This window comes from Psammomys obesus, unplaced genomic scaffold, assembly GCF_907164565.1.
Source record: "Psammomys obesus unplaced genomic scaffold, mPsaObe1.curated_primary_1811, whole genome shotgun sequence".
Classification (NCBI taxonomy): domain Eukaryota; kingdom Metazoa; phylum Chordata; class Mammalia; order Rodentia; family Muridae; genus Psammomys; species Psammomys obesus.
In genome coordinates this window covers 6,725,089-6,797,177 of record NW_026592118.1, presented here as the reverse complement: position 1 = coordinate 6,797,177, position 72,089 = coordinate 6,725,089, and the positions used below count along the sequence as shown (strand labels likewise).

At 40.2% G+C, this 72,089-nt stretch overlaps 1 protein-coding gene across 1 annotated transcript; it reads right to left on the bottom strand.

Annotated features, from left to right (window-relative positions):
* Positions 1 to 21,542: 21,542 nt before the first annotated feature.
* Tnip3 (TNFAIP3 interacting protein 3) lies at positions 21,543 to 62,012 on the bottom strand. The gene is made up of 8 exons (XM_055612986.1): positions 61,968 to 62,012; positions 58,969 to 59,046; positions 56,296 to 56,361; positions 55,020 to 55,118; positions 52,707 to 52,835; positions 45,863 to 45,973; positions 37,774 to 37,834; positions 21,543 to 21,945 (listed from the first exon to the last, which is right to left on the bottom strand). Exons 1-8 carry the CDS (start codon positions 62,010 to 62,012, stop codon positions 21,914 to 21,916), a joined length of 621 nt encoding a protein of 206 aa, XP_055468961.1. The 3' UTR covers positions 21,543 to 21,913.
* Between the last annotated feature and the right edge of the window lie 10,077 nt (positions 62,013 to 72,089).

The following is a 72,089-nucleotide window of genomic DNA, read 5'->3' as shown; positions in this document are numbered from 1 at the left end:
TCACTCTAGAGGAATTTTTGGAATTTTCTCCTTAAATATTTGAGACCTTTGAAACATCATTGAAGTCTTACGAATAAGAAGATTTAAATTTTCTGAAAAAAAAAATAATCTGGTCATTGGCTTTATATTTTATATGGCAGTTCCAGATAGCACTTTGTTAGTTTTGCTTGTCCACTTATGATCCCACCAAAATGTATATCAAAAAACACTTACGATGGCACAAACATGTGAACGTGAAGGGCCAGCAAAGGCTGTCTCGCGGTCTGTGGGAAGGCAGTGGTCAGCAGCAGGTGAGATGGAAAGCATGCAGGGAGTGTGAGTGACACAGGGCTACCCACATGCTAAGTGCTGAATCCGTTACTGTGCTGGGAAACACTGCAGAGGGCTGCCTTATCCTTGGGTCTCCCTTCCTTGACACGAAAAATAGGGCAGTCAGTTGAAGAGGACGACCTTGCTGTTTATTGACTCTTATGACGTGGTTAATTATTCTGGATAGTTACAAAGTGTTCCACTGGATGTGTGTCTTTAAGCTGAGCCATAAAGACCGCTTCAACCTGCGAATGATGTGAATTATTCAGCAGGGAATAAAGTGACTTCTCCAGTAGTTCAGTATAAGCTATGAGAAACAATGTTCTTAATGTAAGTGTTAGGGTATGCTAACTCACACAGGCTAATGCACAGGCTTTCTCTGGATCAATTCTTTTATTCTGTCACTACTAGAAGCCACTGTTGGTTACCTGAGGATGACCTAAATGCCAAGATGTGATAATCAGCACGGATATTTCATTTCTATACATACAAAAACAAAATATGATAGAATTGTTCTATGGGTGTAACACGTTTCTGACTTGTTTGCATGATGTCATAATTATCTTACAGTAATACACTAGAAAATGAACCATCTAGACAACCATGAAACACGTTTTGTCCAAAATGTAATAAATCGGATTACTATAAAATATTCATCACATATTATATACATGATTGGTCCCCATAGTCTTTTTAAACACATGTTATTTTTGTTGTTGTTGTATACAGAACAGTGTGAAAATGACTGAACATGAAATAGACACAGTTCTCTGCAAATTAATTTATGAGCACACAGGAAAGGAAATAGTTAAAACCAATTAAATATAGTTCATAAAGTGTGGGATGCTTTTGGAGGGACAAGGGATGGGTCTTTGGACAAAAATGCAATGCTAGCATTGCAGTGTGCAGGCACTGAAGTGTAGTGAGTGAGGACGCACTCATGAGTGGCATGTAGGACGAGAATAAGGGAGGTTAAGATGATACATGTAAAGACCCAGGGGTGAGAAAGACCACTGTAAGTTGAGGAAACGCAAGCTAAATGCACATGAATATTGAACTGAAAATGGCTGAGTATAAGGGGTAGTGGTCATGCTATGGTAACTCTTAACAACCATTTAAAGGTATTTAGACTTGGTCCTTCAAGTCATTAGGTAACTAATTTGTTCCGTGAAAGAAATAATTAGACTATTATTTATCAAGCTTATGTTTCCTTCCAAGCGGAAATGGATTATCAGAAAACTTACCAGATGTGAATGTTACTCAGCACTGTCCTAGCTTTCTTGTGTTGCTGTGCCAGACACTATGATGATCAAGGGAAGTCAGGGTAGGAAGGAACCTGGAGGCAGGAACCGAAGCAGAAGTCATGGAAAAGTGCTGCTAACCGGACTGTTCCCATGGATTATTCAGCATGCCTCTTTACACATCCCAGGCCCACCTACCCAGGGTGGACCAATCATGTACATACTCTGGGATGAGTATTTTATAGTAATCAAATTACTACATTTTGGACAAAAGAAAGTATTTCATGGTTGTCTAGATGGTTTCATTTTCTAGTGCATTACTGTAAGATAATTATGATGTCATGTAGGCAAGTCAGAAATGTGTCACAGCATAGAGCAATTCTATCATATTTTGTTTTTATATGTACAGAAACGTGTATCTATGCTGATTGTCACATCTTGGCATTTAGGTCATCCTCAAGTAATCAACATTGATTTAATTTTTAATTAAAATATTCCCAGATATAGCCCACAGACCAGTCTGATGGAGGTCATCCTTCAACTGAGTTTTCCTCTTCCTAGGTGACTCTGGTTTGTGTCGGGTTGAAAAAGAACTAAGCAGCCCAAGTAGAAACCAGCAAATGACCTGAAAGACAAGTCAAAGCTGCCAAAATAAAAAGACTGGAAAGGTTGTTCCCGATTAGAAATGGAGCTGAACCTCATCAAGAAGGTGGCATCTAGCTAGGTAAGGTGATGTGAAGCTGTAATGTCATCATTTGATAGAATGCAAATTTCAGACCAGGCTTGGCTACATACTGATTACTAAGCAAGCCAGGCCTGTGATTCATGATCTTACCTCAGATAGATAAATGACAGACAGACAGATGGACAGATTTAAAGAAATGATTCGTAGATAGACAGATAGATAGACAGATAGATGATACATACATACATGCTTAATAGATAAAGCAAAAAAAAAATAAAAGAAGGAAGAAAAGGGGAAAGATTAGGGAGGAAGGCGACACCTGAAATTTGTCTTAAATATGTGAAAAATTGCAAGTTATTGTGTAGCAGGAGAATAACATCATTGAAAAAATATAAAAAACGGTGTTTTGGGAATGGTAAACAGGTATTTCAGTGAACTGTTAGGTCGAATTACAGACCCTACATCTCAGAATTTAGGTTGGATCAATATGAAACAAAGCCATGAGTCTCAGACCTAAGAGTTTGGACTTATTTTAAATTCAACAGAAAGTCAGAGAAGATTCTTCCCATACTTGAACGTCAGGAGTTTTGATAATTTAAAAAGATATGATGGCATACTAGAACTAAAGATATCAAAATGCTGTTTTTCTAAAGCCATAAAATAAGCATCAGATAGAAACCAACTGATAATTAATGAAGTAGTTGGATGGGTGAAAAAATAAGTGTTGTGAGAAAGTAAGTTCCTGTTGTCCCTGACCCGCATTGCTCTGTGCCATGGGTCCTGGAACTATCAACCAGGTCCTACTGTCTACACTTCACATCAACAGTGTTCTCCGATGTACAAAAAACTTGGAGCCTGTAGAAGACCAGAGGCTGCCCAACTCTAGGACCAGAAAATATCTAGGCTTTTCAAAGCATAAAGAAGACAGAAAAGTTTACTGTGTGAATTGCTTTTGTTCTCGTGTATAAAATAATAAATCAAAATCTAGTGTTTTAAATTCTATTTTGAAAAGTGATTTAAAAGAAAAAATATATAGAATTCTCTCTCTATATATAAAGAGAGACTCTTAGAGTATTGGGTAAACTATTTTGACTATAAATGTAAAGACAACTGTATAGCTCAAAACTTTAAAAATTAATATGTCCTTCACAAATTATGAGAGCTTTGAAAATGTTAACTATTGTAACTATTTCAAATTAATTCAAAGTTTTTTCTTTAGCTTTCATGGAAAAAGAAGGGAGCAGAACCAAAGTCTTTTCAATGACATTACAGTGACTCAGATTTGGCTTTTTAAACATATACTGTTTTTATTTCCCAGTATTACCTCAAAAAGGTTTCCTAGGGCCAATTGACTTCTCCTTATCAGCTGTCGAATGTGAGTACTCAAGGGGTGACATGTAGGAGATATGTGTCCTTAGGTGGGAGGTTGGTGCTCCAACTAAGATACTTCTGCATTGCCTCATAAATGGAATTACATCTACCAAGTCTGTAGTTGATTCTAGAGTGACACATTATTATAAAGTATGCAATGTCATTAGAGCTTGAATAAATACTTTTTAACATTGGTTATAGATACTATTGTGAAAACACAAAAAGCTGCTTAGGGAGCTGCTGAAATGCATTAGAATACTGTAAAGCGTGGGATGTGTTAGTAAGGAGGGGCTTTCCAATTCGTGACAACTGCAAAGAAGAACACAGTGCACTTTGCAACTCCTTTACATGCCGTCTGCGTTAGGTAAAGTAAGAGTCACAGTTTAAGGAACTCATGCACACTGGGTAAGAGTGTGTGGATGAATGCACAATGGTATTTTTTTTTTGAGAACTTGACAGACATGCTGGACAGATTTTCGCCCTTTGTGGCTATGTTCCCAGTCTTGAGGGCTTTAATTTTTTGGTCAGTAATTTGTACTTAAAGTTTTTGTTTACAAGTGTGTGAACTTTAAATTACTGATTCATTAAGAAAGTCTCCAAAATTCTAGTTTTGAAGGCATAGTTTTTAACCAAAGTATTTTCACTTGTTATTATTAAGCCTGTGAAAAAGAAAAGGACCCAGGAGGGCTCAGCATTGGGCCATGTTAACGGAAGTCTTAACAGAGGCTCATATCTGAATAGGAGCTGTCAGATGGCATGCATTCTAAGTGCTAGTGTTGCTTATATAAAAGACACCAGAGAAAAGAAAATCACCCCTTGGATTTTATGCCCTAACAACAGGGAAAGTTAGAAATAAGGTTTTTCAAGTCTCATTCGTTTGAGACAATAGTTCCATCTAGTGGACATTTGATTTACAACAAATCCTTGAACTCAAATGCTCGTTTTCTCTTCTAATGAAATCAACATTAAAGGAAAACAATACACAGAATGATACATTTATAATTAACAAGACAGAAGTCAAGTGTATGAGCAGAAAAACAAAAGGATTTATCTATAAATAAAAAATTCAGATATTTGGGAATAAACTGATACCAAAGTGGTTTGTCTAACTTGTGACTCAAATGAGCCAAGCCATAAAAAAGGCCCAGTGGGACTGTGGCCAGAAACAAACCAAGTTGTTTAAAATGTGTCTAAAAACTTCATGACAGGGTTGTTTATTCATTATTCAGGCACACAGTGTTTACTGTTTACTGTGTGGATACTGAGTGTGCTTTAGCCGAGTAGTTCAAGGAGGGACGCTCTTTATGTTGAAACATGACCAGAATCCAGAGTAAACCATGGGGAAGATGAAAGAAAGAAAAAAAGAAAGAGAGAGAGAGAGAGAAAGCACTTCACCTCAGACAATCACTTCTTCAGAGTGGCCAACCGGTTCAGATGTGTAAATCAAACATCAAACATGCCAATGATTTCGAACAACTAGCCTAGTTGAAATTTATATTGGTTCTGTTGAATGTTGGTTCTAACTACCCTAAAAGTAGACATGAAATGCTGTACTCCAATTAGAATATAGGGAATATTTTTTTTGTTTTATTTTCTATTTACCCACTGTCAGTGAACATGAAACCTAAACCCTCTATGAATGGTTCTATGAAACAGATACAGAATTAATTTTACTCTGAAAGATCAAATGGGTGTTAAATTATCATTTACTTTTGTTCCAAACCAAAATTACTGCACCAGACAAATCTTTTAAAATCTACAGTCTGGGGGGGGGATAGGCTAGAGAGATGCCTCAGAGGTTAAGAGAACTGGCTGCTCTTCAGAAGGTCATGAGTTCAATTCCCAGCAACTACATGGTGGCTCACAACCATCTATAATGAGATATGGTGTCCTCTGCTGGCATTCAAGTGTACATGCAGACAGAACCTTGTATACATAATAAATAAATAAATCTTTTAAAAAATCTACAGTCTGATTTTTCATGGAAGAGACATATTGTGCCTTGATTATGTTGCTGGACAAAGATGCCTCCAGCCACAGCTAGCACCCTGACCAGAGGGAAAATTACTGCATTTTTTTTTCAGTCCCTGGGGCCAAATCTAGCCTGGACTTAGGCTTATGAGCTACTGTTTCTCTAAGGATTCTTCTATCTTCAGGCTGACAAAAATGCAGCTTGCCTTTCCAGTTAGTGACATGATCCTTATTGTCCTTTCTGTAGACTTCATGAGTTAAGCCTTAGCCTTTCATGGAATGCACCATGTGTAGCTGATTGTCTTCATCACAAGTCAGTACTTTCCCACATATGAGTTGCAAGGTAACTGCAGCATGGATACTCCTGAATCCTGAAAACGTCCCATTAAGTGATTCTGGTAAAAGAGAACTTTGAGAAAGAAATCCTATAGGTTAGTAAAGGGAAAGGTGACGTGGGATCCATGTAAGCAAGTAAAATAAAATCCCCAAGAACCAGTAAAGCAAAGACTGAGAACAAAGCCCAGATGTGGCAATGGAGTAAGAAAACACTTTGATTCATAGAAAAATCTAGAGGTTTAAATAAGTGGTTTTAGAAATACTGCTTACTGATAATGCTAATGGATAGAAATTGCTTTTCGACAAGCCAGGGAGAGTACTGGGTATCAAACCCCAGGGCCTGACACTCATTAGTCAAGTATTGTACCATGAGGTATGCCCAGTCCTGAATACCAGCTTAAAAAGAAAGAACAACAACTGATAGCTCACTCACTAGAAATTTTTACCTAATTGTTCTGAAGAAGAGAGGTTGTTTTGAGACAGGGTCTCACTGTGTATCTTTGGCTAACCTGGAACTCACAGGCCTCCTGCCTCAGCTCCCAAGCACTGCAATTAATTGTAGGTATGAATCACTATATTCAGTGTGCTGGCTAGTATTGTGTCAACTTGACACAAGCTAGAGGAATCTGAAAGAAAGAAACCTCAATTAAGAAAAGTCTTTTGTAAGATCCAGCTGTATGACATTTTCTTAATTAGTGATTGATGGAGGAGGGTTTAGCCCATGGTGGGTGGTACATCCTGAGCTGGTGGTCCTGGGCTCTATAAGAAAGCAGGCTGCGCAAGCCACAGGAGTAGAACAGTAAGCCTCACCCCTCCACGGCCTCTGCATCAGCTCCTGCCTCCAGGTTCCTACCCTGCTTGAATTTCTCTCCTGACTTTCATCAACGACAGACAGTGATGTGGAAGCATAAAGCAAAGAAATCCATTCCTTCCCAACTTGCTTTGGGTCATGGGATTTCATCACAATTACAGTAACCCTAACTAGGACAGCCAGCTAAGAGTTGATTTAATTTTTAGTCTTTATTATTGTAGATCAGATCTTCTGTTGTGACACACGTCAGACAACAATCTGTGTGTAGGGCCGGCCAGTTTCTTCTTCCACTTTTACGTAGGCTCTCGGGTTGATCTCAGATTTCCAGACTTTCTTATGAGAAAGTCTGCTGAGCCAACCTGCCTGCCCACATTTATTTATTTATTTTTTTCTGTCATGAGCAGGATTCTTTTCTCAGCTTCCTTTTGAATAGCTCATTGTTTATGCACAGAAATACCTTGATTTTCATACTCCAACTTTGTTTTTGGCCACTGTTTTGAATTTATTTTTTAGTTCTATGAGGTTTTTTGTTGTTGTTGTTGAGGATTTGGGGTTTTTACATAAGCAAAGATATTTCTTCTCTCTTTCCGAACTAAGTGACTTTTACTTCTTTTTCTTGTCCTCTGCTAGGACTTCTAGTACATCATGAACAGAAGCAATCTACATGGAAACCCTTCCTTCGTAGAACCCTCGCTTGGGACCAGCAAAGTTTCAGCTGCTCCAGTGAATACAGTGTTTGCTGTGATCATGCAGACTGTGAACTTGTCTGGCCGTTTCTGTGTGTGTGCTGAGATGATCATATGCTTTTATCCCTTCTTCTGTAGCATACTGTGCTCATTTACTTGTGATCAAGGAATGAGAACCGGCACCTATTTCAGGAAAATGATACTTTCTTTCCTGGGGCTTTTAAACTGACAGGCAGATGGTCATTCTTTGCCTGTTTGCTTGTTTCTGCATCTTCCTTCTTTGCTTCCTTCCATGTGAATTATGTCTCCATTGTGACCCAGGCACTGCCTGCTGTCTACAGAAATGAAGTCTAGTAAAAAGTTCCTGTGTGCAAGAAGTGCCAGTGTAATTCACTGAAAGAGCCAGGCAAGGCCATGTTTTACACAGTGGTTAAATCTCATCATGCGGTAGTCCAGAGCCCCGTGAACAGAGAAAAGGGAGGAGACAAACGTGTAGTGAAAGGGTTGTTCAAAGGAAAAGCATGAGGAGCTTGGTTTCTTTGCAGGAGGAATTCACCTACGGATTTAGCCAATGGGTACTGACTAAGGACCTGCCACACACCGACACCCCTGCCACAGCCAGCACAGCCTCTGCAGGATGTGGTTACAGACTGCTGCTTCCTGTGCTCAGATGATAGCAGGGTTTCAGAATTTCTGTTTCAGCATGTCGCCAGTGCACAGTACAACTGGACCAAGAATGGTGCTCTAAGCCGTACAGGTTTGGATGCAGCAGAAAGCATCAGGGCCCTGTGGATCAGGCTGTACAAGTTGCCATGAGAAAAGGAAATCCACACAGCTGTAAAAGCATAGCACTATGAGGATGTTATTTAGAAACAATAAGTACTTAGTTAAAAAAGACGTAACTCAGGGCAAAGTTTTCTAGAGAGCATGATAATGATTAGAAAACAGATCTTTGCAAACATTTGAATAACTGTGATAAATAGTAAATACAAAAAGGGTAACTCTATCCTCTGGCCATACTTCTCATAGGACACCTAACACGGGAAGTGTAAACAGCATTGATGCCAGGAACATCATTGTCTAGAGGGGGTGGTGCTTTGGGCTTTGGGCTTTCACATTTCAATGTAAGGTGGTGGGTCTATACTTCCCTGCCATGCTAGTCACAGGCTCTAAACTACAACTGCAAGCCCCCAACAAACTTGTGTAAGCTGTTTGGGTATCTTAGCACATGGAAAAGCAGCTAAGATAGCATCTTCAGGACTTCCAGTACGTCATGAACAGAAGCAATCCACCTGGGAACTCTCGCTTTGTAGCATCCTCGCTTTGGACCCAGGAAAAGTTTCAGGTGCTTTGGGATGAAACTGGAATGGGCTGTGACATGAGAATTGGGCTTTCAGGTCAGTCCACCTTATACTAAGCAAGCCCCAAAGCTAGAGCTCCCTAAGGAGGGTCACCTATCTTTCAGTATAGTGTCCATCCAGATGGGGGGGTGACACAGTCTGTGAAAAACTGCCTGTCCTCTGGGTTGTATCATCTTATCATTAATCTGGTCAAAAGCATCCACTTCTTATAATTTGCAGAAAGGCAGGGATTTGCACAGAGGCTGGAAGATATGTGCAAAGGTCGAGATGACACAGTATCAGAGATGGCTCAGTATATTAAAAGCAAACTGTCCTTGATCTCTTGATACTCTTCCATGGAGAGAACCTGTGCTAAAAGTTTCTTTCACAGGAAGGTGTGATGACTAACCCCGATTGTCTTCCTAACGGGATCTGGAATCACCTAAGTGACACACTTTTGTTGATGTCTATGGGGATGTTTACAGAAAGGATTAACTAAGGAGGATTTTTTTATGAAGTGAGGGCTCCTTCCTCCATGTGGCCTAGATTACAAAGAGATAGGAAAGACAGTGCTACTTGCCTGCCTGTCTTTGCTTCCTGCTGAATGAGATTACCCATCCCTCCCCTGCTGCTACCCCTGCTATCTCTGCTGACTCCAGCCACCACCAACTAGCACCGTTGGCATTCCATCCTGAGGAATAGTGAGTTCCCAGGACTCTCCCAGGCATTCCTCGCTGGGAATCCAGCTTCATGGACTGAGCAATACTCAGCTTCTGTAGCATGCAGGCAAGTCATTCACCATTCTAGTGAATCCCCTTTTATCATGTTCTCCTTCCATCTTTCTGCTCTTCTGGACTCTGAATCTAGAGGATGTTGCCTTAACAAAAGAGGAGAAGTGATATAGTCAGCTATTAAATGGACAGCAGAAAAAGACAACCAGAGGTGAATTAGAGGACAGATTGAAGACCATGCAGGACCAAAAGCCCCAGGCAAGGTGACTGGAGGATATGAAAGGACTAAAACAATCTGTGAGAAGAAAGCCAGTTAGAGAGGCTGTGGAGTGTTTGGACAAGCTACCATTCAAAGAAGTGCCTTAGCAATGCTGAAGGAAAATTCTCACAGGTGGAGATTCTTAAGACTAAATGTTTAAGACACAGGGTTTTAAGCTGAGAAGCACTTGAGGAACAATGCCTACAGTGTACATCCTGGCCATTCTGGCTGCCTTACTGCTTCGTAATTGGTCCCTCCCTTTCAACAGGCCCTTTTTCCAGAAACAAGATTATAGTTAAGGTGTTGTGATGGATTTCACTGAAAGTAAGAAAATATTAAAAATTCAGCATTTTTCTACTAAAGACAAAGATTTCAAGAAAAGATTATTCAGGTCTTCTGCATCACCTGGCTACTGTGTTTTGGGGCTGTTAGTTATAATACAACATCAAATGAATGGGAAATGTCTTAGAGAACAGTTCCCTGGTTAAGGGGTAAGTAAGCTCAGCTCTGCTAAGCATGTGTGTCAATAACTCTTTGGGAGTATATTAGTCAGAATTCTCCAGAGAAACAGAACCGATAGAATGAATATATACTAAAAAAGTTTATTTAGTAAACTTAAATTAGTCGCAACAGTCGTCGCTTGCCTGAGAGGCTGTGAGCGTGGGAGTCACTCAGTCTTGGTGGTGCTTCAGCAGTCCTGGTCTGACACTGAAAAACTGGCAAGTGCCTGAAGGCCACGGCCCTTCGCCAATGCTAGGAGCCCGGAAACAGTGGTTCTGTCATCAGCAATGGAATTAGTGTGAGCAACAGGATAAATCTACTCAAATTGACTGAAGCCCAAGCAGGCAAGAGGAAAGGGCATGGGGAAAATGCAAATAATCTTCCTTCTGCCATACCCATTCTTTTTTCTGGACTGCTACCAAAACGTGCTGCCCACACTTGGGGGCAGGGGTTCTTTCCACAACAGTTAAAGCAATTGGAACAGTTTTTCAGGTGAGGCTCCACGTTCAGATGATTCTACTTTGGGGCACGTTGTTGGCATTAAACCAACCATCACAGGAATGGGTGCGCGCAGAGATGTTGAAACAGATTGGTGCACAGACCTCTCGCACCGAGTTTCTAATTTTAATTCTGTGTTACGGTCTGGGAATTCGCAGAAACTCTAGAAAGTCCCTGGTTGGGTCTGCTACTGCTGGTGATCATTTTGAAAATGGCATTTGTGAATACGGACAATGTACTTCATTACAGAGAAGAAATCATTACTACAACAGAAAAAAAATTTCAGCTTATGATGAAGTCACAAGTTAGCATGTAGAACTCTCTACTTCTAAGAATGAAAACAACTTTTCCCAGACAACTCATCAAAGATGTCCTAATCAATACGACAGGTGAGATGCAGCAGCATTTAAACCCTATCTTGCAGAGGCAGATGATGGACTGTAGTGTTAGGCTTGGCTGATTAGGCTCTGCCAAGTAAAGGTAAGAAGTGGAAATATAGACTGGCTTCAATTTTCCATTAAATAATGACTAAATTCTCCATGGTGAGTTTGAAGACCTGCATGTGCCCCAGTATAAATCATTGTGAAATTTGCCTGCACAAATCTTTGGACACAATACTCTATATTGGAAGAAAACAGTGAGTAGAGAATAAGGACAAAAAGAACAAGAAGAATAGACTTCCTGGTGATGGCGCAAATCATCGGAGAGCCATCTGGATTCTTTTCAAACCTAAAGAATCACCACCACGAGTCAGCAAGCTACCCTGAGCCATGCATTACTTAGGCACCCCTCGATTAAATGGCTTATCCAGCTCCAAATGAATCACTGAGTTTTTACCAATGAACTAATAATCAGCCCAGGACTTAATAGAATAGGCTGTTTGGTTGACAGGATTTCTAATATTTGTCTCTGAGTGACCAATCTTTCTAGCAATCTATATTACTCAAAGATTGTTACAATAGTGTAAATCCACAAGCTTTTGGGGAACCAGTGAGTGATGGATCCTACTTCAAATGGAATAAGTTTCTTATTACACAGTTATTCTGAAAAGGAGCACAGTGGTTCTGAAAATAAAACTGTGTAGGCACTGCAGGAATACTGTAGGAAAGCATTACAGAGTCTTATTAGAAATGCTGTTGGAAGTAGCTGTGCTGGGAGGGTGGAGTTCACCCTTCAAGCTTCTTTAAGAGGAAGGTTGGAACTATTGAGTTAGTGCTCAGCTCCTCTCATTAAAAAGGACTTAAATGAAGACTCCTGACTGAGAAAGGGAGGCTAGGCAGGCTGGGTGAAGGAGGCTTCTGCTAACAAGCCTGGTATGGGGGCTCACACAGAAAACCAGCACAATTGACTCCCTTTGTTGTTTTCACATGTACGGATGTATAGGGGAGAAGGCCGTGATGGGTTAGTTAAGGATATCCCTAGAAAAGGAGCCAGATGGTATAATAAAGCCTACTCCAGATCAATGTGACATGGCCTCTGCAGCACCCTTTAGTATGGCTCAAACTGGGAGGAAAAAGAAATCTGTTTGTTCGCCTTGCAGTTATACGCTATGTTCATGTGGTGTGAATGTCTTGAATGTGCTCATATAAATGCAAAAGGCTAAGACCAGCGCAGAGCATTATTTGATTGTACACACAAAGGAACTTCAATTAGCCCTCCTCCAGGATGTCAGGATTTTGATGGTGCCATTGTTTACTTCACATATAAGGCCGATCTAGGTAGACACAAATTACAGATGAACTGATGAACTGATTGACTGTAGTTCTTTTATGCCTGTACTGTGACTTCAACAGCTTTGAGTTCTTAACAGCTGTGTTTTCCAACATGGAGGATCATCTGGTCCCAGTGGTTAATTCCCTGTTTCCTTTGCCTATAGAGGGTACACTCATTGATTCTTGTAGCTTAGCCCAAGCAGAAGGTCTTATTCAAACCTGAATATTCCTGATTACAGGACCATTCTCAAGAGATGAAGCTGAGGACATCATGCCCAGATTTTGATTCTTACTTTTAGATCAAATATCATCTTGGAAATGCTTCGCCAACAGAAGATCTGAGCCTAGAGACAAGGCTGCAGCACAGTGAGGGTTCCATGACTAGAAGTGAAACAGACAGAGATGAGATTGGCAGCTTACCTTTACAACCTCTTAGTATCTATGGCCCTGAAGATATTCCTTAAGGACTTGGGCAAATGTAACAAAGCAGGACAGCTGACTCTCAAAATCTTAGTTATCAACAGTAGAACTTTAACAACTCTTCAAAATTTTCAAATGAAGAGTTTTTGGTGCATATTTGACCTCTATCCTGCAACTTTTATCCCTTACCTCGGTGGCCTAAGTTCTCTGAACTGATGTCCATTTATTTATGGAGTCTTAGTGGTTTGGCTGGGTAGTATTTTGTTCAACCTTCCAATGTTCTCTTGTGCTTTCATTTCATATATTTAAATCCAAAACTTATTGTGAGGTGATTTATTTAAATTGTTGAAGAGTATTCAAAATTTCTGTCAGTCTTAAGATGTCTGCACGGATCTTTTTTAAAGAAGAAGCACTGAGCCATAAAAAGTCAAGTCCAGGCAGTCTGCTTCTCAACACCAGGGCATTGCTACCAATCTTGTTCTAAGTCTACACCAACCTAATCACTCAGAGATGAATCACCACCATGACCATCACTACCAACACCAGAATACAAATTGGAAGATGGAGAGATTTCATAATACTAAGGTAAAAGATGTAAAATTTTTACATAGATAAGATTCTGTAAAGAATAAAAATAAAGAAATAAAAACGAAACAAATATTCTCAAATAAAACTGGGCTCTGTCTCTTGGTGTGGACCCAAGGTCTCCTAAGTTCTTTATTTTCATTTTTCTCTGCCTTCCCTTCTAGCCCAACTTGATTCCTTTGAAACACTTTTTATCAGAAACCTCCAGTGGCCACATTGGGCTATGAGGCAGGTAAGCAAATTTCATTATCCTTCCTATCCTCCATTCTTGATTCTTCAGACTTATTCTTAGTCCTGCTGCAACCTGCCTGGAGGATCCCCATTTCCAACTCTACCTTTGTTTCCTGGCATTCGACCTCTTGGTGCAGATCCAGAGTCCCCCTAGTTTCTCCAGCTTCCACTCTCAGCCTTTTCTCCCACCCTATCTCCATTCTTTTATGTCACTCATTTATCTTAGAAGCACACTTTGCCAGGGACCCCAGAGTCATGACACTTACCTAGAATATAAAATAGTTAACAACAACCAAAGAATGGAACATCCACCCACCCAACAAAGACACAACCAGATTCTGATAACAAAAAGCACCCAAACGTCTTAACTCTAGATGCCTTGATCCCAGAGCAAAAGCACAAGCATAAACAGCCAAGTAAACATGCCTCCTCCAGAAGCCAGCAACTTTACTTAGAAATGGAAATCAGCTAAAGTGTAAGATAAGGTATTCAAAATAAAAATTATGAATATGTTCAAAGACCTTGAAGATATAGATAAATGCCTTAATGAACACTATGAAATAAAAACAATAGAATGAAATAATGAAAATGTTTCCATAAGATTCCCTGCACTCTGTCCAAAGTTTGGCTATGAGTCTCAGCCTTTAATACCCTCCTGGGTAGAGTCTTTCAGAGGCTCTCTGTGGTAGGCTCCTGACCTGTTCCCTCTTTTCTCCCTCTTCCGATGTCTATCCTATTTGCCTTTCTGAATGAAGTTTGAACATCTTACCCAGGGTCCTCCTTCTTGCTTAGCCTCCATAGGTGTACACATTTTAGTATGTTTATCCTGAATTATATGTCTAATATCCACTTTTGAGTGAGTATATACCATGTGTGTCTTTCTGCTTCTGGGATACCTCACTCAGGATGATCTTTTCCAGTCCCCACCATTTGCCTGCAAATTTCATGATTTCCTTGTTTTTAATTGCTGAGTAGTATTCTATTGTATAAAGGTATCACAATTTCTGTATCCATTCCTCAGTTGAGGGACATCTGGGTTGTTTCCAGATTCTGGCTATTATGAATAAAGCTGCTACAAACATGGTTGAGCAAATGTCCTTGTTGTATACTTGAGCAGATGATGAGACTCATAGCCAAACTTTGGGCAGAGTGCAGGGAATCTTATGTAAAAATGGAGAGATCACAAGGAGAACAAAAGAACCAAAAATCTGAACCCAGGGCTCTTTTCTGAGACTGATACTCCAACCACGGACCATTTATGGAGATAACCTAGAACCCCTGCACAGATAAAGCTCATGGCAGCTCAGTCTCCAAATGGGCTCCCTAGTAAGGGGAACAGGGACTGTCTCTGACATCAAACTCAGTGGCTGGCTCTTTGATTACCTCCCCCAGAAGAGTAGGGGCAGCCTTACTAGGCCACACAGAAAGACAACGCAGCTAGTCCTGATGATACCTGATAGGCTACGGTCAGATGGAAGGGGAGGAGGAGCTCTCCTATCAGTGGACTGGGGAAGGGGCATGGAAGTAGAAGAGAGAAGGTGGGCAGGAGTGGGAATGGATGAGGGAGGGAGCTACAGCTAGGATACAAAGTGAATAAATTGAAATAAATAAATTAATAGATAAATAAATAAATAAATAAATAAATAAATAAATAAATAAGTGAAAAAAGAAAATGTTTCACACGCAAAATAGTAGAATCACTAAAGAAATGCAAAGTGAAATAAAACTGGAAATGAAAAACTCAAGATGTCAAACAAAAACCTCACCCACAGATCAGAAGACACAGAAGATAGAATTTCAGGACTTGAAGACACAGTAGAAGAAATGGGTAGCTCACTCAAAAAAAAAAATCCTAAATACAAAAAAAAGTCCAGGCATAAAGCATGTGGGAAATCTGGGGTACTAGGAAAAGTCCAAATCTACAAAAAAAGGGAATGGAGTAATGAGAAACCAAAGCCAACGGTACAGAAAATATTTTTAACAAAATTATAGAATAAATGTTCCCCAATCTAAAGAAACTAGTGTCTGTCAAGGTATAAGAAGCATGTATGACATCAAACAGAAAGGACCAGAAAAATTCCCAACCAAGTGTAATAATTAAACCACTAAATGTTTAAAACAACAACAACAAGCTACAGTGGGAAAAGACCAAGGCAGGAGTATTTGAATAAAGCCTGAATTCTGAATGGAAACTTTGAAAGTCAGAAGAGTCTGGACAGTGGTTCTACAAACTCTGAGAGACCACAGGTACCAGTCCACAATACTCAGCAACACTAGAAAGCAAAATTGACAGAAAAAGCAAAACATTCAACAATAAAAACAAACTTAAGCAATTCCTACTTACCAGTCCAGCTCTATAGAATATCTTAGAAAAAAAAAACTTTATGGAATGAGTTTGGTAATGTTTCTTCTGTTTCCATTTTGTGAAATACTTTGAAGACTATTGGTGTTAGCTCATCTTTGAAGGTCTGATAAAATTCTAAAACCATCTGGCTCTGGACTTTTTTGGATGGGAGACTTTTGATGACAGCTTCTATTTCCTTAGGTGATATAGAGGTATTTAATTTATTTACCTAGTCTTGACAAGTGGAATTGATCAAGAAAATTGCCCATTTCATTTAGATTTTCAAATTTTGTGGCATTTAGGCTTTTGAAGTAAGACATAATGATTGTTTGGATTTCCTCAGTGTCTGTTGTTATGTCCCCCTTTTCATTTCTGATTTTGCTGATTTGTGTAGTGTCTCTCTGCCTTTTAGCTATTTTGGCTAAGGGTTTGTCTATCCTATTAATTTTCTCAAAGAACCAGCTTTTTGTTTCATTGATTCTTTGAATTAGTTTATTCGTTTCTAATTTATTGATATCAGGCCTGAGTTTGATTATTTCCAGTCATCTACTCTTCTTGAGTGTGTCTGCTTCTTTTTTTCCAAGGGCTTTCAGGGAAAAATAAGCACATTATAGCAACAAAATAAAGGGAATAATAATAATAACAATCATAAAACACTGCTCACTAATAACTCTCAGTGTTAATGGTCTCAATTCCCCAATAAAAAGACAAACAGTAACAGACTAGATTAGAAAACAGAATCCATCTTCCTGCTGCACCCATGAAACACACTTCACCATCACCTTGGTTTCCAAGTATGGAAAAGCACGTTATTCCAAGCCAATAAACCTAGGAAGAAAGCAAATTCAGCTCTTTTAATATCTGAAAATAGACTTCAAACGGAAACTAATCCAAAGAGATGCACAAAGGATACCATATACTCATTAAAGGAGAAATCCACCAAGAAGATATAATAATTCTAAACATTTATATACTGTACACAAGTTCATAAAAGAAAACTACTACAGCTAAAATCACATGTTGACACTCACACGGTGACAGTGGGAGACTTCAGTATCCTACTTGCCAGTTTAAATAACTCACAACTAAATGAAAATTGGATCAAGACAAAAATGAGGAATTTTATATTTGAATAAACATAAATATACAACATACCCAAACAGATAAGACACATGAAGGCAATTCTAAGAAGTAAATTCATTGCTCCAAGTGCCCACATCAAGAAGCTAGATGTCATCCGAAAACAACAAGACACACAGACACAAACCAACAAACAAAACCAAGGATATGATAGAACTAAATGATGTCACATATCAAATGGACCTAGCTGCTATCTACAGAAAGAACTTTTCACCCAAAAACTAAAGAATAGACTTTTTCTCAGTATCTCATGGAATTTTCTCCAAAATTTGAGCATGTATTAGGACACAAAAAGTCTCAACAGATATAAGAAACATGAAATAACACCCTGTATCCTTTCTGACCACCATGGACTAAAGCTGGATATCAACAGTAATAGAAACAGCAAAAAGTACACAAACTCATGGAATCTGAAGAACTCACAACTAAATGAAGATTGGGTCAAGACAAAAATCAAGAAAGAAAGATATTAAAGACATTTTAGACTTGAATAAAAAAATATACAACATACCAAAACCTATAAGAAACAATGAAAGCACCAACTGCCTACATCAAAACACTAGAGAAATCTTATTACCTTAATGACACATTTGAAAGTACTAGGAAAGCAAGAAAAAATAATACCCAAGAAGAGACACAGCCCACGCGAGTAGTGCTACACATGATCAGGTGTTTGCGTAAGAACGCAAACCGAGGAAGCCTTGGGGAAAAGGCAGTAAGCAGCATTTCTTCATGTTTTCCTCATGTTCCTGCATCGAGGTTCTTTTCTTGATATCCCCCTCTGGCTTCCCTGAATGGACTGTTACCTCTAAGCTTAAGAAATCCCTTTTTCCAACTTGCTTTGGTCAGTGCTTTATCGGAGAAAGAGAAGTAAGTTAACACAATGTTCCTCATAGTAGCTTCTGCTCTGTTGGAGCAGAAGATGGAACATGAATACTATGAAAGAGAAACTAGGCGTAAGAAATGGTTTCTGAAATAACTGACAAATAATGGTTACAGCAAATTTTGCTTTTGAGCCGTGTAGCTGGGATGCAAGCAATTGGGCATAGAAAGAAGACTCAGAGCAGCTGCACCCTTAATGCTGCAGAACGGCTCTCTAGAAACTATAATCATGAGGATTTCAGCAGGATGAGACAGAAAGGGCAGAAACAAACAGGGGGAAAAAGCAGCAGCAGGGCCATTAATTTGGGGAGACCTTGGGCTGGCTCTGTCCTCTCTACAGGTAGATCTAGCCACATGCAGTGCAAGAGGCAGGCAGCAGGGCCGCTTAACAGAAACTAAGAGGGCATGTAAGACAGTGGGGCTGCTATATCTATTAGCAGCCTATGGATTTCAGATCTGAGTGTGCAGTGACTGGACTTTGTTAAAAGTGTTGGAAGCCAAAAGCAACAACATGCCCACACTTCGAGTAACTCACACACTTTGTGCCCCTCTTTCCTTCCTCTCATAATCTAAATAGGATATTTCTCTTAACTTGGGATGTAACTTAATAATTCCATACAGTACATACTATCTCTTTAACCATTTTTTTTTCAAAACTATGCTCCTATGATGATAGAACTTAATGAAAACCAAACAGAGCATCCCAGTGAGCAGAACTTTCCGGGCTGGCCTAGAGAGCAGAGCTGTGACATCCACATACCTGGGCTGCCCCTCTGAGGACAGTTTTGAATCTTGGTTCTGTCACCTACTTGTCATGGATCTCTGGGAAGATTCCTGATCCTTTTTAAGATTCAGATCAATTATCCATCACAAGAGCATGATTATAATGTTTTTCTAGTATCAGAGAGCAGTGCATACACTATAAAACAGAAAATAAAGCCTAAAGCAAATAAAACAAAGGTATAGCCAGTGAGGAGGAGGCAAAGCTGACCTATGCCCTGGATGTTATCAGGCCTGCAGTTTTCTTCCAGCCTTACACTGCAACCAAACAAAGTGAACACATGTTTCTCTTCATGTGATATCTTCAAGTCAAAGATCAAATTCTCCGTGATCACCCAGACTCTTGAAGCGTGCCTGCTTTCATGTTTCCTTCCTCAGACAGGTGCCACGACCTCTTTTCCTTTCAAAACAACACAGCTATTCCTCACTAATGCCCACAAACTCTGTGTGAAGATAAAACACAGCCACAGAGGAGGGTATAAACCTTATTATGCTCCCAGGCAGAGAAGTCTCTGAACATGTTATCGGGAGAGGGCTATAGGAAGAATGAGCGGAGAAGATCTCTCTGGAACAGTTAAGGGTTTAGTGAAGGGTTTTCTTTTCACACTTGTAGTGCTCCAACTGGGAGGAAAAATAAAATTTGTTCTTATCAACAGACCGTTCTCCCCCTAGGAAAACATTTATGCATTCTTGCCAGTATTTGGCACCTTGTGAATTTGGTACTACCATAGGGTCAGTTTGAATAGTTAAGCCATGTTTTATTGCTGCAGACAGTAGTTAATGTCCTGTGAAGAATATTTTCTTGTGTGTACATTTTTTTATTTCCATCAACACAACTTGTTTCATAGACTTAATTCAGAAGGAGAAAAAGATATTCCAATGATTTTGTTAACAGTCTGAAGAAATGAGATATTCCTATGTGCAGAATGTCTTCCTAGAGCTGACAGTTGTTTTTCCTGACACACTTGAAGTGACACCCAAGTATGTCTTGCCTTCCTGATAAACAGCAGCATAAGCAGAGGGCTCAGAAACTAATGAGGCAGCATCATTCTGCTTTTCTTAAGAGTTAAGCTACAGCATAGACAAAGCCCAAAGAGAAAATGCTTAGTTTCCTAAGACTTCTTTACCTTCTCATTATGCAGTGTGTACTCACAAATTAAAACAAAAATAGTTTGAGTTAGACAAGCCACATAATTTGGGGAGTGAAGCTAAATAGATCCAGTAGGTTTATTTGCACGTGCCCTGGGTGTTCCTGCTTTTATTTAGGTTCATCTAGAAGTGTGAGATATTTGTAGATTTCACAGTTTGTCGTGAACATGCATCCTTACAAACAGAAACTCAAGTTGATGCTGGCAAAATCCTTTTTTTTTTTTAAAAAAGTAGGTCTTCTTTTATTTCAGCAAGTTTTTTTTCCCCACCCTCCCTCCCCTTTAGTCCTCAGAAAGGGGGAATCCTCCTCCCCTACTATCTGATCCCAGCCTATCAAGTCTCATTAGGATTGCCTGCATCCTCTTCCTCTGTAGCCTGAGAAGGCCACTTCAACAGGGGGAAGTGAACAAAGAGCAGGCACTAGAGTTCATGTCAGAGACAGCCTCTACTCCTCTTACTAGAGACCCCTTACTAGCTGGGATGGCTTCAGCTACATCTGAGCAGAGGTTCTAGGTCTTCTCCAAGCATGGTACTTGGTTGGTGCATCAGTCTCTTGCAGGCCTCCTGAGCCCAGATTTTTTGGCTTTGTTGGTCTCCTTGTAGAGTGCCTGTCCCCTTCAGGTCCTCCTGTCCCCCCACTCTTCCACAGACTATCTGTGCTCTGCCCAAAGTTTGACTGTGAGTCTCAGCATCTGCTTTGATTTCTTGTTAGGTGGAGTCTTTCAGAGGACATCTATAGTAGGTTCCTGTCCTGTTCCCTCTCTTCACCCGCTTTCGGTATCTATCCTCTCTGCCCTTCTGAATGAGAATTAAGCATCCTCCCTATGGTCCTCCTTCTTGTTTAGCTCCCTTAGGTCTGTGGATTGTAGTATGGCTATCCTATATTATATGCCTAATATCCACTTAAATCTGAAGTAGCTGCACTTAGTGCTTTTAAAACTGCTGACTTTTTAGAAACCTGTTAGGTCACTTTGTAAGTTGACTGCAGTAAAACTTAGGTATGTATTATTCTTAGGTTAATTAGTTCAAAAAGCCATAGTTACGTTTCTTAAACCATTACTCAAATTCACCAGCTGGCAAAGAGACAGAACCTCAATTCATATATTTGGCAGTTCTTGCTAACTCCATGCAGATAGAAGGAGGCTGTCACCATCCCGTCAGGATGTTACCCTTCCATAAGCCACTCTACGTAAAGATGAAAGAGGCTCACAAGTTCTGACAAGCTTAAAAGTGATACATTGGAAGAACTGTTTCATGTTTATCCTTTTATTCAGTTTAACTTATTTAGTCAGGGGAAGTCTAGAGGTCCTTTGATTGTCTATTCACATTCATTTAGTTTCAAATTCAGTAATAATGAGCATATCACCTACTCCAGCTGTCAAAACAATGAAAAACCAAGTTAGCCATTATGAAAACAAGGTTTTCTTCCAGAGACTACACAGTGTGTTATTAATTTTTTTTTAGTTGAAGAAATGGGCTGATCTGGCATTCTAGTTACAACCCAGGTTGGCCTTGAACTCCCTGTAATCCCGCCTGACCTCCCCATGGAATTATATGATGTGCCACTGTGCTTGGCTTAATATGTGTACATTCTAAATCAGTATATAATGTCACACCACCATAGCTGAAGTCATTTAAGTTCTGGAGTCATCTTCGCAAACCCATCAGTGGTTAGTTGAAGAGAGTTTTGAGGAGAAGCATGTAATCAGCTGTCCTGTGTCATTGTGGAGAAAAGCTCAGCGTGGCTGCAGAGCTGCAGAGCATCTTGCTGTTCTATTGTGTCTCAGTGGTCCTGACTTTTCCTCTATCCAGGACACAGGGAAGGAAACGTGAGCAAATCTCAAAGGAGAATAAATTCACAGCTGTCCTGAAGAAGCAAAGTGGCCACAGCTGAGAGCCCACTGCCTGTTCCTCTCTGCTAGCATGCATCTCTACCGGTTGAATTTTCTTTCTGAAGAGAAACCTGTGAAAGACAGTAAGAAAATAATTCACATTAAATTTTTAAATTTCATTTTCTTCTGCCTTAGGGGTAAATAATGTAATCTTCTGGGTCAGCAAAAAGGAGAGATGTTTTACTTGTGAACTGCTCACATGCTTTCAAAGGTGGGAAATAGATGGTCAGTGTTTCCAGGACTAACATGCTTACCATTTGGGGCAATTGGTTGTGGTCTAATTCTAATTATGATTGGGGAGGAACATTCTGTATTGGAATTTTCATTCTCACTGGCATTCTGATGGCTTTGGCATTTGCTTGTAAAAGTAAGTCATTTTTTACAGTTGCCAGTTAGGCTCACCCCACCCCAACCCCCACCCTCACCCCTGCCTCAAAGAGAGAGCATTTGCCAGTCATACAAAAGTGTCTGATTAAAATGTTTCCACAGTACACACCTAAAATCCAGCACTTGAGAGGCTGAGGGGGGAGGACCAGGTGGCACTACACAGCAACAATCTGTCTCCAAAAAACTAAAAGAAGGATAAAACAGGACTAGTCGTACTGCGAATGCCACAGAAAACACCGTAGCTTTTCCGATTGGTTAGCGCAGTGTGAAGGCTAAGATGAAAGTGTTGACATATTTGGATAGCATACCATAAGTGAACATGACAAAGAAGGTAGAACTTTACACATGGCAACAGGAAGCAAGCGCAAAATATGTCATTAAAGAGAATGTCTCATTTATTCACTATGACATAAAAATATATTGACTATTTATATCTGATACCTGGAATTTGGAATAAGACAATGAAAAACTAACATCTTGGTAAAAAAAAAAACAAATGAAAAACCAGGAAGAAAATGTTAGTTTCCTTCATCTAAAGAAACATCTTTTCCAATAAATGAAGACCATTCCAGAAAACCAGAACCAATCAAAATGAAGCGAACAAGTGATGGGGGGGGTGTCCAGCCCAAACTGATGTATCTTCAACACAACTCCTGTATTTAAGGCTTCATTATCCTATCAGAAAAGGGGGTAGAAAGATTATAAGAGCCAGAGGAACAAGATGTTTGCTGTGAGATTATGTCCCCTAGAAATGTCAGAAATTATACCCATAACGTCTCATCAGATGGCTGATTAAAAATGACCCAAGCAAAGGTGACACCAATGAACATGCTACCATGGAAGGTGGAAAGCTCATGGGGCCACAACTCTAAACAAAGAACTGCAGGCAAGTAAGGTATGCTGCGAGTGAGAAAAAGAGTCTTCTCCAAGGGAAAAAAACAAAAAACAAAAAACAAAAAAAAAAAAACAATTTGTTATTCAATACCAAATGGTCAGCCTTGAAATCACCTATAAACAAGTAACATTATTTAGATTTAGCAGGTTATAATTATATATTTAGGACTATATATGTTTACTTATATTCCTATATATATTTTAAATCATTATTATATGAGTAAACACACAGACATGTAACAACAATTAAAAATATAGGCCATGAATTTGAAAAAGAGCAAGAGGGTACATGGGAAAAATTAAAGGGAGGAAAAAGAGAGGGAAAAACGATGTAATTATACTATAATTTCAAAAAGTTAAAAATAAACAGGTTTCAGAAACTGTGACCATCTTCAAAAAGCTATCTGAAGAAGTGCTGTGAGAGTGAGGAGAGGCCACTACACAGTCCCTCAGAAATAAGATGCAGAAATGTTATTTAATGCACATGCCTTAGCGAGAACACGAGGCGCATGTAACAGTGTGATAGGACACACGTCTCATTAAAGTAAATCATAATAGTGGAGAAGCCAAAACTGGAAGCTGTCTTCACATTGGGAAGATAAATAATCTTTTTCTTTTTCATTTAAATTCAGTTTTTATAATTTATTCATTTTACATCCCAATTGTAGACCCCTCCCTCATTTCCTCCTGGTCCCACTCTCCCTCTCTCTTCCTCCTATTTCTCAGAAAGGGGGGATCCCTCCTCTACTATCATCTATCAGGTCTCATTAGGACTGCTTGCATCCTCTTCCTCTGTGGCCTGACAATGGCCATCCACCAGGGGGAGGTTGATCAAAGAGCAGGCAACAGAGTCCACATCAGAGACAGCTTATGCTCCCCTTACTAGGGAACCCACATGGAGACTGAGCGGCCTATTGGCTGCATCAGAGCAGAGGGTGCAGGTCCTCTTCATGCATGGTCCTTGGGTGGTGCAGAAGACAAATAATTTTAACATTGAGGCATAATGTACTGAGGTAACCAAGGGGAGTTAGGACTGAATACACTAATGGCTCATCTACAGATGTGTTTAAATAGTCGTCTTGCCATTTGAGATAAATTTTGTGAGACAGGTAAAGCTACGATCTTTATCATCTTGTTTTGAAAAGAGGCTATGGCTATGAAATAATCTATAGTAGAATGGAAATTTGACAAAACCAAAGCCACACCTTTTGTTTTTTGAAGGGAAGGCAGAATTTTCCTGAAACCTAAGCAAGCAACCTTTCCATTTGAGATGCAATAATATACAACTTGTTTTCCTTCCTGAAGGTATTTAGGTTGAATTTGAGAGAATATAAACAATTTGCTAATCTAAGTTGCTAATTACATAACATACCGTGAACATATGTTCATCCATCTATCATCTATCTATATTCTCTCTGTATAGTTTTCTATTATCTATCATGTTTATGTTATATCTCTCATCTATTTTTCTGTATATTATCTATTATCTATCAATTCTTATCAACTATTATCATCTTTAGCAAAATCACTGCATTGATTGATAAGCTGAACTTTTGATCAATTTGTGTGTTAATTACTACTAGAATAATAAAAAATTTATTTTATCAGAAAAACTATTTTTAATTATCTCTACTGGTTATTATACTAAGTATAATTATAAGCATCCTGTTTCTTACATATCAGAGTAGGCTTTGTTATTTATTAGTAGTCCCTTTGTTTTTGCATACTGAAAGAAACAGAAAAATATCCAAATAAGCCAGTTTTTTTCCACTAACATAAGCATTATCTCTAATGATGCAATGTAAAGGCAGTTATAAAAAACATAGAAATGTAAAATTAAAGATGCTGGCTTTCAGAATAAGATCATTATCATTTATTTGAATAAAAAGCATTCGCGTTTGATTCTATTTTATTTGCCTACCATATAGCTCAGGACAGCTCCTGTTCCTGGTCCTAATGTTGGATTTGCTCTCAGGCTTTCCTATGTGCTGGCCAGTAATCAACTGTATGCATGTCGACAAGTTGTTTTAGCTGTCTGTGTTTCAATGTTTATATATATAAAATATGGACAATAACATTACTCCCTTAAGCGGCTTACTATGAAGCTTAGACAAAGTAGGACATGTATATGCAAAGCACCTAAAATAATGTTTGTCATGCAGTCAGTATTATGGTCTTCATGTTTGGAATGAAGTGTGAGAAGTTCTGGAAATACAATAGGGCCTTTGTGTATGTGGCTGGGTGGGAAAGAGGTGGCACTCCTCGGAGAGATCCTTCTCTCCATAGAACCAATGCATTTAGCGTGAGAGGGAATTTGCCGTGAGAAAGATGTTCATGTGGAGTGAAGGTAGCAACAGGAGCTGTGCTGACTGCTGTGGCTATTTCTAATATTCACTTGACCAGATTTCTTCACCTAAAAGAGAGGTCCCTGGGCATGTCTGTGAGTGTGTTTCCAGAAAGGTAAAATTGAGCTGGGAAGAAGTAGCTGAATGTGGGAAGAGCCATCCCATGAACCAGGGATCTGGACTGAATAAAACAGAGAGGGGGTGGACCACAAGCATTCACCTCTCTCTCTTGCTGATGGCTGGCACATTAAGCCAGCTCTTTCCTGCTCCCAAAACGTGCTCTCTGCCATAGTGGAAAGAAACTGAGCCAAAATAAAGCCATGCTCTTTGTGTTGCTTTTTGTTAGATATTTTGTTACAGTGATTAGAAAAGCAATTAATAGTCAGAATACCCAAACTGTGCCAGTTGAAAGACACAAGGAAGAGACCCCTTTACAGAGTTTTAAGGGATCATGACTTGCCAAAACCCTGATTTTAAACCACTATGAAAAACACCCGAAACCACCTAGTTTTGGGGCTGTGTGTTTCTATTCCTACAAACCAAATAAAGTTAGTGCTCAGTATGCTAGAAGTGGCCAATTATGATGTTTAGGCTCTGGTCTTCTCTACTTCTAGCAAATTCTCACATTTCCTTATTTCATAACTTTTTCACTCGTTAACCAAACTTCAATTCTGCACTACATGGGAAATTGGCAACACACCCAAGAGCCAGGCATGCATGGCAGCCAACCAGAGCTCTCTTGACATTTGACTAAAGCAAACAAACAGCATGTTTTCAAGATGTACTGATTCTGTTATACCATAGCCATTCTTGAAACATGGAAGCAATTTTATATCCATCAGCTCATGAAAGGACATGGAAATCTGCTTTGTAAAATCACCTTTGTAAACAGAAGCTGTCACACATTAACATCTGTGGATTTCAACACATGAAAAAGCTCATTGTTTTGTGATGTTCAGTGAGGATGCAGGAGAGTCTCCAATGCTTTGGAGATGTTCATTTACTTCAACGTGCCTCTAAAGCATTCAAAAATAACCACAGACAGTAGATGAGATCAAGGCTGGAAGCTAGTTGGCTGGAAGATTAAACCAGGCGGTACTCTGCTCCACCCAATGTATAGCCCTCCTCACTCTGTGAGCATATTTTCCTCCTAAACAAGTTCCTGGTATCCAAATGTGGGCCTCAAAGATCTTTCCCAAATAACCCAAAACCTTCTTCCAGGATACAGCTAGTCTCTGCAGAACTGGGGAGCCTTCAGAAGACATTTTGTGGGATGGTGAAGGATGTAGGTGGAATCAGATTGTGCCAGCTGTGCTGTATGAAGCCCACACATAAGAGCCCTATAGAGCCAGAGGGAAGAGAAGAGCGCATCTATGGGCAAGAAGCTTACGGCTCCTGCTGATGTCAAGAACTGGCTTAGAAAGAACATTCTAAATCTACTCTGGCCTATCTCAGGGATGCTTATGAAGGTAAAGAATGGTCTATAACAGTTTCTAAGTGTGATTTATAAACATTTACATGCAGCATGTAACTCTATTTATTTCTGTACCTGAAAAAAAGTGTTTAAAATTCACACTGTTAAAAATTGGTGTTAAATTTTTTTAGAAGAAGGAGGGAGGGTGAGATTAGGAGGAGAAGAGGGAGGGGATCACAGCTGGGATACAAATTGAATAAATTGTAATAATAATAATAATAATAATAATAATAATAATAATAATAATAATAAATTTTGCCATTAATCTCCTGTTTACCTTTTACACTGTTTGATTTCCAGGTAAGATGGTACCCTACAGGTATCTCTGTGTGACATAGTGAAGGGAAAGAATAAAAAAAAAATGACTGGCTTCAAAAAAAGAGAGTTGGAAGTTCACAAAGGTAGTGATAGGATATTTAAAAAGTACAAGAACGAAAGAAAGGAAGAAAGAAAGAGGAAGGAAGGAAGGAAGGAAGATGTTATCTGGAGAAAATTCCAAGCCAGTTATAGTTCCAACCCTACAGCAGGAAGAGAGGCAGAAGTCTCTTCCAAAAGGTCAGCCAGAGAGCTCTGTAAAGAGACTGGCAGTCCTATCCTCAGGCTAAGCCATGGGCCTCAGCAACCTCAAAGTTGGTTGCAAGTTCTGGTGAGCCAAAGGTCTCTGCAATGTTTAGGAATCTCATTTGTAGCACAGTAGGGCTTGGATGACAGGGGTCAGGTGCCATTTAGAGCAACAACCTATTGCTGAAAGCAGCTGTCCTAGTGATCTTAACACAGAGGGAAAAAATCACTAGACCCCAGAAACCTAAATTTAATTTGCCAAAGGGCAATAGACAGTCTCTGAAGGCAGTTATGAAATTCTGGTGTGCAGATGATGCCATGGCTAAAGTACCTAACTCTGCCATGAGCTGCCAGGAGCAGATTTAACAAATGGAAAAAACCCTGGGGTCTGATTGCCCTGAGACTGAGGTCAGGCAACCTCTAGAGCCACTCATTTCTGGACACTGCTATAGAACCTAAGAATTTTGAAGCCCTGCAGGCTGCTTGACACCCTCAGCTGCATCTTTCCATCAAGGAAATTACACCCTTAGGAGGCCTTGAAATTCCAAACACAAATCCCCCAAAAAATGACAGCATTGGAGAGAATAAATGTCTCTAAACAAAGGAGAACTGGCAGGAAATTCATCACATCCCACACAGAAAACCAGCCCTTTGTATACAGACAGGCCAGAAGGTACAGATCAAACAGTAATCTAGCCAGGCACAATCAACAAAATTACAAAAATTGGCTAGTATCTTTCAATGATAACCTTAAATGTAAGTGGTGTCACCTCAGACTAAATTACTGGATTTTTTTTTTTTTTGATGACTGGATTATAAAACTAGATCCAATCATCTGTTGCCTCCCAGAAATACAGATTACTGGTAAGGACACCCACAGACTGAGAGTCAAAGGATGAAAGATAATAGATCCAACTGCAGATGCAAAAAGCAAGACAAAACTGTTCACAAATGAAAGAATTACACAGAAGACCCAAATCAATGAAATTATATATCAAAGGGGGAATATTACAACACATGCCAGTGAAATCCAGAGAATCATATGGAAAAATTATACTTAAGAAAAGAAGGAAACTAGAAAAAAATGGATAAGTTCTCAGACACATATAATCTACAAAAAAATTGCAAAGATATATTTAGGAAACAAATAGATCCAAACAAATGACAGGTTTAAAATAGTAATAAAAGGTCTGCCTATAAAGAGGAACTCAGGACTAGATAATTGATAGCAAATTCTACAAAATATTTAAGAAAGCTAGCATGAGTATTTCTCACACTATTCAACAAACAGAAAAGGAAGGAACACCACCAAGATCATTCAGTGAAGCCCACATTACCCCCAAACCCAAACAGAATACGGACAAAACTGACGCATAAGTCACCGTTATAGTTCCTTCATAAACACAGATGCACAAATCCTCACTACATTTTTGTGAATTCAATAACACATTAAGAAGATCATGGGATTTAGGGCTGGTTCCATCCACATAAGTCAACATTGTAAAAAAAACTTCAAGACAGAGATCACAAAATATTCTCAAATGAATGCAGAAAATGCATTTAATCAAAGTCAACATCCCTTTATTAAAAAAAAAGCCACAAAGACAGTGATGATAGGAGTAATATACTTCAATGTAATAAACACATTTTCAACAAACCTGTAGTTATCAGAAAGAAGGAAGAAGGGGAAGGGAGGGCAATAGAGACCTGTGACATGCAAGTAGAAGGGAGGACCAGAAGACAGGTCAGAATGACAGAGGGAAATGAATAAAAACAAAATATAAAGAAAAATACGCTTTAAAATACCACAATGAAACTCATTATGGTTTATACAAACTTTAAAAATAAAATTTTAAATGTATCCCTGCTTGTAAAAACAAATCAAATTTTATACACGAAGTTGTTTCCAAATAAATATCCCAGGTATAAAAAAATCCTGTAATTTCAGCTTTAATTTTTATAACAAGAATAATTACAATGGAAGATACTAGGATATTATTTTTATTAATATTATTTCCATTAATTAAAGATAAAAATATAAACTTGTCAGCAGCCAGGAAACTAATAGCAACAATATTTTCTGATTTTTAAGGTGCACAGATCAATGAATGGCATATGAAATATCAATTTTTTTATATTTACCATAGGGTCAAATTTTCACACTTCTAGAAATATACTTAGGAAAAAATCAGTGTAAAAAAAAAAAAAACACCTCAGTAGCAGAAGTATGAATTCAACGTATGTATTTATTAATGAGAAAAAGGGTAAAGAAGATACGGGTTATGTACATGGGAGAACAGTTTTCAATCTTAACATAATGAAACCCTGTCATCTACAGCAGAATAGATAGAATTGAAGGTTGTTATGTTAAGTAAAATGAGCCAGATGGGGAAAAAAAAACACAGATTTCTCTTTTACAGATGAAAACTAAACCCTTACATCTCAAAACAGAGGAGAGTACTGTAGTAATCACTCGACGCCAAGATGTCTAGATTGGGTTGAGCCATAGGAATGCCTGTGAGGGATTTTTATATTGAGGGTGATTGAGGTGGGAGGAGCCGCTCTGAAAGTGAACAGTACCATTTCATAAGCTGGGTGCTGGACAAAATGAAAAGGAGAGATCAATCCATTGATCCAGAGTGTGAGCCAAACTAGGAGCCAAATAAAGCCTTTCCCCTTTAAGTTGCTTTCATTAGGGTACCTTATCACAGGAACAGGAATATAACTAAGACAATGTATGATTAAAAATTTTAAACCTATGATTTCTTAGTAATATTACTGTTTAATTGTTATATGAAAATTCTAAACAATTAGGGGGCATCTCTGGAATGAGGGAGGCTCCTAGGAGTCGACGGGGATGGCCCTGTCTGAGACTCTGGGCAGCAGGTGATATGGAGCCCGAAATCACCACTTCCTGTAGCCAGGTGGGACTTCTAGTGGAGGAAGAGGACACCAGCCCCCCCATAAAACTTTTGACCCAATATTTGTCTTGCCTGCAAGAAGTGTAGAGATAAAAATGTAACAGAGATTGAGGGAACAGTCAACCAATGACTGACCCAACCTGAGGCCTGCCCCATGGGAGACGGCCAACTCCACTGACACTATCAATGATACTCCACTATGCTTGCAGACAGGAGCCTAGCAGAACTGTCTTCTGAGAGGCTTCTTCTAGCAGCTGATGGAAACAGATACAGAGTATCATAGCCAAACAATAGGCTGAGCTCTGAGAGTCTTGTGGAAGAATGGAAGAAAGCATAGAAGAGGCTGGAGAGGTCAAGGACACCATAAGATGACCTACAGAGTAAGCTAACCTGAGGCTATGGGTGCTCACAGAGACTGGACCACCAACTAAAGAGCATGCAAGGGCTCGACGTAGTCCCCCTACACATATGTAGCAGAATGCAGCTTGTTCCTTGTGTGGGTCCCCCAACAATTGGAGCGGGAGCTGTCTCTGACTCTGTTGCCTGACTTTGCATCCCTTTACCATAGCTGGACTGCCTCACCTGACCTCGGTGAGAGAGGATGTGCTTAGTCTTGCTGAGACTCGATGTGCCAGGGTGGGTTGGTAGCTATGGGGAGGCTCCCCTTATTTGAGGCAAGGGGAAAAAGGGTGATTGGAGGAGCTGTGGGAGGGTGGGACTGAGAAGAGAGGAGGGAGGGGCTGGAATCAGGCTGTAAAGTGATTAAATAAATTAATTAATGAAAAGAAACACACATACACACAGATCTATAGATCTAAAGGGAGTTTCCAGTCGCATGAACCAAAGCACAGCAAGATTCATTGGTAAAGTTAATGAAAGCATATGAATCATTGTGACAAGAATGATTTCAGGGACTTGATGAATATAGCCGGGCTTGAGCTTTGAAGTTAGTTACAAAGGAGAGAGGGAGCAGTGGAAACACAAAAATTCTGAGTAAGGGATTTATTTAGAATCCCTATCCTGCAATATTCGGCCACAGTCATTGACAGGGCTGTGTGAAAACAAAGAATGGCAGGTTTCAACAGCAGCTACCCTGAGAAATTCTGCTAGACTTTTCATGCACAGGTTAGTTAATGATATATGTACTAATACTTACATATAGTACTGTGTCTTTGACTTGTCATATTCTAAATATCAAATGAAGAAAACAATAAATTCTATTTGTGTTAAATGGTTTTTATCCCAGATACTCTAAATCGGTTAGAAGAAAAAGTAGGGAAGAGCCTAGAACTCATGGGTACAGGAGACAACTTCCTGAACAGAACACCAACAGCACAGGTTCTAGGAGCAACAATCAATAAATGGGGCCTCATGAAGTTGAAAGGCTTCTGTAAAGCAAAGGACACCGTCATCAAAATGAATGCCTACAGATTGGGAAAGAATCTTTACCAACCCTCTACCTGACAGAGGGCTAATATCCAGTATAAGTAAACAACTAAAGAAGCTGAAAAGCAACAAACCAAGTAATCCAATTTAAAAATGGGGAACAGAGCTAAACAGAGAATTCCTGATAGAGGAATATCGAATGGCAGAGAAAAACTTAAAGAGATGCTCAACCTCATTAGCCATTAGGGAAATGCAAATCAAAACGACTCTGAGATTTCACCTTACACCCATCAAAATGGCCAAGATCAAAAACTCAAGTGACAACACATGCTGGAGATGTTGTGGAGAAAGGGGAACCCTCCTCCATTGCTGGTGGGAATGTAAACTGGTACAACCACTTTGGAAGTCAATCTGGCGCTTTCTCAGACAATTAGGAATAGTGCTACCTCAAGACCCAGCTATACCACTGCTAGGTATATACCCAAAGTTTGCTCAAGTACACAAAAGAGATATTTGCTCAACCATGTTTATAGCAGCTTTATTTGTAATAGCCAGAACCTGGAAACAACCCAGAAGTCCATCAACGGAGGAATTGGTACAGAAATTGTGGTATTTTTACACAATGGAATACTACTCAGCAATCAAAAATGAGGAAATCATGAAATTTGCAGGCAGATGGTGGGATCTAGAAAATATCATTCTGAGTGAAGTATCCCAGAAGGAGTAAGACAAACATGGTATATGCACGCTTATATAGACTTATAAGATATGATAAACATAATGAAATGTATACACCTAAAGAAAATAAACAAGAAAGAAGACATGGGGTAAGATGATAAATCCTCACTTAGAAAGACAAATGGGATGTGTATTGGATGTATGACAGGAGTCTACCGCAGAAGGCATCTGAAAGACTCTACCTAGCAGTGTTTCAAAGCAGACACTAACACTCATAACCAAACCTTGAGCAGAGTGCAGGGAATCATATGAAAGAAGGGAAGTTAGTATGACCTGGAAAGGATAGGATAGGAGCTCCACAAGGACCAAATATATCTGGGCACAGGGGTCTTCTCTGAGACTGACACTCCACCAAGGACTATGTATGGATATAACCTAGAACCTCTGCTCGGATGTAGCCCGTGGTAGCTCAGTAACCAATTGGTTTCCCATAGTAAGGGAAACAGAGACTATTTCTGACAGGAACTCAATGGCAGGTTCTTTGACCTCCCCAACCCCCCAAGGGAAGAACAGTCCTGCTAGGCCACAGAGGAGGACTTTGCAGCCAGTCTTGGAGATACCTGATAAAACAGGGTCAGATGAAAGGGGAGGAGATCCTCCCGAATCAGTGGACTTGGAAAGGGGCAGGGAGGAGATGATAGAGGGAGGGTGGGATTGGGAGGGAATAAGGGAGCAGGATACAGCTGGGATACAGAGTTAATAAAATGTAACTAATAATAAAAAAAATTAAATTAATTTTTAAAAATGGTTTTTATCCCCTCCTTTGGAGCAACAGTGTTGTTTATAGAATGTCTATTACTTTTAATTCTAATAAAAAATTAGAAAAAGCCATAATGCATGCTGGGAGCTTATAGGAAGATGAAATTATTGAGAACTAAGTGCTTAGATAATTATCCAAATTAAAGCCCACATACTCATTTTTTAACATTTTAATATAGTGATAGAAGTAGGCTGTTGATTGAAATGGAAAACCCATGCATGGTACTTGATTCGAGTATGAGTCTCTGGGAAGACCCTTGTGTTCAAATGTTCTGGTTCTGTTGCTCTCCTTGTGGAGTTCCTGTCCTCTCCAGATCTTACTATTTCCCACTTCTTACATAAGATTCCATGCACACTGCCCAACAGTTGGCCATAAGTCTCAGTGTCTGCTTTGATAGTCTGCAGGGCAGAGCCTTTCAGAGGCCCTCTGTGGCAGGTTCCTAGTACCATACATGGAGATAACCTAGAAGCCTTGCACAGATGTAGCCCATGGCAGTTTAGTGTCCAAGTGTGTTACATAGTAATGGGAAGAGGGACTGCCTCTGACATAATCTGATTGGCCTGCTCTTTGATCACCTCCCCCTGAGGGGGAACAGCCTTACCAGGCCACAGAAGATGACAATGAAGCCACTCCTGATAAGATCTGATAGACTAAGATCAGAAGGAAGGAAAGGAGGACATCCCCTATCAGTGGACTTGGGGAGGGGCATGTGTAAAGAAGGGGGAGGGAGGGTGGGATTAGGAGGGGAAGAGGGAGGGGCTTATGGGGGGGATACAAGGTGAATAAAGTGTAATTAATAAAAAAAAAAGAAATTGAAAACCCGAGGTTTGCAATCCTACGTATAAAAGAATCTAAATTTAGTGTTAAATTGCACTGTGAAATTTAAATATTACTAAAACTCTCCAAGCCTCAGTTACCTCACATATGAGCCAGCATAAAACAAATCTATGTTATAGTATTGCTTAAGAGAAACGATGCTATAAAACTACTTGAGTTGGTACATTACAGGTATTTTTCTTGATTGTAATGTTATCCTTGTAGACACTGTTACGTTACAAGTTTATGTATCACAAAGCTTGTTATATTTTCTTAGGCAGGTATGTCAGTAGATCTTATATGATGCATAAGTTTCATTTTAAATATTTTATTATTTAAGTTGGGAATATCATTCTAATTAATTCATATTTTATGTGATTATTATCTTCTCTAACTTTGGCTTAGGAGGTCTTTGGTAATGATGTGTACATTACTGATTAGTGACTTCTCTAGAGTAATTGTATTTTCTAGTGACTAAAAGTGTAGCACATGGAAATAATATCTTATTTTCATTGCAGACCAATAGAAAGTGGAAAGTTATTCCATGTCACAATTCAATGGAATGGTCCTGGTTACCAACAGGCCTTTCTAATAAATTTCTTCGTTATGGAGGGAACCCAAAATCTTATTGATTATATTTGTAGTCTTTGTGTAGTAGAGAGCAAAGCAAAATGAAAGTCTAGTAGGTGTGTGAAAAAATATTTTCAGAAAAATATGGACGTTTTATTATAGAATTTTCATTTTTTTATGTTTCTTTATGATACTAATGTAATCTATGGCCTTTACTGCTCCACGTTAATTGTCAAACTGACAAACTCTTGGATCGCCTAAGAGATGAGCCTCTAGGTATGCCTGTGGAAACGCTTTTGATTGTATAAATTGAGGTTGGAAGAACTGCCCACTGTGGTGACGCCATTTCCTGGCTGGGCTCCTGTTCAGAAAGGGAACACGAGGGGCAGCATGTCTCATTTCTGTCTCCACTTATTGACTGTGAATGCAACGTGAGAACCTGTCCCGTAATCCTGCTACCGTGACTTCTCTGTGATTGTACAGTATAACCTCAAACTGTGAGCTCAAATAAGCCCTTCCGCTTAATTTTCTTTTGTCAGAGCATTTTATCACAACAGAGGAGAAACTAAGAGAGAAATCAGTACCTGAAAGAGAAGTGGGGTGATGGCTGTATAGACATAATAATGTAGCTCTGTCATGTTTGGAGCTAGGTTATCACTGAAACATACCATAGTTTGGTGCTTTCAATTACAAAAGCCCTAGAATTCTGGAAAGAGAACTTAATGGCCATTTTGCTGGGATTTTGGGAGACAAAAATGCTAAGAAAAATAAGGACAATGTAGGCCTGGCTCATGAAGTCCCAAAGAAGTAGGGGGCTTCCACGCGATGTTTTGATAAAGAATCTGACTGCAGTCTATCTGTGTCCGGAGACCCTGAGTGAAGCTGAATTTAAAGACAATCGGCTAATTTGCTTAGTGGAGGAAGGGATTATGAACAAGCTTACAATTTCACACCAACAGTGCCGACAACAAAGCACCCACAATTGTTCAAGAGAACAATCTCCACTGAAGAGAAAGATGGCACTCCGCACTTGAACAGTGACTTTAAGATAAAACCTGCTCATTAAAGGTTCCAATTTATAAAAAAAAATGAAAATGTACATATGTTGTCAGTTGTTCTGAAGCTAATTACTTACCCTCTGTGTAAACCTGCCTAAGTTGTTGTGCCTGATTGGCTAATTAAACAACCTATATCTGGGAGGGCAGAATGGGGTAGGCGTGGCTAAGGTTTCCTGGCTTTGGAGAATCCCAGGAGGAATCATGGGAAGAACCAGACTGATGAGAAGAAAGGAGGGAGGAGGACACCAAGATGGTTTATCCTGGAAAAAAAAACAAAAAAACAACCATGTGGATCCTGGAGAAAGGATCCCAATATTGACATGAAAAGGCTCAGATGAAGAATAAAAGCAAGTATTTATAAGATTATGGATGGAAGATAGGATGGTTAAGGAGGATGGCATTGGACGGGATTAGGAGATGGATAGTGAGGTGATTTAGACAGCATAGGTAGGAATATTTGCCAGGCCCAAGGTAAATAAAGCAATTATAAAATATAACAGGTGTCTGTGTCTTATTATTTGTGTAGCGGGTTAGATAATGCCCCCGTGATAATCTTAGGGCTAATAACAAACATTATATAGCTGAACACTCACTTTTTTTTAGAATTTACTACAATATTAATTGAAGGAGAAAGCCCGAACTGAGAAAGTAGCTGAGGGAGTTCCCTGTTCCTCAAAAACAGGAGCTTAGGAGAGAGTTTTCCCAAGGTCAGCACACAGAAGCTGACATAAGTGTGGTCCAAGCATTGCAAGTCTATCTAATGATGGCAGTGTCATCTACATGGTGTTGGGCTAGGGGCATGAAAGACAAGGTTGCAAGTGTCCTGCTCCAGCCAGTGGTTTCAGAGGGCAGCTGAGGCCAGGCAATGTGTGGCAGGACCCATCTCTCTGCCAGGAGGTCTTCAGAGACCACTGTGGGAGGCCTAGGTTGAAGCAGAAACTCCAGGATATTTGAGATGCCAAGAACTTGTAATATTTACAATGGAGACCCATGAAATGGACTGATGCTGGGCCAAGACAGAGGCTATGTGCACTGCAGGTGGCAGAGCTGGAGGGGTGAAACATGTTCAAAACAAAATTCATTATCTCAGATGACATTTCAAGTAAAAGTTGAAACTACAGAGCTTAGCTTGAGGTTTCTAGAAAAATCCACATGTCTGGAAATGAACAAGGTACAGTCACAATGTGTGTAATGGAAGGTCTTAAATGGATGAGAATAAAAGGATTTTGCTTATAACAATTCGTAATATCTATTCCTGGTCAGCCTCAAAGTACTGTGCAAGCCAGCAGAAAGTAAGGCTACTTTGAGAAAGAAGCAGAGATAATAGTAAACCCAAGGAAAATGAGATTTGCAGGCACTTTGGAGTATTTTGCAGATGGCATTTAGTATTTTTCCAGCACGGTGTGAGGGGGTTGCTGTAAACAGCTCTGGACTAACAGAACTGTTTCCTTAGAGTCCCAAGGGAAAGCAGTTCTGAGCTTTGCAGTTCCTTTGTCTGCCAATGACATTCGAAACATCTGTTTTGCTAGGCTTGGTTATGCACACCTGTAACTCTGGCTCTTAGGACATCACAGCAGGACCACGAGTTAAGGCTCATCCTTAGCTACATAGTTAGTTTGAAGCTATTGGTCTGCATAAGACCATGTCTCAAAAAGGAAAAAAGAAAAAGAAAAGTCTGCCGTGGAGCCTCCTGGATTGTGGGTTTGCACTTGTTGTTCAGGGGTAGAATCAGAGTGCGGTAGCTGTCACTCTCTCTAAGTCTCCGACCCTGAGCCTGGAATAGGAGCAGAACATAGAGCTGAGGCACACGTTTCGGCATCTCAACATTGTCTAAAGGAGCTCACTCCACACCACAGACGAGAGTCACGTGTGCAGCGCGACTTCACTGTGAGTTCTTCCCTAGCACAGATGGGTGTTGAGGAGGCATTTCCCCAAAGATCCCATTTGTATGTAAATGTGAAAGAATGTCTGTTAAAGCTGTGGTCTTACCATGTGCCTTGTGCTGTGCATGGGGAGGAAGCTGGTTGAGAGCATTCCACTGATAGTCTGGCTGTGGGGAAAATAAAGCCCTGTTATAAAAACATAGACTTCAACAAAGGTAGCAGCACATTAAGATATAATTAAACTCTGTGGATTTTATTAAGCAGCCAATGTACAAATAAATCATTTTGAAACAAACCTTTTGCGAGTTTTCCTCATCTCACCTTACCTCAGGCCCTCTGCATATGCCTATCTAGAATTCCTGGGACTTGGGAATTATACATTTTCTGTATCTTTCCTTTCTCCCCATTTCTTCCTTTCCTTCTTTCTCTTCTTTTCTCCTCCCTCCCTCCCTCCCTCCAACCTCTCTCTTTTCTTGGCATTTCTGTTAACTTGACATAAAGTAGAATCACAGGGGAAGAGGAAACCTCAGCTGAGGCATCGCTTCCATCAGACTGACATGTGAGCATATCTGTGGGGCATTTTCTTGATTAACAATTGGTGTGGGAGAGCCTAGCTTACTGTGGGTGGTGCCAAGCCTGGGCAGATGGTCCTGGGATATAAGAAAGCAGGCTGTGGCGGCCATGGGGGACAAGAACCATTTCTTCATTGTCTTGGCTTTAGTTTCTGCCTCCAGGTTCCTGCTTGTGCTCCTCCTGTGGCTTCCTTCAGTGATGAACTGTGATGCAGATGTGTGAGCCACATAAACCCTCTCCTCCCCAAGTCGGTTCAGTCAGTGTCCTCCCAAGTTTACATTCATATGTTGGTTATCAGGTAACAAGGCAGCTGCACTGAATAAATGATACTTTATCATGTTGGTTAGTTTTATATCTTCTTGACACAATCCATAGTTATCTAGGAGGAGGAAAGCTCAATTGAGAAAAATGCTTGCACAGGATCTGGCGATAAGCAGGCCTGCAGGGCATTTTAATTAACCCATTGTGGGTTAATTAACCCATTGTGGGTGGTGCCAGCCCAGGCTGGTGGTCCTGAGTTCTATAAGAAAGAACGTTGAACAAGCTATAGGGAGCAAATGATTAACCAGCACCACTTCATAGTCTCTGCATCAGTTCCTGTCTCCATGGTCCTGTCCACTTGGAGTTCCTGCCTTGGCTTCCCTCAAAGAACTATGATTCAAGACACAGAAGCTGAATAACCCCCCCCCCATTTGTTTCTGGTCATTTTGTGTAATCACAAATTACAGATTAGTCCTAAGACACTTATTGTCCTAAATTGCCAAGAAAAGTTCTAAGCCAGAATTCTAATTCTTCTACTTAAACTCTTAGAATGAAAGTTTGCCAGCTCTTCTGTTCTATAGGGTTGGTCCAGCTTTCTGCCCACACTCACCATGCTTCCTTTTCCCGTTCCACCACAGATAATACAGGACTTAAACTGAATTATTTAACTCCCCCCTAAATACAATGCAAAGAAAATTAGCCAACAAGAAAAATTTGCAAGGTTGCCACAAGAGCAAATTATAGTGAACAGCAAATACAAGGAGCAGCAAAGCTCATATGTCATAGATTATTTAGTTATTTAGAAAGTCTGCCTTTGCTGCAGCTCACTCATCTCACCCCTTGGACACCTAAGCTCTTAGCTCCTCTGGCCCATGAAAAAGCTACAAGAGGAAATGAGATCAGCTCTGCTTCTTTATCTTCTCATTTATTTTCAGATGACTCAAGTAACACATAGTGCATGTGCGCCCTGGCCTTATATTCCAGGAGAACTGCCAAAAGCAGGTAATGATGTGTAATCTTATCAACATTATTAGCTGTGATTTCATTCAAGCTTAGGTGTAAAGAAAGATGAATTATTCTTCTAAAATTTACCTCAAGGTTGTGTTACACTGATTTCATTCGACAGAATTCTGTTTGAAATGTAAGCCTTTACATTGCCTTCATCAAATGTTGGCCTTCTTTGGTGATAACTCTGTGATCTGAAATTCCTTGCCTCTTCTAACTGACAGGAAAGGTTGCTACACCACAGGACATGGATTTCTTCCTTCCTCCTGTTAACGAAGATTGACAGAAGCAGCCAACCATCTCTATTCTTACATAAAGTTGACTTATTCCCTTACCTTGCATTTCCCAAGATTATCCAGTTTTCCAAACGGTAGGCCTAACTCTTTTTCCTTATGTTTCCCACAAGCTTAATTTACTTCCCTATCCCTGAGAGAAAAGTTTTAAGGAGTGATGGCTATGGTTGTAGAGCCCTGGAAGTGTCTCTGGTGGAGACTGAAGAGCAGAAGAGCAGGTAACAAAGAGAGTGTAGCTGCGACCAGTGACTGGCCACATCAAGGAAAGAAGCAGGTCCAAAAAGAGACCTCAGTAAGTTCCAGTGTCCTTCTGCCACCCAACAAATCCCATATGCTCCCACAGGAGAAAAGTTTGAGTTATACTCTCACACAAAAATAACCAGTGTTCCAGGCAACTGGAAAAATGTATTTCTCTAAGTGCTTTAATAGGAAAACCCTGTTTTAAAGTATCAGGGTTAGGGAATGATTACATTTTTCATAAAACCTAAGGGCAGGGAAAGTTATTTGTTTATTTCTAGATGCTGAAAATGTATGACCATTCCACCTGCATGAGGGCTCCTCCCATACTGGTAAAGCAGAGTAGAACCAAACATGTTGATCACAGGGCAGGAAATATTGCTATTCAGAACAACAGCAAGGGTGCTCTGGTTCTGACTCATTAAGGTTGATGGTCCAAATCAGTTCTATTTACAAATAATTATTCAACTGTCCTGGCAGACACAGGTACAAATAAGAACTTTAGTGAGCTACTTGGGTGTTCAAAGAAAATTCTTTTTTAACTGGAAAAGTTTAAAACTATTTTGTATGTACATAGTAATATTTATGGTAATTCAATACCAGTTTATAACTGTTTGTTTTGACATATTTGTTTGTCATAATTGTTTGTTTTGACAATAATAACTTTGTTTATTTTGTATGTTAAAATGTACTTTGGGTGATATCATATTTGATAATTGAGAATGGCCCATGTAAAATATGTTTTCTTCAGGAAATTAAAGCTCAGTTTGGTATCTTCTGTTTAATTTATTTATATCTGTATGTCCCATGAGTTCAGGTCCCAAGAACAATTGTCATGGACATGAGCCATGAGAACAGTGAAAACTGGAAGTTAGGTAAAGGAGACCCTCTTGTTTCAGAGACGTACATCACTTCTACCAAAAGAAACTCCTATACAGAAACTCATATGTTGGAAGAGGAAGTCTTACTCACTACATGCTCCCGTGGATGCGGGCCTGGGGATGCTGGCCTGGGGCTTTTGGGACCCATAAATCCCACAGATGGAAAACTAGGCCACAGTTACTGGTTGGGAGACACATCTGGGGAGAGTAAGAGTGTCAGTTTACTGGAAGTGAGTGAAATTGAGAAGCCACAATGATACTTGCTGTATACAACCAGCCTTTGTTTACATTTGAAGGCCTAGCCTAATCTAGCATGATACTTGCTCAAAACGATAAGTGCCAATAAATCTTAGACGTGATAGAAGTGTCTCATGAAGTAAGTCTTGCCTAAGATGACACTATCAAGGAAATTGTGAACAATTGAAAAGTATATACAGATAGCTTTGTTTATGCGTTCTCTTCAAACCATTAGAAACAGGGACTACACAGTGAGATTCCAGGCAGGCAAAGAAGAGAAACAATGTCCATTTAGAGAAGCAGTAAAGCAGGATGCTTCAATGACAGACGGACATTCTGTTTTCCAGATTACATTATGCAAGTAACTGACACCAAAGAAGCACATTTCTCAGACGCTTGTGGGTTTGCTTGAACATACTTGGACACGTCCTGTGAGCCTGTGAAAACTCTGAGAGTTACATGGATGTCTTGACTTCTCTGTAATTCCTTGTATTATCTATTTACTGGCATTTTTTAGGCATGGTGAAAACTGAGGATGGTTCTGGACCATCTATTGCATTAGCAGAAGAAGGTGTCATTGGGACCATGGGAAATGCTTTATGTATGGGCCAAGATGTCTATTTTAGTTGCTTGCTTTCCTAGTATTTCTTTCTCCATCTGACAAGATTTTGTTGTTGTTTTGTTTTTGGATTTTGGTTTTTTGAGGCAGGGTTTCTCTATGTAACCTTGGCTATCCTAGAACCAGCTCTGTAGACCAGGCTAACCTCGAACCCATAGAGATCTGCCTGCTTCTGCCTCCCACTGCCATGCCCACCCTTCCAGCTGACAAGATTTTTCTACAGGAAAAAAAAGATTTCAATTCATTAGTTCTAAAGTTGACCTTGACCCAGCTATGAGGACACTCAGATGCCCAAGGGTGGGCGTGCTGCCAGCACTAAAGCCAACTGAAAGAGACTGCACCAGCTTGTGATATGCTGATTCTATCTTGAAATTCCCAAATGCAAGTTAGAAAGTCAGATAACTGTCAGTTGTTATACAAATTTGTCAGGTCATATCATTCTGTCTCGGTAAAGCTATTTAAATATAAACACAGACTCTTCCACCACTTGCTAAATGATACTGACATTGATTAGCCTGACATTAGGACGCTTGCTGTCTCTCTCCGTTTGAGCAGTATGGTGTGTGTTAACACAGAACAACCGCTGCTCTGCACAGTCTGGCCTCCTCATGCCTCTCTGCAGTACAAGAGCATCTTCACCTGAGTGGCGAGGACACTGGGACACAAGATGGATTTGTTTAGTCACTCAGCTTTGCTTTATGTCTTCTCACTATTTAAGGTCCACCTTCATCCTGCAAAGTCAACAGCCTGGGATCTTTCCACACTTGACACACTTTGAGGAAGCTGGCTTCTGACAAGTTAGTCATTCCGTTAACATCCTGTGTCCATGTTCTGCCTTCCTATAAAGGATGGTCACATGTCCCTGTCAACGCACTTAACAAGGACCATCAAATCACCTCCTGCGCCTTTTCATGAGTTATACTACTATTTTGGAACAATGAATAAGATATTAAAAAATGACTAGGCCGTCAAAGCTTGAAAGAAAAATTCTAGTAGATTTAAGATATTAGATCTGAGGATGTTTCTTAACTTGTAAGCATAATTTTTGCTATACTGTACTATATTACTTAGGTAATTTTTTATTGATATAAATAAAAATTACAGATGTCATGGGAATAAAAGTTACTTGCAGGTCATTCTCTATAATGTCAAGCAGATGGATATACCTTCTTGACTGGATCAGAGCTCTGTAACAAGGAGTACATGGCCAAACCTCAACAAGTTATCACCATGTGAATTTAATATAGTAGGAATGAAATATGGTAGGAAATAAAATAATTTGTGTTCAAACAAAATGAATTAAAGTAACTTTGCATGTAAGAAATAAATGAGAGTGTAATTTGTTCACTAAGAATAATTAGAACTTTTCACCCATTGTTGTGTTACTTATTAGACTGAATAAATGATTTTCATAAAATTATCTAATTACATTTTTATCCCTTTTAACTTAAATTTCTTATTGCATAAAATAATTTCTAATTTCTTAGAAATGGTTCTACCAAAATAATTCACATGTATAACTTGGAATTTCACATCAGTGCTGAAAAAAAAAGAGTCCAGAAATAAAATTTAATTCACAATCTATTATAAATTAAGAAGGAAAGAATGATTAATACTTTAACATTTAAGAGGCTGAAAATTTTATGAAGCTAAATGACCAGCAGAGCAGGTTTCACGCCAATTCTGTCCTTATTGAAAGGTATGACATAGCTTTCAAGTAAAATGTTTTGGCTCTTTTAAATATAAATCACATTATTTAAATGTGTGTGTGTGTGTGTGTGTGTGTGTGTGTGTGTGTGTGTGTGTGTAAGATATGAAAATGGGAAAGAAAGCCATGAAAGGAGAAGAAATCTTATGGGAGAAAGGACAGAGGCAAAAGTCATATGAGATGAAAACATGGCTGTAAGAGAAGGGAAGCACTTGAGATGAGGAACACTAAGAAGAAGAAAACAGGCAAAAGAGGCAGATGTGAATTTACTCATCAAAACAGCACAATGGAAGCTTTTACATTGTATGTTAACTTCAAAATTAATAGAAAGGGGACATTACCTACATTTTCTTTAATTAACATCAGCATTTACCTATCGTGGTAATTTCCTGAGTCTAGTTTTAATATACTCTATTACATTTAACATGCTTACATTTAATATACTCTATCTCATGAAACTGACTTTCTTGAAAGCGCAGTTCTGTTAAATCTGGAAAGCCACTGAACAAAGCCTGGGATTTCACTAGTCATGTGCATGGCATTTAGAAATATGTATGCCTTGGAAGGCAGGGACATTCCAGCACGGCCCTTCAAAGAAAAAAAGCTTCAAAACAGCTTGCCTGTGTTTGAGTAGTAAGTAGTTAAACTCTTGTTCTACCAAGATAAATATTATAAGAAAAAGATCAGAAGAAATCTTATTTCATAAATAGTCTCTGGGACCCAGGGTTGGGTAATTCTTTAATATGCTTAAGTTAAAAAGGAATTTCTAGTGGTTTCTATCTCCTTATAAGAATGATATCATCCCCAGTAATAACCTCTTTAAAACTGAGTGTCAATCACCAGAATTCAAAAGAGCTTGAGGATTAAAAATATAAGAAAATGAAAAAAAGAGTACACGTATGCTTCATGAATGTTCTTTGTTCTAACATATGACAGAATTCAGTCTGCCCAAAGTGGACTGAGAACATATTTTTCCTCTTAAACATTTAATTTATTTCCAAAAAAAGACACTATCTGTGCTTTTCCAAACTAAAGTATTTTTAACCCCTGCTCATGAATATTTCCTCACAGTGGAATATTGAGATACCTATGATTATAATTTTATCTTTAGTTGTTTGGAGACCCCAAACCCTTTATTCTTGAGCACACATTAGGAACTCAAAAGTAAAGCAGCATAGATGGCTTTCAGAATGTGCCTTTACTTATTATTTTGATCCATCTTCCATTGTGGACCACTGGCCAATGGAAGTTTTAATGTCAACACTATTTCAAGGTCTAAAACAGGGCCACCTGGCAATAGCTCCAAAGTGAGGCCATCGAATTCCACACACTGCAAGTATTCCATGTGACACTTGGTGGTGTGACAATTATAGTTGCTTAGTTAGAAACAAAAATGGTTGAAATGTAAACTAAGGACGTTAGCAATAGAGTCATCCAAACACTGAAGAGACGGGTTTTGGTTTTCTCTCTGCTATTATGAACCAGGGAACACCTGCCACTGTCTGCGTTACACCTGAACTAAACCACTTACCCAGATACTTGACCTTGCTGGAAAAGAAGATCAGAATTTACCACTAAATTTTGAAGATCATCACTGTCCTATGACATAGTAAGAAAGTCCACTTGGTGAGCTTGAGAGAGGTTAGGGCAGTGGGGGGAGGAAGCTGATGTCCAAAAGAAAACTATTGGTCATCTACTCACAGATGGGAAGAGCTGAGCTACCCTGCTTGTCAGCGAGTAAGTCAGTGAAAAGGATTCTTTTTAAAACTACACGTACTGGAACCTTCAAGACGACTCAGTAAGTGGTAAGGTATCTGCCTCTGAGTCTGAAGAACCCATGTAGTAGAAGGAGAAAACCAACTCCCGAAAGCGGTTCTCTGATTTCCATCTGAGTCATGTAATATGTGTGCATGCACACAAGCATACAAATAAATAAATGTCGCTAAATTAAAACAAACAAACAAAACAATACCATCCTTACTACCAGTCAGCTAGAAGCCAGCAGCTGCAGTAATAGAATGGCCCTGTTGCCACCATCTTCTGAGAAGGTTCGAGTCTGAGCTAGTAGCATTGTAGAAATAAATAAGGAGACTCCCTAGACTCAATGCTGACAGAATTTTATACCAGGTTAGGTGATCGATCCTGGGTGAACCCCCTTAACCCTTCTGAAATTCGATTCTTTCTCTTATGAGTTCTTCTATGAATAGTGGGGCTGAAGTAACCCATCTCCATTCTTCCTGTCGCATTTTAAAATTAAATAACTCTAACTAAATGTGAAAGCTTTGCTACACTTTCAATAGTACACTTACAAACATGTTTAAAGGCACATAAACGGCGAGCCCTGTGTTCTCCCAGTGAGCACACCACTTCCAGCCTCTTACCTGCTGCTGGTGACTTTCCACCTCTGTTCTCATCTCCGCGTGGCTGCACCTGCACTTCCCCGAGTCCTCGGAAAATGAAGCACTCCCAATTGTCAAGGCATGCTGAAGAGCCTACGTTAAGAAGAAAGCACACTGTTGCTTGGAGGGTTACAGCCATCTCTGCAATTCTTTCATGATTGTCACAACCCCCTCCAGTACAAGAGGAGGCTCGCAACATGGTTGACTAGCTTCTTTTCTTGGTTGTTTTTTGTATATGTGAATGTTTTCCAGATCTCTGTCTTCTGAGTGATGATGTGTATGGTATTCAGCCTCCATTATTTTAAAGTGAATCACTCATGTTGGCCTCCCTGTCTCCTAGCCTCAAAGAGAGAAGAGCCTTCTGCAGCATATTTTCTATCTGTGCTATTCAAATTTTGGTGGCATCTACAGGGGCAGACATATCCTCCCTGGACACTCTATCCAGAGGTTTTGAATCGGTAGGTCTAAGAGGGATAAAAAAACAGTGCTGTATAACTATGCCATATCTCCAAGGAAATCTCTACCAAGTGCCCATTTGTACAACCACTGCCTCTAGCCCCTGTTGTGTTTCTCTTCTGCTCTGTCCTTTTCTAGCATTCCATTCCCTGACCTAGCCGGCCATATTTATGTTTTATCAAAACATTTATTTACTCATGACTGTGTGGGATGGTATGTGCTATAACTTTATGATTTTGCCATTGGATGAGGAGGCAAAGACAAGCTAGTACTTGTTAGTGAATTCTCAATCCTTTCTCATCAGTCCATGGTGCTTTATGTACAAACTTACATTATATAAGAACAGCGGTGCACACCTTTAATCCGAGCACCCAAGGAGGCAGAGGCAGGCAGATCTCTGTGAGTTCCAGGCCAGCCTGGTCTACAAAGTAAGTCTAGGACAGACAAAGCTACACTGAGAAACCCTGTCTCAAAAAAAAATTAAAAATATAAGGATATCACCTCTTGTTTGGAGACTTACAATTCATGATGAGTTTAATAAAAATAATTGTTAACATTGTGATAAATGCTCTCATCCATGGGTGTCCTCAGCACCACAATTTGACAACTTACTAATTAGTTAACCTCTGGACTCAGAAACAGTTTATCTCAGAGGTCTCTAACTTCCCTTCCTTGGTGAACAGCTTACAAAACTTAGTGGGGCTAATGGACAATCTTAGTGGAGCAGCGTACTTCTCTTATTACTACAGAGAGCTGTCAAAAAGGCTGGAAGAAAGAGCCAGCTTATAGTCTTGAATAGATATTGTCAGAAATTAGGAATTTCCTAATACTGAGTTTTGGAATCTAAATATACCACCTAGTCTGATGGGAGTGTTAATTTTCACAACTTTGCAAGAGAAAATGAAGGGGTTGGCTCAGGATCCCCAAGACCAAGTTCTCAGCACAAGGAGATGTATTTGCCCCAGAAAAACACAGGCAGGGAATAAAAGACAAGAGATAGAGAATGAGGGGTAAAGGGAAGGGAACAAGGGAGGGGGTAAACAGGTATTTGTCCCCGGGGTGGGGAGCAAAGGACTGCCTCTGGATAGAGAAGAGACAGGCATGGCTCATAGAAATATGTCTAAAGGGAAAAGGGAAAACCCCATGTTAGGATAAGTGTTCAATTTTAATCGGTCCTGTTAGTTAGGTGAGCCAAAGGGGGCTTTTGATTACTGGACTTCCAGCTATTTTGATAGCTGGACCTCAGAAGGAGGAAGTAACCAAATAAGGTAATAGACCTTGGTGGCTAGCTTTGAAAATGTAATCTAACGGTTTTTAACAAGGCAGAGGAGATGAGCAATAAGGGCAAGGCCTGCCAGAGCCACATTTGCTGTGCTCAGGCTGGCTAGAGTCCCTTTAGAAACTGCTGCTGTTGCTCTTGATGTTGTTTTGTTTTATGGTTTTATACCTTCTTCCTCTAGGAGAAAATTGAAGAACAAAGTTGTTAATAAATCATTTTTTGTCTTAATTTACTTACTATTTGTGATGGTGTATTGGGCATCCTTACAAGTGTTAAAGCCCTCAGTTCTTTTGTAACACGTACAAGCTGCCTAATTCTAGGAAATATAGTGAAAGTTAAATAACAATGTTAAGCTGTGTGAACAATAGTAGAGAGAATCCAGGAATGAGCGACAGTAATCAAATATGTCAATGGGGTGCCCAGTACCTGTGACTAAACTACTTCTGTAGATCGTCTTATTTTACTTCCTGGTTTACCTTTCACTGCTATTCTGGAAATTTTAAAGTGAGTCATGAATGAAATGTGAGTTGAATCAACGTTTGTTTCATCTTGGCACTTTCCAACTTCCTTGAACCTGTTCTAGATTAGTCATTTTCACTATCGGTTCAGATACACTAAATAATCCATCCATTGCCAAAATGATGAGGTTGCAGACAAGTTAATTTGCCCTCAGTGGCACTGACTTGACTGGGCTCAGTTCTCACTCTGGTTAAATATCTACCATATCTAAGAACTTGATATTGGCAAAATCCTTGGGTATTTTCTTCAAAGTAAATGAATTGAATTAAGTACAAGCACACATTTGAAAAGTTCATGCTAATTACTTGTGTTACTGTGTGTTTCTTGCTGTTATTTTTAGCCTTTGTGCCTTTGCTGAATGAGTGGGTTATCAGCTAAAGGTTGCCTCTAAATTCATGTGCTGGGGTTTACCCAAAATATCTCCATCTTTACTACTATAGTTCAAAGAAGAAAAGAAAAGTATGCATCATAAAATCCAAACATCTGAGCACTTAAGAGCCTTAGCGTTCATATCAGGCTATTCCCAACTGCTGCCAATCCAACTGTTACCAGCTTAACTTGTGCATTATCTTTTCTCCCTATGGTTAAAAAAAAATAACCTCTTGTATAGATAACCCTGCCAGGGATCTGAGTCCCTTGCGATTATTTCACAGGCCTATCTCTATGAGGAAGAAGAAACTACTACAAACCAGACAGAAATGAGGAATATCCCTTTCCAGGCCAGCCATTCCTCTTGGATCTAATGAGACAGTGACAGCAGCCATGTTGACCAGGCTTGACCAGGCAATGGCATCCACAGCTGATGGCCCTGAATCCCTCCCTCCAGGGACAGATGAACTCTCTTGCTGAGGTCGAATGACTAGGAATTGTGTGTGTGTGGCGGGGGTTGGAGGACCAGACTTCCATAGCATTGGGAGCACAATGTTCTATCTATGTATCAAATGTTGTCTGAGACCAATGTTAATACCCTCAAAATGCTCTACGAACTTGCTCTTGAGATTTCAACCCCACTCAACAATTAGGTTTGTTCAATAATAATTTGCTTTCCTAGCCCCTACCCCTTCATTAGCTCTCTGATTGCGCTGTGCCTTGAGGCTAATACCGTTTCTCTTCCAATTTTTAAAACAGCAGATAGGAGCATTGCAAAAATCACTGCCAAATGAGTTCCAGTTCAATACCAAGCCGTCCCCAGCTTAAGGGACGGTTTGGGGCCATGGTGACCGCTCTCCATTATAAAATAAAATAGGGAAATATGTCAGGAAACCCTGCTGCTAAGTTTGAAGTCTGACATTACCAGAACTCTCTGAGCTTGGTGCGAAATGGCATAGCAGACTCTCGGACTCCCTTTGTAGGCAAAGCTTTCCCTTTTCTGCCTGGAGGTATTCCAAACCCCATACCCTTTACCTGAGGAATGTCAGTAGCCCTTAGAGTAACTATAGGTCCAACTCCCATCAGCAAGCACCTGAGATTCCTGAACTACTTCCCTATGCTGATGAGGAATCTCAGCACTTAGCCTCTCAGCCAATGACCTTCATCCACCCCAGTTTCTCCACCCCTCCCCAAAGTCTGTATAGTCTCCTCACCCCCAGAAGAAAGTTGATCTGTCTCCCTGCAGCTGATTCCTGAGGTTCATTCCCACTGTGCTCACCGCCTCCCCACTACCTCTGCTCCCTTCATCCTAGGGAACTGATGGCCACGATGCCTGGGGCGCCTGGGAGAGCCCCCACACCCAACCACCTGCCACTTCAGCTCCAGGAGATCTAGTGCCCTGAAGTCTGAGGGGAGTGCATACACACCGTACACATAAAGACAGACAAGCACACATAAAAATAAAAATGAAGAAATTTAAGTTCAATAGTAATAATAGTAATATTAATGATGTACATCTCATTATGACTTTACATCTAGGCTTTTAAGTGACAGTTTCGGTGGAGCAGAGTAGGATGAAAGCAAACTGTTACCGGCTTAACTTGTGCATTGCTTTTTCTTCCTATGGTTAAAGAAAAAATAATCTTCTGCATAGATAACCGTGTCAGGGATCTGCGCCCCTTGTGATTTCAGTATTCTTTTATGTATTTTAAGTATTCTTTTATGTTCTTTATCATTAATCATAGACAATAAATTATGTGTTATACTAATGTGATACCTTAGTGATGGCTCTAAGGTGAAAAATTAGTTGATACATATACTGTAGACTTACTAATTAAACTGATTAAGTAAATCATTCATTCATCCTTTCACCACTCAATAAAGATTTAAGAACGTTGTGTGACAAAGGCCGCGTCCTAAACACTCCAGAAATGTCAGTGACCAAAGTAGTAAAAGTTAAGGCTGACTGACTTGTTTTACCAAGCCTTCCTTCCATGAAGACACAGAGAAACTGTATTTTACAGCTGCTTTGCTATATAACTGTATAATGTTTCTATAAATATAATATTATACATAATATATAATATGTCTTTAACCTAAAACGATTTTTCTTCTACTTTAAAGAGAAACAAGGTACATCTCTAAACCCTTACATGCACTGTGATCACACATTGTATTTACTCTGGTAACCAGTGTTTCTAACATGCCCAGGCCTACATCAAGGAGCTCATAACCAACAGTGGATCAATAGAGAAAGGATGGTGATGTTAGAGATTGTTACATACTGGGGAGCAGTCATAAATATGAAAAAAATTAAAGTAGGTTGTATCCAGGGTGAGGGCATATAATTTTAGTCATGTGGGAAGAAAAATATTGAAAAGGTCATACCTGTGTAAAGACACAGATTTTGTTAGGATTATTTTTTTCTTAATGAGATTTTATGTTTTTACGTACCAAACTGCAAAGTTACATTTTCCTATGGAGATACGGCTGCCTGGCCTGGAGCTTGCTATAGAAAGCAGGCTGGCCTGCACTTGCGATAAATCTACCCGAAAGTTGAGATTACTGATGTGCAACACACGTGGCTTTTCCTTGAATTTAAAGATACTCTGTCAACCATAATCACCAACACAGAAAAATAACATGTGTACATGGAAATGAACCAAAATACAAAACTCTTGAATGTTTATATGCAGCTGGTTTTTGTTGTTTGGTTTTTGGTTTGTTTTTTTTGGGGGGGGGGATTATGTATTTATTTGTTTGTTTTTGCCTTTATGGCAAATTGAACTGTTTTATTGTTGTTTTGCTTTCATATGGCAAATTGAACTCTTTTTTTTTTTCTTTTTTGCCTTCTTTAGGCAAAATGAACTAGGGCTTTAAATGTAATCACAGTTAACCTACTTCCTTCTGATTCTTGAGGAGTAATTTTTCTAGGAGAGGATAAAAGAAAAAAAGACAGATATTTGCCCTGAACATTTTCTTTCTCTCTAAAGGGTAAAATACAGTTTATGCAGCCTTCTTTGCCTTTCTGCTTTCTCTTGGAGAATGACTCGTGCTATAAGCAGACCTAATACCAAATCTGGTTTGGAAGCATCCTGCCAGGGAACCAGCATGCGGCTCACCTGGCTATACACAGCACCTCTCAGCGCGAGCTGCCACGCAGTCCAAGCTTATAGGACTGAGCACATTTTAAAGGCCATTCATCTACTCTCTCTTGTTGCAGATAATTTCTGTGACTTTGGTCATGAAATACCTAAATGAGTGACGCATAGCTTAGCTCATCCACACAGCTCAACATGCCTGTGTTTACACTTGGCTTAGCTCTTGGATGAGCAACAGTATAGGACTTATGTTTTTGTGCCAAGCTAGTATTCTCACTCCCCCAGATATCACATCAGTCCATGAAACAACACACACACACACATATACATACACACATATGCACATATGCCCACATACATATGCATACACACATGTACATATACACACATATACACACTTATACATATACTCATATACATATACACATACACACACATATATACACATATTATATGCATACATCACACATGTATAATACACACATACACACACATACATGCATACCCACTATACACATATATACACATATACAAACGTGTGCCCACATTCACGCACTCACTGTCCTTCTCTTACCGCAGTTCAGTTTCTCTTCTGAGCTTAGTTATTGTGCCACTGGTGTGCCCCCACAGCCCTGCTGCAGGCTCCCACTCACCCCATACATCAGACATCTCAGCCTTGAATTTGGCATGCATCCATACATCATGCATGCATCACACCTCGCTCTGTAGCCATCCCTTTAAGGCACAGCTTGCTTCCTCAGGAAGCTTTTGTGGTTGACCAAGAGATACGTATTGTTCGCAAACACCCAGTGCCACTGTGTGGTTCTTTAAAAAAAAAAAAAAAAGTTCTCACTGACGTCTGTAATTTCCCTTCATTTCTCCTTTTCATGGCCCACTGCAAGGACAAAAATTTCCTAACGCGTCCCAGCCAAATATGGCTACATGCTGTGGCTAGGTGGTCCATGTAAAGCAAGCTTGCATCCTCATCAGATGCAAGCTTATCCACACTGTGGTCACACTCCTGTTGTAATTCAGGAGGACTCCAGCTGAGGCCTTGGGGGAGAGTCAGGGGTGACCCTCCCTGCTATCTCTGATCCGGTACCTTATTGAGTCGTTTAATTTCACAGGCATAATGTTCTTTCTTCCTATTTGCCAGAGCATTGTTTTCCTTCAACAGCTTGTTCTCCTTCTTCAGTGCTTGTAATTCTTCCCTTAGGCTGTTGTTTTCCTTCTGAAGAAAAGGACAAGAAAACACAACCCAAATCAAAATTACCAAAGGGAAAGGGAAGGAAAGAAATCCTAAGAGACCGGTTGTTTCTGGCAGTCGTCTCCCAAACATAAGCAAACAAGAGCTGCAAGGTTTTCTCTAATGTTCCTTTTGAGCAATTTTCTTCCAGTGGAGGACAGGGTTACTTAATGCTCCTGTGGTGGTCCCGGGGGCGGAAGGAATTAAAAACCCTAATCCTCAATGCAATAGTCTGAGGAACAGTCCTGTTTCTAAGGGAGGACTGGTTAAAAACATTTAAAAGGCCTAAGGGGGGGGGAGTGTAAGCATCGCAATAAACTGATACTAAACACCTCAAGGCCAACACTGCACCATTCAATACCAGAAACAAGGACAATAAGTTCTAGACAAATAAAGACCTTCACTACAGATAAATACTGGCATAGCACTGTCACAGCTACTGCTCAAAGGCAGAAATCCAGCCTTGCCCCGCCAACATGCCTCAGACAATCTCCCAGCAGCTCACTGTTCCACATGAGTGAGGGCCCTGGTTCACACCTTCGCTTTATAAAACAGATAGCAAAATTCTGTGGAGTAAATTGGATCCTTACTGAGAATCCAGCCTAGAAAAATCAATACTGCAGAACAAAGGTAACTTGAGATGAGAAGCAGGTAAATAGGGGTTCAAATGTTATTTTCATCACATCCCAATCTAGGTATTAAATTGAAGGGATCAATTTTAGGCAACTTGTTTTCTTTCAAGGTGAAAGCATCTCATTAGCACTTACTTGAATAGGCTGAGCCTATGCGCTAAGATGACTCAGTCGTTTTCTAATTTAGCAGAGGTTAAGAACATGTTATTACGTTACATTGAGAAAATATTCCCGAGTACATGAGGAAAAGACTTGGTGAAGTTCCTGACTAGGGTGTAGGTGGAGAAGGAAGTGGAGCGTGTACTGCATGGCAGAAAGGGCTTGTCACAACCCTGTTTCCTGGTTCATCCTGACAGTAACCTGAGTACGGTGGGCAAGCCTGGACTATGACGTGGTAGGTACTGCTCCTGGCAGGAGCGAAAAGACTAAGAGAGACACTCAGACTACTGAGATAAGGTCCCCAAGGATTTGGGATCTCCCCCAGGAATCTCATTCTGGGAATGAAGCCTCCTGCCAGCCAAAGGGAGTTCAGGGGTCCTGTCACTGTCCTACCAGCTTGCAGGGCAGACTGAGGCAGGACAATGACTGGTCAGTACGCAGCCAGAACCACGTCTTCACCAGGACTCCTCAGTGTGAACACCTCTTGACCTCTATTTATCCGTGAAGGTGAATTTGGAGGTCACTGGACCTCTTTTTTGGTGTTCTTCCTAATATGGGTACACAGGGACTCAACTTCCTTTCTTAGCTTTTCACAATTGTCTCTTTAATTTGCCTGTTGAGAACAGTGGCTGAGTCCGGCTTGTCAGGGACCCCAGGACAGACTCTCACCCTAGAAGCCCTGCTAACAGTAACGTCGGACTTCTGCCCATTTAGTTGCATTGCCAATACCTGACAGTGGCAAGCCTAAGCTTGAGAATACTTACACTTGCTTCAACTCTTACTATAGCTTCAGAGAAAGGTCACTAGAATTTAATATTCTCCTCATCATACCTCATCATATAAAGCCCAAGACTGAGGAAAAGATTGCATCAGGAAAAACCCCTCTCATTGTCCCTACAGCCTGGAGCGAGGGTTCTGGTCCCTATATTCTTATTGCTGACTGGCTCAAGGCTAAGCTTGGGATAGTGAAGGAGATGATGATTGTGAAGTGATTTTTAAAGTGTTCTGTTTACCCAGGTGTGGTGAAGTGCTTCTGTCACGCCAGCACTTGGGATACTTAGGCTGAAGGATCGTAGGTTCAAGGCCAGCCTGGGGACAGTAACCAATCCTGGGCAAGAGCGCTAACACTGCTGGGAAATTTAGTGAGACTCTGTCATTAGCAATAAAAGTCACAGGAGAGGCTGCAAGACTCTGCAAGGCTCTCACCCAATCAACTCGCTTCTCATTGCATGGTCACTGGAGGCACACTCCCAGCACTGACACACACCCCCTGGGAGTGTGGCACTTTGCCGGGCACTGTGCCTGCCTATGCTTCCTTTGGGAGCTGGTTTTCACAACCATACCTTGCTCAACCGGAGGCCAGTCGCAGACCACCCACCTCAAGCTGCCTGTCGCCCTCTGCCATGATTTGCTTCTGCTCCTTCTCAAGGGTGTGAGTGACTTCTGCCGCAGCCAGCTTAGTTTTCAGCTCCAGGACCTGAGGGAGTCATGGGAGACAGTTGCAGTTATCACACCAGAGGTCTGGCCCAGTACACTTGAGATCAGAAAGAAGCACCCCACCCCACCCTGTTCAGGAAGTCCCCCAAGGAAGAGCTCTTCCCGAAAGTATATCAGCAGGTTTCCATTTTAAAGGGTGCTTGCTCTATAGAGAAAGCATACAGTTTACTCCAAATGGCGTCCTGCTCAGCCCTCTTTTCTCCAAATGACTCCTGCTTCCAGAAGATGGAGAAGCCAGAGCACAGAAGAAGTCAGGGCTCTGAGCTCTCCAGATGTGCCAGGCCTCAGAGGGGCTGGGAATGGGTGGAGAAGAGGTGTAGGCAAGAAAAAGCTGCAGGTGGTCAGGCAGGAAGCTGGTACGACCATCCAGGCCTGGGAATCTGCCACCCCACCTCCTGACAAATTAGACCTCTGAGTGAGAGCCTTCGTCATGGTGCTTTCTTCAGTTTGATGATTGTACTTGTTCTTTTCTCTAGGTTCACTGGCCACTCTGGGAAGCTGCGGAAGCATTCTTCCTGGGAACATGATTGTTAAAATTTGGACTAGTCCAGGATAGACAGAACAAGGTGGCTGGACTGATGTGTGGAATGCTTTCTTCCTGCTTCTAAATTTTGCTCTTCTGGTATCAAATGAGGAAGAAAAAGCAAGGGCTATTGCATTACTGTGGTGTGTTTTCTTCAATCTGAATTATTTAGGGGAATTTACTTCCTTCTGTCTTTTTGAAAATGGAGTGCTTTCAAATAATAACAACTTTAACTTATTAAAGAAAAATTTCCCCATAAGGTTCCTTTTTGGCTAAAAAGCTTCTCCAAATGCATATGCCTTAGAGAAAGTGGAAGGGGGCATTTCCCTTCCACTCTGGCAGTTACCACTGTTTCTCTGTGAATGGAAGGTAGCTGATTCGCTCACCAGTTTTGCACTGACTGGGCCTCAACCTTAACTTGGCAATAAGAACTCAGAGCCGGGCATACTCACAGCAACTCTTGGGAAAAAACCCAGACTACATTTCCAGCAACTGACTGACATTGTATTATCAGGACCAAGAGACCGATGGTGATGGTGGAACTCTCTCCCTCATTTGCTTGTAGATAGGAATCCACAAATTCTCTTGTGGCTCTCCCAGGATTAAAGAAAATCCTAAGTGAAGAGTTTCTTACCTTTCTTTCATATAACTTCTTCATATTTCGGAATTGCTGGTCCCACTGTTGATTGACTTCCAAGAGCTGAAATTATTAAAATTTGGTGATGCAACAAAAGATTTCTGCCCATCTGGAAGTTTTGGAAATACGTGATCAGTGTTGAAACTCTGAGATTTTTGAAGCTGTGTATGAAGGCAGCACTCCTAGAAAGCTCTGGTTGGGCTGGGATGGTTTAGAGGTCGGCTAAAAAGGGCTTTCAAAGAGAGGAGCCCCTCACCTCAGAGTCTGGTGGAAGCCCCTCATCAGCTAAGCCAAGTCAAGAATCCAATGTCTGCTGTAAGAGGTCTTTATAAAGACGGATTTTCTTTTACATAGAAAGGTTTCAAGTAAGATTATTAAAACAGCCATGCTCAAGGCCTGAGTTTAAATGGCTTTCCTCTTTTCCCAGCTGTAAACCTACAGTTGCCTAGGAATCTCACTAGAAACTCCATTTACAGCAAAAGGTTTGTCTTTTTTTTTGGACAAACTTTATGACCCATTGTTTATTTTATCAGTGCATAGCCCTCAGAAGGCATCCTGTCACTTTGCTTGTCAAAACAAGAAGGGGAAAAGTGATTCTATGCAGCTCTGTGGGTTGTAACTTGAGTCACCAAAATAGTATACATGGCTACCTCTAGGACAATAAGCCCAGCTCTTCTTCAGGAAGCCCACACCCACACTACCGAGTGTATCTAAGTCCTTCCCTGGGAGTTTCTCTTCCTACTGCTTAAGTCTATGTTCAACTCCCTTTGTCACAGACTCCAATTCAACTGCATACTGGCTATCCTTCCATAGTTTTCCTGTTTGTTTACTACTTCTACCACAATTAATTCTTGTGGTAACTTTTCAAAGAATTGATCTTGAAGTCCAAAGTCTATTAATTGGTAGTTATTTGCTTGCAGTGACAAGCTTTAGTATGTATACATATTTTTTTATTCCTCTTGGGTGAAATTGTAGCCCCCCTACACAGAGGTAGTCAATGGGCAGCTTGGGTTTCCATGTGGGTTGCCTAGTAAGGAGAGCAAGGGTTGTCTCCAACAGGGACTCTGTTGCCTACTTTTTCATCACTTTCCCTTGGTGGGGCTGCCTCACCAGGCCACAGGGAAAGAAGATGCACTCAGTCCTGATACGACTTAATTAGCTCCAGTAGGTTGGGGAAGGGGAGCTTCAGCTTCCTTTTCTGAAAAGTAGGAAGGGGGATATGGAAAAAAGGAAGGGAGGGTGTGAGTGGGAGGAGAAGAGAGAGAGGCTAGGATAGGGATATAAAATGAACAAGCAAATAAATAAATAAGAAAAATATATGGATTTTTGGAATTAATGGTATTTGTCATAAGAGAGTATTAGAAATGCTCTACTAACTAGAAGAAAAAATAAGATCTTGATGTGTGTTTCATTTTCTTGTAAGAAAAGTTCACAATTCTGTGTTGAAAAAAAAATGTTGACAGTTTGCAGTATGAGGCAGACATCAAGAAGATATGTCTACCAAAACAAACAAACCCGAAAACCAAAAAGCAAACAAAAACAACAAGACTTTCACCTAAATAAAAACAAAAATGAAAGGACCTAATTCAGAGTGGCAGTCATCAGCTAACTCTGGTGGGGAAAATTCTTACGGTTAGTATCTGGCTGTACAACAGTCTGTGAAGACACTTGGTCCCACTGCCATGCAGGACTATGCCATAGTGGCGTGCTGCAATAGTTTAGTGATTTCCAGAAGGACACAGGACTCCCCAGAGTCAAAGGGGAGGAGAACATGCTGAAGAACAGAAAAAGGAAGATGAAATGCACCAAATGAGTCAGCAAACAAACCACAAAATTCATGTGTATGATACATCGCTTTGCTTTGCACTTTCTCTGTCAAGAAGAGGAACGAGTTCTAACACCCATAAAAGAAGAGGACCCTAACAGTGCAACTAGGAGCATCTCTTAATTCTAGTAACATTTCAGAAAGTATCTCTTTTCTAAGGCACTGTGCTTTGTGTGCTTTTGTTTTTAAGATTAACTTTTAATTTTTATTTTATGTGTGTGGGTGTTTGGTCTGCATGTATGTATGTGAACCACATTTATGCCTGGTGCCCTCAGAAGTTAGAAGAAGCCATAGAATCCCCTGGAATTAGAGTTAGAGATGGTTATGAACCATCATGTGGGTACTGGGAACTGAATTTGAGTCCTCTGTAATTGCAACAAGTATCGTAACTATTGAGCCATCTCTCCAGCCCCTGAGACAGGGTTTTATAACACACATTCATTTAGGTGCTCAACTAGGAAGTCACTGAATTTAAATCCACTGCACATAAGCGTTTAACAAATCAAATTTCATCATGTGCCAGTTGACAAGATCATAAAGGATAAGCTCCTATGGTGTACATAGAAGAAATACCAACAATTGTGAAAGTAGGGTTATAACTACCACATTTGTGACATTAACAATTTTTTCATTTGTCATAGCACAAACATGATTTCTAAAGGCTTTTTTTTCTTTTTAAAATAGTGTAGTCCAGTATTCTAGCGATAAATACTGTTATTTAATGGTAGTAATAAAAGGATTAAAGATACCTTATTTAGTCTCAGTCTTAATACATGGCTACATGACTTTATTTAATATCTTTCTAATATCTTTCTTCTTTATCTAATATCTTTATCTAATATTACCTCTTGTCTCTGTTTTTCCAAGTGCTTTATCTTTTGCTCAAGAGAATTTGTCAAGTCTTTTCTTCTTGATGGAGCACACTTTAATTAAGAAAAAAAAAAGATTGAGATTAAGCAGTCTATAAAATAAACAGAAGAGATTCTGTTCCTCAAACCTCATTCAACTAGCCAAATCTTGTGTTTTGTAAAAATATTTGTTATGGGAGTTGGAGATATGTATCTTTGTATTGTATGCTTAGCATGCACAAGGCCTTGAGTTTGAGTCCTAGAACTTAATACACAAAAAACTCATCACAGTGACAAGCTGATGTACCAGCCTAATATACTATCTACTGCTCATTTATTTTAATTAATTACTGAAACAATTCACTAATAAATTGAAACTGACAAGACCAACACATACAGCCATAATGCATCAAATTGATTACGAAGTGTGAATAAATTTACTACCTCTATGGCCATTACACAAGAATGTTGTAGAACTGGGTAGAGATTATCTGACTCTTTGTATTTTAGTGAGGCTTTTTGAGTGGGGTACTAAAACATCAGTTTAGACTAATAATAAATTATTGGCATGACAAGAACTAATAACCTATGTCTTCAGTTACTTTCCTCCAGGGACTGAGATACTAATTCAAAGAAAAGGTCAAAGTTCTACCTATCTGCTATCTAGCAAAATGAGCACCCCCAAGAACGTTTATAGAAAGGACTGCTTCCCTACTATAACGCAGCAGTCTACATCCAGGCCATTCAAGTCATTTGGCAAGTCAGTGAACTGGGTGATCAGAGACCTCCTGAATTATGTTCTCAGCTTCAGGCACAATAGTTACCAGGAACCACAACGCTAGAAGCCATTCATGAACAACCAGGAAATATTGTCCAGGCTTATTGGTCTTTACCAAATGTGGTTAGAGGAAGTGACTGTTTGGCAATCATCTTCGCATTTCAAGAACTTCTTTTCATTGGAAACAATTAATAAAACTATTTTTCTAACTTATTTATGTCTCAGTGTTTCAGGGTTTGATAACATTTTATACAAAATGGATGCTCTTTGCTTTTTTAACTTCTCCTAATTTAGAGTCATGTTTTCATCAGACCACAGTTTCAGAACAGTCTTCTGTTGTCAATGAACAAGCTGTTTACATTAGTTCATTACCTCGAGAAGTCATTTGGCTAATTCAGAAATGTGACATCAAAATCTAAGTGACAGCCATGCCTGCCGTTATTATTGGACTTTCCCTTTAGGGGGAATAAGTCTAAGAAACTGGGCCCATCCCAGAATAGAATTGACTAATCACAAAGTGTCTTTGATCTGGAAAGTGCTACAAGCTGATCCGACCCAGCATGCTCTGAACTCAGCAAGGCAGATATTCCCTGAGGTTGATTCTCCTCTAGTGATTTGGCCCAACAGCCTGACCACATTACAGGAGACCCTGTAAAGTGTGAAAACACCTGGAAGGCTACACCAGCCCTGGAATTCACAATTCCTGCTACCGGTTAAGTACCCTAAAATGCAACATCATGCCCAGAAATGTGAACTTGAGGTCCTCAAAAATCTTCCTATTTGTGATGAAAAAATTGTGAATAGCAAACATTTGCATGGTGTTAGTTAGCTCTGCTGTCCCATGCATCCTCCAACCTCCAAGCAATTTCCTGTAATAAAAGAAGAAGAAGAAGAAGAAGAAGAAGAAGAAGAAGAAGAAGAAGAAGAAGAAGAAGAAGAAGAAGAAGAAGAAGAAAGAAAGACAGACACAGGCTCTTGGCTTTTATGTTATAAGTAAGGTTTCTATACTAAATGTTAAGAAAGTCTACTTGTAACCAGAGGAGCACTAATGCCTGAGATTCTGAAACAGTAACTATACCTGGAGCCTTGAGAAGAGAAGACAGAAAACACAGGGCTAGAGTTTGTGGAAATCTATCACCGGGCGTTTCTAGAGAGCCTAATCAGCACCATGCCAGGGTGTGTATGCCTCAGGCACATATTAAAGCCTAGCACAGTCAATCAGTCACAAAGCTGGTCATTCATATTCGGAGTAAGTTTTTGTGTGCATTTGTTTTTCTTTTCAGTTTTTCTAAAACTAGCGAAGGCATCTGATATCACAGTAAATACAAAGATAGTCACTGGGTTCAAGGAAGGGCCTACTTATGAAATATCATTCCTTCTAAACAATTCCTTATTATTTTCTGTGAAATGCAGTCTGTTAAAAATGTCTAGATATTTTTTCTCCTATCAAAACATCCAAGTCAACTGCTAAGATATTTGAGTTTTGGTACAGCAAATTAAATATCTAAACAAACAAATGAATTCCACTTAGTCTCTCATTATGCCTTGGTTAATTATTTTATAAAGAAAGTTAGGTAATTGAACAAGTTGGATCAGCAGGTAATGGCACAGGCCACAGAAACAAGAAACTGAGTTTGATCCTTGGGACTCACACAGTAGAAGGAGGGGGCGAACTGGGGTGTAGTTCTCTGGCCTTCTCAGTCACTCTGGGGCACACGTGTGTGCACATGTTCAAATTAACGAAGGAAAATATAACAAAACTAAGAAACGCAGTGATTAATTCATTAAAATAGTGAACATAGTAACTGAACAAAATTATAGCATCATTTGCATATATTAATATTTTATGTCCTTTACCACTAAATGTCCTATTTCTAACCACATCTTTACAGTATTCTTTTTTTATTTTACTTGGAACTAACTTATTGTACATAAAAACAAAATGTAAAAGCACATAGCATAGGGAACGAAATCTGTGCAGATATGATCTTGTCATTTAGTAGAAGCAGCCCAACCCAGTGAGTTCCAAGGCAGTGCAACAGCCACCAGTGACCTTTCACATGTCAAATAATACGGGTTAACATGTCAAATAATATACAGTGCATTTCTTAATTGAAGAAAGTGGATTGACTACTGCTGCTCTTCAATCATCTGTCCCAGGATCCAACTATGTTCTTGGCTCTGTTTGTGGCCCCCTCGTCCTGACACTTGTTCTTACCTCTGCATGCTTCATGTAAGCTGCTGTGGTGCTCAGTCCAGCCATATCCTGGAAGACAAGAAAGCTGCTTTCCTGAGAGTCTTTTAAAGTAGAAAGAAAAGGAGAAAAAGAAAATCTCTCGTGGTTCCTTTCAGGATGAGAGTACTCAAACTTTGAACAGCCTATGTGTTAACTCACAGTAGGAAATAACAAGAAGTTCCCGTTAGACTGGAGCAGAAGTGAGTCTGTATGCTAATCACACAGAGGAAGGATGCAAGAGGAGAAATGTGATTTTTTTTTTTAAACTTCTATCGGCTTCCATGTAACAGGGATTTCCCAGGATGTCCCAAGTAAGCAGATGGTGACTGAGATGTTGGGAAGACTAGCCTTGCTATGCGTATAAATTATTCTTCTTCCTCTAAAGGTAGTTCCTCCCACTGGAGGAAGCCGCTCCTACACTGAATGCCTGGGGCAAACCTAGCCTTTCTTTGGTAGCCTAACTGCCACAAACCGATTGTATTTCCCTGAGCAGTTAAGTCACTTGATTTTTTTTTCTTTTTTGACAGCTCGATTTCCTGTTTCCTACAGATATGATTTTTCTTGAGTTTAGCTGAGCAGGATATCACCAGTCACACCAACCTGTGAGTGCTAGCTCCTACAGAAGCAAAAGAGAAAATAATTCACTACAAAGTAAAATGTGTGTTTCTTGCACATCAAGTGTTCTGTATTGGCAGAAAGGATAGGCTGGTTTCCAATTTAATACTAATTTTTCATAGGCTGAATTCAAATTTTTCGCCAAGGCATTTGTTTAAATCATTGAATCAGTTTTTCTCAAATAGTTTGCTCTGCCTTAAGTCGTGGGCTCCTGACGTGCTACAAACCTCTCAGCTACGGTCGACCGAATACATGCTGCATAGGGGGCGGTGGGATGGAGGTCCTGGAGCACTGAAATAAGTTTGCTCAAAATGGGTGCTTACACGTTCGCTTCCTGCACTTATTCACGAAAACACTTCTGATACTATGAACCAGAAACCACCATCTGTCATTTTATAGTCCCTTTAGTCACTAGCGAAGTGGCCTTATTTAAGATGCTCAGTCTTTGGAGTGACAGCAAGCCATCATTGTATTGAAAGACCCTAAGGCCTGTCCTGATCATCCTCTGGCCACCCTCTCCCTTTATCATCCCTGTAGTTACTGTGAGGCTTTGATGTCCACGTTCTTGATCTTCATCTGTGTAGAAGCCCCGGTGACATCCCATAACCCCCAGTGACATTCCATCTGACTTGAAGTGAAAGCAGATCTCTTTTTTATATTTAGATTTAAGTTACTAGAGGAAATAGTGTTTCCTTAGGTCATTTTTATCCATTGAAACCACTTTAATTTGTTCTTATTCATCATCCTCTCCCACTGTTCTCCCCTGTCCTCATTCTCTTACTTGATGCTACTCTTTGTCATCCCCAAATAGGCTCTCTCTCTACTTCATGTTCCCTAGTTTCTCCCTTCCTCCTTCTCCTAATATCTCTTCTTCCCCTTTGTGCTTTTAGGACTCGCTCTCCACACATATGTATAAGTGTACAGATTAAAATGCACAATCATTTAATGACCTAAAACTAGAACCTGCATATGAAGTAAAACAAAAACTGTTTGTCCATCTGAGTTTGGCCAATTTTCTTTAACATGATGACTTCCAGGTTGTCTGTTTCACCTGAAATGACATGGTTTCACTTTTCTCTGTGCATACATAAAGTGCTATTGTGCATATGCACAGTTTCTTTATCCTTGTATCTGTTGATGGAGATCCAGGATGGTTCCATTTGTTAGCCACTGGAGACAGAACAACAATAAATATGGCTGTGCCAGTATCTCTGAGGTGTGTTGAGTTAGTGTCCAGCAATGGTATGATTAGATCATATTGTATTCTCTTTTTACTTTTCTGAGGAAGCCCCATACTGATTTTCATAGTTGCTGTTTCAGTTTTCACTCGAACTTATAGTGAGTAAGGCTTCCTTTCCCCATCATCCTTGACAGCATTTGTTCTCTTCCATTTGCTTGATGATAACTGTTCTGACCGATGTACTCTAGAACAATTTTCCCCACGCAACGTGGGAACAAAGTTCCCTTCTGTTTTGATTATATACTTGCAGTTTTTGCTGCACTTTAGATAGATGGCAAATAGCTAGCTTTCACCAGTCGGTAGTCTATGAATCCTCCCAGTCTAAGTGCCTCTAAGTATTCCACAACTTAGCAAAAGCCCCTCTTCTCTAGAGCAGAGCAAGCTACATTGTCCATTGTGCTCTCAGGACATCTATGACACACACTCCATCACTTAGTACCATGGTTTACTACCTTGCTCCCTATATGCAATACTCTTGGACTTGGTTGCTATTTATCATTTAGACACAGGAACAGCATAACACCTTCAGGGTACAGAGTAGTATACTCTGAAATGGATCTGTTCCTGGGTCAGCCTCTTACAGAAAGCCCTAGCTTGTCTCTGCTTCTCAAAACACTCTAGCATCTGGATACACACAAAGTTCTATGTTTTACCAGCAAGCCAAGACATGATCAAGTAGGAACTCCAACCCATCTTTAAGGAGCTATTCTGCGTTAATGTAAACGAACATCTTGTAAATGAACTTCATATGAATTTGTAAATAAACACCTTCCATACTTTAGTTTTGGATCAATAATGTTTTAACTCTACGTAATTCCCTGAATATCCTCCCTAATCATACTTGAGACTAAATAAATGAGCAATATAAGTAACTGTTGGTGTGAAATCTCTCAAAGGCTGGACCATGATCTCCAGGAACAACTCCTTCACTGCACAGAGCTTTTTCACATCTTGGGAGCAGAAACAACATGCTGACACAGGAGCTGATGACTCCTCCTGGCACCGCTGCTCACCATTTTCGGTAACCAGGTCTCTTTGCTCAGTAAACATTGCCATTTGCTTCAAGGGTGCTTAGGTGGATCTTAGACTAAAAAGAAAAATAAAATCAGCTCCATCCAGCAAAACATACCTGGATCTCACTGTGTTCTGAGAAACAGAAGCAAGCAAGAATTTCCTGAAAGAGACTCGAGTGATCAGTATCTCTCTAAACCACAGCTGGGTTAGAAAACAACACTTTTTAAGTTGCAGGAGCTGAGATTCTGAAAATGAGTTTTGTTGGTGTTAGAAAGGCTACAATCTTCTGTGCAGTTAATTTGGAGATAATTTCTTTAAAAATATTGATGGGTGAAAAGAGAGTGGTAAATGCATAGATACTTGATGAGTAAGTAGATTAAAGTGCTAACGGCAGATTCAGGTAGTGGGAGTATCAGTGTGTCCCATAAAATGTTTTTTACTTTGATGTGCATTTGAAACTTTCCACAATAAAGCATTTCAGAAAAAGTCTAAGCTAAGCCTTCAAAACTGTACCAATAACCAGACAGTGTTTAGACTATCATTATAAAAGCACTGAAAATCATGTGTACCCAAAGTTGAAGCATCTGTATTAGAGGCTTCTGGTGAAGACTAAAAACAGGAGGAACCAAAAAAGCTGCACAACCAAAAGAGTTTTGTCTCAAAGTGAGCCCAGATGAAAGGAAAGTCTTTGTAGGAGCTAGGACAAGATATTGTCAGCATTTGCTAATATCTGTTTATTAATAAATAAAAAGTTCACTTTAAAAGGTTTTGCTGCATTCATTAATTTATCAATATGACACTGAATGTGTATGGAGGTCAAAAGGCAGCCTGCAGAAATTAATTCTCTCTTTCCACCATGCAGGTCCCAGGAATTGAACTTCTGTTGTTTACCTTGGCAGCAAGTAAACTGAGCCGTCTCTTCAGCCCTTAAATGTATGATAAAAAGTATTTAGTGGTACTTATTTTGTGAATAGAAAGAATAGTTTATGAGTCTGAATAAAAAGATTTATAAGACTTTTTGGTACTTATCCCAAAAACCCTTCAGAAAATGGATTTTGTAGGCCTTGCCTTATCTTTTCTGAAAGTACAAACAGATAGAAACTGTCTTGAAACTTGTTTCTAGGAGTAGGTAGATGTTAGCATAGCATGTGCATTCTTCAGTGAGACTCTAATATCCCTTCCAAACTCATTATAAAATAGTTTTCATCCAAACTAGAACTAAAAAAGCTTATTTAGAAAGAGGACTCAAAGGGGATTAAAATCTAAATCCCAGCTCATTATAAGGGGTTGTACTTTTCATTCTGTCATTATCAAGGAGAAGGTGTGAAAGTGTTTGTTTCATTCTGAGTAGAGGGTTGGCCACTCATTGGGGTCATGGCAGTTAAAATCTAAATATCTTTGGAATTTCCAAGGAGAGTTCTAGTTCTGGCAAGGCCTTAGGACCAAGTTCTTCATGGAAGAAGCATATGATATTGTCCGGTGCCAACAAATTATCCTAACTGTTAGGCAATCCTTCCATGAAAAAAGGAGACCTGTCTAAGTTTGTTTAACGAAGTCATTACCTGTCGTAGAGAAGACACAGGAATAATGATCACTGTGAAAATAAGGGCAATTCTTCCTGCTCTAAGGGCTCAACAGTTGAAATATCAAGTCCCCAATTCTTTTAGAAAATTCTTTGCAGGATCCTCTGAGCCTGAAATTATTAGAACTGATAATTTCTATATATAATCTCTTTTCAGCCTTATAAAAATGATATATTTCTATGTGAAAATGATACTTCTTACTTAGGCATTTTTCCCCTGAAAGTGCCCTTCACCCAGCAGTATTGTGCTCCAGAGGCTCTACCGTAAGAGTCTATTTTCATACCGATAGAGTTTCCTGCATGATTCTCAGCACTTTCCCATGTCCTTCATTAAAGGAGTCTGTCTGCTCATTTCTCTTGCAGTTCTCTGGCCTCTCTATTTATTCTTGGCAATCGAAGCGCAGAAAAAAAGCTTCGAGTTTGTCTCAGAATCTGTAATTGACTCATATCTCCTTTATTCTGTTATCTTCCTAACACATCAAGTCCTAGACTCATTTTCAGTTCCTGAACCAAGAGTCTACCTACCAGCCTAATGGTGATTCCATTCAAAGGAAAACCAAAGAAGCCTTCCACTCTGCCTTGGCCACCGGCCTATTCCTGCCTTACTTAAATAGAAATTTTTTTTATACTTTTCATTCTGCTGTTATCGCAGTGAGAGTGGGAAAGTGTTTGTTTTGTTCTGAGTAGAGGGCTGCCTCCTTCAGTGTTACTGCATAAATCACAGTTCAGCCTCCTACTGGGGTCTAAGCTGTTTACTCAAGGAATCAAATATGTGGGACACATCTAGAGGACAGTCTAGTGGGTGAAGAATGCAGACCCCCAGGGCTGTTCTGTTGAGGCTGGGGAGAAGGGCATACTGGTTGAACCAAGAGTGGTGCTGTTGCCAAGAGGAGAAACTGCTGCAGAGAGGCTGGAGTCACTCCTGACACCAGCCTGAGGCCAGTTCCCAGATGGCTGACAAGAGGAAGGGGGGATTAAAAGCAAAATAATGATTTTAGTTGGATAGATTTGAGTTTAGGGATTGGTTCTAATCCTGTGAGTTGTAAGACCATGCAAAAATTATTTCACATTATTAAGCCTATTCCCCATCTGGACAGGGGTAAGGATTAAATAGGCTAACAGAGAAATGTGTTTCAAATTGCTGGCTTGGAATAAGTACTAACCAGACAGCAACAAGAACCCGAGCGATAGGAAGCTGACAGAATGGTGATTGTGCACGTCTCTGGGAGGTATTGGAAGTACAAGATAGAATGAGGAGCCTGCATAACCAAGGTTGAGAAAAACGCTTCTCATGCTCAAAGGCGGAAGGCAGTGTGTGCAGTTGCCTTTGGCACTTCAGGGGACATACCCCACCTGGAGAAAGCTTGCTACAGGGAAGGCTTCCTGGCACTGCTCCTGACAGCAAGCACCTAAAGAAGAGGTAGATGTATGAAAACAATTAGCAGGCTGTGAGACACAGAAGTTAAAGGAAGATCCCATGGGAACTTTCTCATGAGGACGGGGGATTGCTTCTGTGAGTGGGAAGAATTGGGTATGAAGTGTTCTCCCAAAGCCTCGTGTGCTAGAAGCTGATGGGCGTTGGAAACAATTGGGTCTTGGGAATTCTGCTTTAATTAATGGATGGAGTTAACATTAGTCATATATTTACAATTTGACAACATTATCAGGAAATTCAGAGAAAAAAGACGTGGAGCCTACCTGGAAGAATCAGGTTGGTAGGCACATGCCTTAGAAAGATACCCATGGGGGGGCGGAGCCAAGATGGCGACTAGCGCACACAGTTTCCGAGCTGTGGAAGAGATAAAGTTCTGAGTTGATGAGTGGAAGAACTTCTGAAGCCAGGGAAACAACGGAGAGACTTTCTAAACAACAGGGAACATCGCAGAAGGTGAAAACCTTGGTCTTGGGTCACCCAGGGACTTGTTTGGGGAAGGTGAGAAACGATCCTTTGATCTCTCGGCACTCCCCTCCCCCAGACCTCCCTCCTCCTCGGCACAGCGGACTAGCCTTTCTCAGCGCAGACCTAACTGCCTGGGGCCTGCAGCCACTGAGCCGGAGCCCCAAGCCCTTTATCGGCAAAGGCCAGCAGTACTGTGTCTCGGAGCCCCAGATTCACGCGCGGCAGCTGCACCATCCTCCCAGGGCCCGAGTCTGCTAGACGCCATACTAGCTCTGCAGGAGCGCCATCACTGACGGTACGGCCCGCCCAATCCCACAGTGACAGAGAATACGCTATATACTCACCAAAACCAGAAAGAAACGCCATACAAGCTAGACAACCAGGCGCTGGGCCTCCGAAGCTTGGAGAGCGCAGTAAAGAGACCCCAGGACTTCCCAGAAAGCATCTGGACTAGCAACCCAGTCTCCAGTTACAGCGGGACTTTCTAACCTGGCGGCGGAGCAGCACTGAGCTGGCGGGGCACATCAGCCCTCCAGTTTAAGACTAACCGGGGCCAAACCAGAGAACAGAAAGGCTGGTACCCCGATTCCCACTGACGTGACCACCCTGAAATCTCCAGCTGCAGCAAGACCTCATAACCTGGCAGTGACAGCAGCACGGAACTGGCAGAGCACATCAAAGAAGCAGGGCCAAACCAGAGAGCAGAGAGCACAGATACGCCGATCTCTGCCAAGTGTCCTGCCTGTAAGTGAGTGCACCCTTGAGAATCTGCAGCTCCCCTGATCCTGGGTCCTTCTAAAACAGAAGCCAGGCATCGAACCCCCTCCCACCCATATACCCACTTTGGGAAACAGAGGGGCACTTGGAACATTGAAGTTCCTGCTCTGTGGGTCTAATTGAGGAGTTAAGGCAGTTAATGCCAGAAATTGCGCTGCGATCATCACTAGGGCCTGCGACATATACATTGCAGAGCCCGTCCCACACACTCAAGGGTTCAACATTAGCCATCACTCTGTCCCTCGAGACACACGCCCACACCCACTTACACACACACACACACATATACACACGCACGCACGCACGCTTGCATTTGCCTCTGTTTGCGCCTGCGTACTTTCCTCCCACAGGTACAGCTAGTCCTCAGCATACGCTAAGGACAGGGGACCTCTCTCAACTTCCTGAAGAATTCTCCAGACTCGAGAGAGAGACAGTACCAGTCTGATCGGCAGAATCCAAAAACAAACAGGGAAGGTCTCAGATAAGCCAATGGCCAGGGGTAGGCAAAAGAACACTTCCAACATAAATCAGGACATCATGACTTCACCAGCAAACCCCAAAATCGATGGATACTCCAATTCATCAGAAGCACAGGAAAATGACCTTAAAGCCATGCTTGCTCAATTATTTGAGGCTCATAAGGAGGAAATGAACAAATCTTTCAAAGAGTTGGCCAGTCAATTGGAGGTAAAGAAAGAAGAAATAGACAAAACCCTTAAAGAAACACAGGCAAACATAGCCAAACAAATAGAGGCACAAGTAGAGAAAAAATTAGTGGCATACAAAAAGGAAATGAACAAAGAAATAGAGTCCATCATAGAGAGACAGGAATCCACATTCAAACACATGAAAGAAATGGTGCAAGACATGAAAACAGAATTAGAATCAATAAAGAAAACACAAAATGAGAAAACTCTTGAGCTGGAGAACTTGGAGAAAAGATCAGGAACCACAAAAGTAAGCATCACCAACAGAATACAAGAGATGGAAGAGAGAATCTCTGGAGCTGAAGACACACTTGCAGAAATTGATACTTCTCTCAAAGAAAAAGTAAAATCAGAAAAATTCCAATCACAAAATATCCAAGAAATCAAGGATGCTATGAAAAGACAAAATCTAAGAATAATAGGAATTGATGAAAAAGAAGACTCCAGGCTCCAAGGTCCAGAAAATATTTTCAAAAAAATCATAGAAGAAAATTTTCCCAACTTAAAGAAAGAGATGTCCATAAATATACAAGAGGCCTACAGAACACCAAATAGACTAGACCAGAAAAGAAACACATCACGTCACATCATAGTCAAAACACTAAATCTACAGAACAAAGAAAAGATATTAAAAGCAGCAAGGGAAAAAGGTCAAGTAACATATGAAGGTAGACCTATCAGAATCACACCAGACTTCTCATCAGAAACTATGAAAGCCAGAAGGGCCTGGGCAAGCATCATGGAGACTCTAAGAGATCACAAATGTCAACCGAGACTACTATACCCTGCAAAGCTTTCAATCAACATAGATGGAGAAAACAAAATATTCCATGACAAAACTAAATTTACGCAATATCTATACAGCAAACCAACCCTACAGAAGATACTAGAAGGAAAACTCCAATCCAATGAAAACGAATTCACCCAAGAAAACAGGGCATACAGATAATATCCCAACAAAAATGAAAAGAAAACAAGCAATGAAACAAGGTAAGATCATCGACTCCATTACAAAAGGAACAAACATGCATTGGTCAATATTATCTATCAATATAAATGGACTCAACTCACCAATAAAAAGACACAGGCTAACAGAATGGTTACGGAAACAGGACCCAACATTCTGTTGCATCCAAGAAACACACCTATGCAACAAAGATAAACACTACCTCAGAGTAAAGGGCTGGAAAAATGTTTTTCAAGCAAATGGTTCCAGAAAACAAGCTGGAGTAGCCATCCTAATATCTAATAAAATAGACTTTCAACCCAAGTTAATCAAAAAAGATAAAGAGGGCCACTATATTCTCATCAAAGGAAAAATCCAACAAGAGGACATCACAATTTTGAATATCTATGCCCCAAATACAAGAGCACCTACATTCGTAAATGAAACAATATTAAAGCTTAAATCATACATTGATCCTAATACCTTAATAGTGGGAGACTTCAACACCCCACTCTCATCAAGGGACAGATCAACCAGACAGACACCAAATAGGGAAATAAAAGCACTCACAGAATCCCTAAATCAAATGGACCTAATAGACGTCTACAGATCTTTTCACCCAAACTCAAAAGAGTACACCTTCTTTTCAGCACCACATGGAACCTTCTCCAAAATAGACCATATAGTTGGTCACAAAGCAAGCCTCAACAGATACAAAAGGATTGAAATAATCCCTTGTATACTATCTGACCACCATGGACTAAAGCTGGACATCAACAACAACAGAAACAACAAAAAGCCGACACGCACATGGAAACTGAACAACTTACTACTCAATGACAGCTGGGTCAAGGAAGAAATAAAGAAAGAAATTAAAGACTTTCTAGAATTCAATGAAAATGAAGGCACAACATACCCAAATTTATGGGACACATTGAAAGCAGTGCTCAGAGGAAAATTTATAGCACTAAGTGCCTACAAGAAGAAATCCGTAACATCACATACAAACAACTTAATGGCCCAACTGAAAAACCTAGAAAAAAAAGAAGCAGATACACCCAAGAGGAGCAGACGGCTGGAAATAATCAAACTAAGGGCAGAAATCAATTAATTAGAAACAAATAAAATTATCCAAAGAATCAATGAAACAAAAAGCTGGTTCTTTGAGAAAATCAACAAGATAGACAAACCCTTAGCCAAACTAACTAAAAAGCAGAGAGAAACCATACAAATCAGCAAAATCAGAAAGGAAAATGGGGACATAACTACAGACACTGAGGAAATCCAAACGATTATTAGGTCATACTACAAAAGCCTATATGG

Bases quoted from the DNA above. Each gene is read 5' to 3' on its own strand.
- Tnip3 (XM_055612986.1), bottom strand. From the start codon at position 62,012: ATGGCTGGACTGAGCACCACAGCAGCTTACATGAAGCATGCAGAG. The intron at 59,047-61,967 runs GTAAGAACAAGT...TCTTAATTAAAG, and splicing joins CTTACATGAAGCATGCAGAG to TGTGCTCCATCAAGAAGAAA. The intron at 52,836-55,019 runs GTGGGTGGTCTG...CCTTTTCTTCAG, and splicing joins AGGGCGACAGGCAGCTTGAG to AAGGAAAACAACAGCCTAAG.